The sequence below is a fragment of the Ceratosolen solmsi genome, unplaced genomic scaffold, assembly GCF_000503995.2.
Source record: "Ceratosolen solmsi marchali unplaced genomic scaffold, CerSol_1.0 scaffold63, whole genome shotgun sequence".
Classification (NCBI taxonomy): domain Eukaryota; kingdom Metazoa; phylum Arthropoda; class Insecta; order Hymenoptera; family Agaonidae; genus Ceratosolen; species Ceratosolen solmsi.
In genome coordinates this window covers 1,751,249-1,809,798 of record NW_011948437.1, presented here as the reverse complement: position 1 = coordinate 1,809,798, position 58,550 = coordinate 1,751,249, and the positions used below count along the sequence as shown (strand labels likewise).

At 30.5% G+C, this 58,550-nt stretch overlaps 5 protein-coding genes across 5 annotated transcripts; 4 read left to right on the top strand and 1 right to left on the bottom strand.

Moving 5' to 3' along the window:
* Window positions 1-29,639: 29,639 nt before the first annotated feature.
* LOC105365292 (lateral signaling target protein 2 homolog) lies at window positions 29,640-35,616 on the top strand. Its single transcript, XM_011503408.1, has 7 exons — window positions 29,640-30,164; window positions 30,345-30,689; window positions 31,616-32,084; window positions 32,170-32,933; window positions 33,075-33,709; window positions 34,123-34,400; window positions 35,101-35,616. Exons 1-7 carry the CDS (start codon window positions 29,913-29,915, stop codon window positions 35,379-35,381), a joined length of 3,024 nt encoding a protein of 1,007 aa, XP_011501710.1. The 5' UTR covers window positions 29,640-29,912; the 3' UTR covers window positions 35,382-35,616.
* Window positions 35,617-39,531: 3,915 nt separating this feature from the next.
* LOC105365238 (coiled-coil domain-containing protein 147) lies at window positions 39,532-44,587 on the top strand. The gene is made up of 11 exons (XM_011503345.1): window positions 39,532-39,698; window positions 40,274-40,360; window positions 40,420-40,548; window positions 40,620-40,852; window positions 41,726-42,002; window positions 42,078-42,310; window positions 42,434-42,845; window positions 43,045-43,315; window positions 43,406-43,920; window positions 44,000-44,224; window positions 44,302-44,587. Exons 1-11 carry the CDS (start codon window positions 39,663-39,665, stop codon window positions 44,554-44,556), a joined length of 2,673 nt encoding a protein of 890 aa, XP_011501647.1. The 5' UTR covers window positions 39,532-39,662; the 3' UTR covers window positions 44,557-44,587.
* Window positions 44,588-47,757: 3,170 nt separating this feature from the next.
* LOC105365291 (Ionotropic receptor 21a) lies at window positions 47,758-50,747 on the top strand. Its single transcript, XM_011503406.1, has 9 exons — window positions 47,758-48,276; window positions 48,504-48,703; window positions 48,766-48,885; window positions 48,963-49,124; window positions 49,202-49,443; window positions 49,636-49,776; window positions 49,842-50,040; window positions 50,114-50,318; window positions 50,409-50,747. Exons 1-9 carry the CDS (start codon window positions 47,758-47,760, stop codon window positions 50,688-50,690), a joined length of 2,070 nt encoding a protein of 689 aa, XP_011501708.1. The 3' UTR covers window positions 50,691-50,747.
* A 1,590-nt stretch (window positions 50,748-52,337) lies between these two features.
* On the top strand, window positions 52,338-53,186 carry Pfdn4 (prefoldin subunit 4). Its single transcript, XM_011503344.1, has 4 exons — window positions 52,338-52,439; window positions 52,497-52,601; window positions 52,785-52,901; window positions 52,965-53,186. The coding sequence occupies exons 1-4, from the start codon at window positions 52,401-52,403 to the stop codon at window positions 53,115-53,117; spliced, it is 414 nt and encodes a 137-aa protein (XP_011501646.1). The 5' UTR covers window positions 52,338-52,400; the 3' UTR covers window positions 53,118-53,186.
* A 2,362-nt stretch (window positions 53,187-55,548) lies between these two features.
* Window positions 55,549-58,170, bottom strand: LOC105365290 (uncharacterized). Its single transcript, XM_011503405.1, has 6 exons — window positions 57,809-58,170; window positions 57,015-57,510; window positions 56,585-56,684; window positions 56,155-56,268; window positions 55,699-55,854; window positions 55,549-55,614 (listed from the first exon to the last, which is right to left on the bottom strand). Exons 1-6 carry the CDS (start codon window positions 58,071-58,073, stop codon window positions 55,549-55,551), a joined length of 1,197 nt encoding a protein of 398 aa, XP_011501707.1. The 5' UTR covers window positions 58,074-58,170.
* Window positions 58,171-58,550: the final 380 nt, after the last annotated feature.

The window sequence follows — 58,550 nt, the reverse complement described above, 5'->3', positions numbered from 1 at the left end:
CTTCTTTGACTTAATTGAAATGATATTGTTGATTAAAATATAATAACGTTCCTATTTCTTTTATTTGTCTTTCAATGAGCTCATGAAATATTATATTGTGGGGAAAATCTTGCAATCAATATATAAAAGTAAAATATCCTATCAAATAATGTTATTAATTAAAACGTATTATTGGCATCCTAATATATAAATACCATCGAAACAATAGTAAATATATTTATAGGGGAAAATAATACTAATGTTTAAACTTAAAACTTTTGCAATATTTTTCTCAAATTCTTATATAATACATTTCAACGAAACTCACCATTATATTTACCCTTCAAGAAATAATATTAAAATAGTTTATATGCATAATCTTCTCAAATCTTATTATTTATAAGCTTGTGTAGTTCTCTTTTAATAATTCAGTTAAATAAAAATTTATATTAAAAATTTATTTTTACACAAATAAAATTTTTCATAGAGTATTACATTCTTATAGACTTTACATTAAAACCAACAAAATTTTGATATATTTGATAAATTATTACTTCACGTAATTATACTTTTATGATTCATTTTATTAAATTTTGGTTGGAGCTATTATTTCACCTAGCACACCTTTAAATTGTCTACGCATTTTGTTATTTAATCATTTCTATCTCACCTGTTCATCGATCATAATTACCTCCCTTACGAATTATCATTTTTTGAAGGACGAATAAATTAATTAACTTAAAAAAAATGGTGAGTATAATACTGCTGTAGAATAAAATTATTCTTACCTTAGAACTTATAAATTGTTGATATGATATTTCACGACATAAATCATTTATATCCTAATTCAATTCTATTTCTATTACACTGTAATTTTGCGTCAATTAACCTTTCATTAAGATAACTATTTTTCTAAATTAAACAACTAATGTTAAATGTCTATGTGGTAAAATATGGAATTGATCTATTTGGAAAGTACATAGATAATATACTATTATTGTCGTAAATAATTTAGTTAAATCTGAAATAAAATTTTTATAACAAGTTTTCGTTAAATGAGTAAATATTAATAAAGACAAAGGCAGAACAATTACGCATTACAGATGGTTTGTTATTCACTTTTATTATTAATATTTTTAAAAGCAATTATTCTTATCAAATGAATAAAATAAACTTTAACTTTATATACAAATTAAATATGTGACAAGTTTACTGATTAATCTATTTATATATAATGCATCACTTATTGATTATATAGTATATACGTGAGTTTAAAAAGTGTACTAACATTTTGTGCTTCTTGTTTATCGAAAATGTTCACGATAATACAATATAAATCTAGCTTCATTATTACTTATTTATAAACTATCTACAACATGATAATAATTCATTAACATATGTGTTTATTGAATTATATTAACTAGAAGCCAATAAATATTATAAGTTAAAAATTTTTAAAATATGGAATACAATATGTGGAAAAGTATTATTATGAATTGTTAATGATAGCAATGTAAAAGAAAATTTGTTTACAATATTAAGTATGCAATTAAAGCATATGGATATGAAACGAATTTTGTTTCTTTTCAAAAAATGTGTTGAGTGAAATGAGGATCAGGAAAAAAGATCGAATAAAAGCTCATGTTTCAGGAAAATTTGTAAATAGTTTTTTATAAAATAAATGGAGTTCTTCTTATCAAATTATAAATAATTACTCACAACACTGCAAAAATCACAGATTAACTCAGTAAAAACTGCGATAATGTCGGAACCGTATTAAATGTCATGATTTATTTGTACTGTTTCCTAAAATATCAGATTTACAGTAAAATTTCTTTTACAATTATTCAATATTTAAATATGAAACATCTTTTATGGAACGTTTTCTATTTAATCTTATCATTTGCTTTTATGATAATCGTAATCGTGGTAACGGAATTTTTCATTATCTTTTTTTTTAATATAAAATTATGTTTATCATGAAATTAATACTGAAAATTTCTATTATACGAATGGAGAATTGAAATAAAAATTTTATTGAAAATATATATTTTAATTTTATAAAATTCAAAAATCATTAATTCCGATATATACGTGGAAAATTGTGAGCAATTATATTGTGTCAATTGTACGAGAAGCGATTAAATAAATTTTACCAAGTTTTAATTTTAACTTATACGTAAATTATATCTCATTATTTAAGAATAATGAAATGAAAAATTAGCTTCCATTTGTCGAATTACACATACATACACACGAACACGCACGCACGCACGCACGCACGCACGCATATATTATTTCAAGAGAATTAATTAAGTTTGTTACTTTTTGATTAAGTTTGTTATTATACATATGAATATTTTCTAATAAAGATTATAAAGAAATATATGTTGCATTATGCTTTAATGTTTAGTATGGTACTATAAATTTGTGTGTAAATTATTATATTAAAAAAAAAAAATAGAAAAATATTTTAATTGAACATTCATAAATATTCAACATTAAATATTTTATTAAGGTAAGTTTTAATAGTTTTTCAAACAATATAAAATTAAAATATAATAAATTGCTTACTGGTTTTTTGAAAATGAAAATTAAATCAACGTTTTATACAAATAATATTATAAAATATATATAGATTTTAATAATTTCTTCATTATCGAGAATTATAACTATATAGATTAATGAATATATTTGTTTTTACAAAAAATTTCATGTGTATTTAAAAATAAAAATATTGCAATATACAGATTCAAAAATGTACTTATAATGTATAAATTTAAAGTTTTATATAAAAATCTATAAATTTTCTGTACTGAACATTATTATGCATTATCATTAACAATAAATAAAATATAAAAATATTTTTCACCTTTCAAGTTAATACATTTTGAAAGTGGTAACATGCATATGAAACACTAAAAATGTAAACGTACATTTAGATCTATAAATAATAAAATACTTTTATTAGTTAAAATATACAGGATTCTGAACTACAAATATTCTCATGGCAATCTCGACTTGATTAACAAATTTCATAAATATGAGGTAAGTGAAAATTAATTAATATAAATTTAAATTAATATAATTTAAAGACTATTTATATCAATAATTAGGTATAGATATTAGAAATTAGCAAATGCGAATGCTGTCTGACTATCAGAGTTAAGAAGATGAAAATAAATAGAAAATATCAATGTCTCTAAAGATGTGTAATATTGTGTTTAAAAAGTACATTACAATTTTTTTTTTCTTATAGAATAAGTAGGCTATGAAGATAGGTTTTTCATTATTATGTTTTCATTTGAATTCGAGAATACAGTTGAATTTAATTATAAGTTCGAAAATAGCATATTCTCTGCTTTACTAATTAGAATCATTTTATAAAAACATTAAATTTTAAATGAATTTATAATAAATACTGCACATTGCAGTTTTTCGTCAGCGTATAATTATATATTCATTTTTTTTTTTTAATATTTTGGTATTGAAGCTACCCCTTAATCGTAAAAAATCATCATAACAAATCTGTTTTTTGTTTAAAATATCCGTACTAAACCATCTTTTCACTTTAAAGCGCGTGTTCTGTCTAAAAAGAAAAAGAAAGTATTTCTAAATAATCTTGCGATTATTATTATATTTCTAATCTCTGCTCTACAAATGACATATTTCTTTTTAAATAGCGGTAAATATGTATATGTTTAAATAAAATTTATTTGTTTTGTTTTTCAATAAAACTGATTTTCATTCATATATAAAGTTTATATATATTTTTTTATGATATATATGTAAAAAAATATGAATACTATAAATTAGTACAAACATTAATTGATTATATTAATAAGTGTTAAAATTAATTATTTTGCTCTTATACCAATATGACTTGAATACGACATTAAGTATTAGTCATTTTTCATAATTTTTCAGTAATACATAATACCAAAAATAATCGAATTATATTTACTCATACATTATAAGTTCTAATTTTAATAGTTTAATTTTAAATTTAGGCAAATATGGATTCTGATAGCCAGAGACAAAGGTAAAACGGAATGAATATTAAGGTTCACAGACATAAGGATTTTAGTTTGCGAAAAATTGATTCTTAGTTTACTTAGCATTCTCAAGCTTATGAACTCTGAAGCTTCATAATGGAAAAATATTCGCATGCATGGACAAAAGTGTGACGCTTAAATTGTTGTTAAAAGTGTGTGATACTTAAGTAGCGAGCGAGAGAAGAGAAAAGTTTGGTTTACATCGATCGTACGTAATGTAATTCGTAGAAGACGTGAAGTTAGCTAAGTGAATATGTGGTCTTTAATGGGTCATAATAGGAAGTCGATAATGAGGAATGATAATGCCGGATGACAATAGCCGGACTACTGATTATAACGCCGTTATAATTTCGCAACGATTTTATTCAATCGAATGTTGCGATGATAATGAAAATGGAAAATCGGCCTTTATTATGGAACAGTAGATTGAATCTATTTTATCAAATAATAGCCGAATTATCAGTTTGCCGAATTATCTTTTGTAGTGAAGTCTAATTGTACGTAGGTGAATAACAGTTTTATCTCCTTTTGAACCTCTGAAGCATCGCCATTGATTATTTGATTTTATTATAAAGGTGTATAAAAATAAGCCGACGCATAGATTCACAGTAAAGGGTAATCGTGCTAATGGGCAGGAGTTACAAAAGCCAGGAGTGTGCAATAATGCGAGTGGAAGTTTGACGCGTCCTTGGTCGTGAAGCGCGGCAGGTAAGAGACCACACGACGCGAACGTTAGGCAGAAGAGGAAGGGGGTAGATGAACGTCGGAACGGCTCCCTTTGGTAAAACGATTGGGGCCTTTGGTACAAGTAATCGTTTCATTCTGCGAGGATTGGCTCGTCTCTTACCCGAGGTTCTCGAGTTTAAATGGTTAGTGTCGAGTGCCGGATGTGGCCGACTCTTTACTGTCGATAATTACAGAGAGAAGAGGCACTAGTGAGCGCCTCCATATCCTTCTACGGACAATTATTTGAGGACAAATGTTGGATTGTCCACACGCGCCTCAACTTCTCGCGCAGCTAACCGAAGTTTCGAGCTAAAATCAATACTGTCTAATAATTAGATGGAGCTACACAAAAATTCCTGTTTATCTTACAATATAAAACTGCCCTTTATAATTCGCACACTGATGCATTAGTATATGTCTCGCTGCTTATTCTACAGATTGGCAAAATATATAACCAATTGGTCGCTTAAAAGCGACTCTTTCTTATAATAAATAACGTCAAATTTTGCGATTATCTATTCTTCATTCTCTCATGTTGTGGACGTAGATGGAGGTTATCAACGGCTATGAATGCATATAGTTTTTCCAAATATTTTTAAGATTGATAGATGTGCAGATAATTATTATATTATGTAATATTCGTTAATAGCCAAGTAGGGTGTGGGGAGGTAAGTATAAATTTATTTAATATAAGTAAATAAAGTTTTTGTAAATAACGATCCTATATAGTTGATTTATTATGCAGAAGAATTCTAGAAACAAGAACTCTTCTAAGAAATATTTAGAATCGTATTTAATATTAATATTTAAAATTCTTACTTTCCTTTAGTTTCTACTGATGCACATGTACAAAATCCGAACGCAGTACATTTTTATTCTTCAACAATTTATAAAAATGCGTGCGCACTTATTATCAAACTGATCTTCACACGCACAGTTATAATTTGCATTGCATTTTAGCATTGCAATTTAATGGTCAATTCCCTTTCTGACATAATGCTTGATCGTTAAAATCCATTAAAACAGAAATAAGATTCATTCACAAATGGTAGATTTGAACTCAATTAAATAGAAAGAGGAGTTCGGTTTGCGCGGCACTAATTCATAAAAAATGTAAAATATTAATCATTAAAAGTTCACGCTTGATAATATCGGTGTGAAGCCGCAGTGTAATAATTTAAGCGCTTCTTTTTACTTAATAATGAAGCAGTTATAACGTGAAACATTATATCCCAGCGAGAGCTATAATTTTATCTCACTTTCAAAAGTCATTGCACGGAAGAAAGAATGATAAAGTTGCCTTACAGTTATGTCGCGAGCGAATCAATTCGTCTGCGCATGATTAAATACCGATCGTTAGACACGGGCGTAGAAATAAAATGGCGGCACTATTGTTAATGTCGACGAAGCGGAAAATAGATCGTACCGCTTTTATAATTAGATTGACTCAGCCGGGGAAATTCGAGAAAGGATACGATACATACGATGCAATGCTAAAAATTGTAATTAATTTCCGAACATATATCAATGGTAAAAGTATAGGAGCAACCCTACCACCGGTGTTTTGTATATTGAATTAAAAACTAATCCAATAGCAATTTCGTATTTTCGCTTACGGGCCACAGCCATTCTATTTTAACGAAGACCTGGCTCAAAAAGGAAAATCTGTGGCCGAAAGAACAATATAACATTGGTTGATAACGGTTCGCACATCATTACATACAGACACACAAAAGCACGAACGTATATGCATACATGGGGCTCCGTGTGCAGGTATTCGCGTGACTTTATAAAATCATGAGTGAACTGACCAACAGAAAGCTCGCTGAGATATTTATGCAGGTTATCTGAAAATTTACTGTGATTGTGTTTCCCCCCCCCCCTCTCTCTCTCTCTCTCTCTGACTTCCTCGCTAACCCCCTCCTTCAGCTCCTTGCCGTCCTTTTATTCCCATTCGCATACACGTATACATGCTCGCGCACACGTACAACAGCCGTTGAAGCGATAGCAACATGCGTCGCGAATCTGTCCAATGATTAAGTGATGAAACGAATGATGGAATTTCGGATGAAACTTGTAAAGTTAAAATTAGCAGCGGCCGATACGAGCCCAATGAATGTTTCATCGGTCATTAACGGCGAACGAAATCATTAATAACAATGATGAAAATGGTAAAACAGCGTTAATGTCCTTTATGGCGCTCCGAGAGAAAAAAATGTATCGTTATGTGTGTCGAAGCTGTCGCGATTCTTGTCCGATGAATTATTATTCGGCATTCTTACAAGGCGTACCGGTGAATTAAGGATTCATGAGATCGTCGATGCAAATGAAAAGTTACGGAGGTAATGTAAAATGGCGGCTTCCCGGAACCCTATGCGCAGACTGTAACTCACGCCAAGAAAGGCTAAGGATATGGGAAATAACTATGAAGCTCTAATGTCGAGTTTAATATTAGCTTGTGGTAAGTTTAGAATACATAAGTAAGAGTATATTGGAGGATAAGAAGGAGGGGAATGAGGAGTTTAAAACAAGGGCTAATTACAGAACAAATAAAACTGAGTTTTTAATCGTGGAGGTGATTGGTGGGGGGGGGGGGGGAACACGATCAATTTTCATTTCCATTACGTCGCATCCTTTGTCAAACGTTCTTTTAACCTGCGATCCTTTAAATGCTTACTTCCTGTGAGCTCCGCTTCTTACGAAGCCGATAACAGTGGCTTCTATTCCCGATACTTTGCGGCCAAACAAGCGACGCGTCGTCAAGATGAATTCATGTTCGTCGGAAAGCTTGCGAATATAGGTCACAATTATTGTCACATATACTATTACTGACGCTTGTCTCGGATCTTCGGCTCTTAAACGTTGAATTTATTTGGAGGAAAGTCCCGGGTACGCGCCAATTGGGCAGGAGAAAAAGAACAGTTGACGCGTGTCAAAGTCTTGCGGGACGTTCGTCGACGTTTATTCTTCCGACGATAATTCTTGTTGCTTAGTACGTGCGACACAAATGACGCGCGACAGACATGTAGACACGCAGCGGAGGCTCGACGATTTGAAAGAGAGCGAGCGAGAGAGAGAGAGAGAGACATTTGCATTTTCATTTCTCTAATTACCTTACACCATTTACGACCACTGTCGGATTTATGAATTATGTACACCTCTGTCAAGAGAGCATACAGAGATGTTTGCAAAAATTTTGCCAATTTCTAACAGAGGTGAATGGATGAGAAAAACAGCTACTAAACTATCGCTCAAACTTATCCAGCAAACATCCAGATCGTGTCTATATATATATATATATATATATATAATTTTGTTTAATTTTCTTTTTATATTTCTATATTCGCATTTCATTTCATTTAGAGGAAATATGCAATGCACCGTAAATTTCGATAATTTTTACTCAATATCTCATTATATGCTCACGAAAAACACAATATAATATTTTACATGATATCTATATATTATTCTATACATTGATCTATACATTCATTATTTACATATATTATCAATATATCATATTTTGCAGCTTACCACTCTATGGGAAAATACGAATTTCAAAATTGAAGTTTACACATCATTTTCGTTTAACATAAATTTTAAATGTATTCGATATTTTAAAAGAAACAATAGATTTAATCAAGAAGGTAAAATATCGATAAATATTTGCCGTAAGTTTTGAAAATAATTAGATAAAGGGGCCGGAGAAATGAGAATTGAAATGAAGAAATCGCTCGATATTGATCGATGATTATGCTTTAAGGAGTTGTAGCTACTAATTTTCATATAATAAGCCCTAAAATATATGTATAATCTCAAGTTTTACATTTATAGCTGGAGGCAAGTGAGTACTGCTTAATAGCTTATCGAATAGCTTATCGTTAGCGGGAGGAAAAAATAAGAAACGGAGGAGGAACGGAGGTGGGGTAAAAAAAAAGATCGATCCGTTTAGCGAAAGGAAGCGAAGCAAGTGATAAAACTTGGAAAATTACGAATCGCGAACGGAGGCACGGCAGAAAGAAGGCATAAATGTTTTTCCCCTCGCGCTTTAATCACTTAAGGGTGAGTGGGAGACTTACGGTGGGCGTCCCAGTGGGGAAATCCCGCTGTTGGTAACTGGGCGCTGCGTGCGAGCGGAGCATTGCAGTTTCAGTGCGCACCATTTTATTGCGACATTCAAGATAGAGTGGGAGTATTGTTTCGACAAACGTCCATAATAGTCTCACATATGCCGAGAGATTCGATTAGATGTAGGCAATCGAGCTTCCTCGTAACAATACCGCAAAATCTCCCCTCCATCTTTCATCTTGGGTGCATGCAACTCTTCGACGGATTTATCAGCTGGACTAATCAGTTTGGTTTCGTGTCGAGAAATTCCAAACGCTTTGTTTAGTCGTTAAAATTGGCCCGTCTGCTCCATTGGTAAAAAAAAAAAATAAAAAAAAAACAACAATAACAACAACAACAACAACAACAAATTAAGGAAGCAAACAATAAATGTGCGCATTGAAATAAGAAGAGGCGCAATAACCAATGCCAATACTCGCTGTTTAGCATAATGCTTAATTTCAATTAAATATTAGAAGTAAAGTGATTAAGTGCGAGGTAGTCTAGTAAGGCAGTTCTTGTTAAAGAGCCGATCGATGATGAATACATAAATGGTTAATTTAAGACAAAGTAGACAAAGTAAGTTCGAGGTTCGAGGTTCAAACAGACTTGCCTTGTGTTAGAGCGGGGAGACGGTTTTGTATAATCTATCCCGCGTAACTAGCGATAATTAATGTGGAGTCGAATTTCGCGTTGAGAATTGGGATTGAGCAAGTATATTTCATTTATTACCAAAGAGATTTTCCAAGTCCACGTTATCATTCATCGAGTATTCCCTTTTATCACTGCATGGCAATGATTTTCAGCACGAATGAGAAGAGATGAGGTAGGATCATACAGTTACTGGCGTGCACCTCTGCAAATAAAGAAATTACTTTTGACAAGACCTGAAGTCTATCTATATCGACAGGTGTTTGCAGCTTTAGCAGCACGCGCACTAATACACTTAGAAGTTCGCTGCTAATCAGAAAGCAATTACTGTAGACGGGTCAAAATGAGTTTAATCACATTAAATATTAACAGAGCGTCAGGACAGTAGAGTGCACGCCTTTCTTCCCCTCCCCAGTGTACCGTTCCCGGGGGAAGCACGATATTGCTCTATGCTATTTACTTCTTACTCAGTAGTAGTAGTAGTAGTATTAATGATAGTAGCAGTAGTAGTGGTGGTGGTGGTCGTCATCGTCGTCGTCGTCGTCGTGTTGTTGTTGGCGTTGTTGTCGTCGTCGTCGTCATAGTAGTAGTCGCTGGTGTCGCTGGTATCGTTATTCATTCTCTCACATGCACAGCAATCGAATAATCAGGCGAAACGTTTTTGAAACACGTCCGTTGGTGCATGTCCCAGTGGAGCTGGAGCTGCTGCACCGGCTAATTAATTTCTCTCTATTGCGTTTGACTACTGTGCGATCACCAGGACACTCCCTCGATATGCTTTGTCCAAATATTACACTCCCGCTCTATTATTCGCCCCTTACTTTTCCACTACAACGGCGCTCAAGTGACAAACCAATTTGTTTTTTATGCGTTTGTAAGGCTGTCAATTATTTTCTCTTTCATTCCTTATAATCTTTATAGATGAGTGTAGAATTTCTGTAGCTTAACAACTCCGATGTTTCGAATTGATTATTATAGAATAATAAGTTTAAACTTTGCCTTTTATACGTTTTGGATGATATAAAATTCAATCCTAAAGACGATCGATATTTCTGAATCAAACGGAATATTTGATAGCGCAACTTTTACGCAACTCATCTTATCAATTTAATTTAATTTTTTTCCCAAAAATCGAATACTTTTATTATATATCCAATAAAAACTATTGCAAATATTTAAAATTTAAATAGTCGAATGGAAATTATTCATTGGTTTTTATAATATATTGACTGTGAAATTATTTATTTTTTATATTTATATATTAAAAATTTTATTTATTATTATCGTTATTCTGCGTGTTATGCCTCATACGATCTATATATATATATATATATATATATGCAATATAATCTAATTTATTAACTTGTCTTTATAAAAATAGTACATTCTGAAACATATGAATATTAGTCAATAGAAAATAAATTTTACAATAGAAAAATATAATTCACGTAATACTACTGATAATATAGATGTCATATAAACGTAATAATAAGTATGTATTATAAAAAAAATTGAATCTTAGATACATGAATTTTAAATATAATAACAACTTGGGCTTTCTGATACTTTCTTATATAGATTGAAAACATCGGAGATGGTATTGAAGAGGCCGAATGGGACACCAAAGCCAAAAATTGAAAATGTCGATGGCAAGAAAAGTCATAGAGTAACTGCGATTATAGGTAGTTGTAAGAGTATTGATACGGTGCTTGTCATTGGCAAATTGACGAAAGCTGCGCCATATAAGACTCAAGAATTAACGATAACCCCAGATCTCAACAAATGTCTTTATTCGCCAAAGCTTCACTCCATCTTCTCGTTGACAGAGAAAATCCCCCGTCGCGGTCCATCTACCGTATCGGCTACCGTCAATCTTCTTTCTCCTCCACCTTCAGTCTCGCGTAGCTTCTCTCTCTTTCTTTCTCACACCAGCTAGCTCATTTCTATCTTCGTACATATGGCCGCGTCTTCAATTAAGCCGAAGCCGGTGTGAAAACTTAATTATGCTTCCGTTGAAAAGCAGTGAAAATCCGACGACTACGACAAGGACGACACATACGACGACGAAAATTACGACGACGACGACGACTACTACGACTACGACTACGATTACGACTACGAGAATGTCTTGATCCTTGCTTCCCACGATATTTGAAGCTAATTTATTAAAGCTTGCGCGGCTTCTCTCGCGCAACAATTGCATCATAATTAGGTCGGTGTCTCGTTCTACCGAAATAAGGTAAAAGTGAAGAGGTGGTTGGCAATTTGTCAGGAGAAACGGAAGTAAAATGAAGTAAAAAGTAGTCGCGCGGCTTTCGGGAGGAATAGGCAAGCGTAACTGCACGCACGCGTGTCTTCCTTTATTCTTCGGCCGATGTATTTTGAGGGGCTCCCATCACGGTAACGCTCTTCTATACCGGATGTACTAGCCGTGGATAATTATAACGTACGCGATTCCTCGAAGTCAATCCGGGAGGAATAGAGGAGGAATCGAGGCGAGCGCCGATGTGGATTTCAGGTAGCGCGTGATCAGATGCGTGACGACTCCGAGAGTGCAAAGTTAATTATTTGGCGATTCTTAGAGATGAACGTCGCAAATGACACTAGAGCCGAAAACTTCGCCCGCACGTGCGAGTGTGTATGTGTAATGGGCATGTATTCTCTATTGGCAGTAGGTCGGCGTAACTCACCTTGAGCGCCGGCGCCAAAGAAAGGCGCTCAAACGCCACTCAGCTGACCTGGCGCAAGTCTTAGCTAAGAATCTCCAGGAAATTTTTGCATACCAACAGCTACGATCACACATTAGACGTAAATCTTCGTTTTCGTGGCCTAGATTCTCGATAATGCTCATACGACCTCTCTCTCTAAATAGATTTTTGAAATCCTTAAAACTGTAAAAACGTTATTTTTCTTCTTCTTCATTTTTTTAATATATAAACTAATTAATTGTTAATTGAGTTTTATGATTCAGCCTGATTTTTCAAATTAATACTCATTTAATGCATTATATGTGTTGAAACTTATAAATCCAATCAAATTTTATGCATAAAATAAGGACTTGAATATTTATATATACTATACTTAAACTTATTAAGATGGTAAATAACAGTAAACTTGATGTTCAAAATCAGGTAATTTATTCTTTAGCCGAGTCATGGACTTGCTTATCAAGCTGGCATTGTTATTATTTCATAACTGGAATTCTATTTAGCGATTGAAAATATTAGTTTTAGCATATGTATTTAATACGTAATTTAAACGTAAAAATTATTTAATATGTAATACGTAATTTAATGCGTATTTAACACAATATTTAATACGTAACTGTTCGTTGCTTCAATTCATTATAGAATTCATGAAATTTCGAAAAATCTTCTAAATTATTGAAGTGTTCAATCTAGTTAAATTAATTTTAATAAAACGAAACGAATGAATTAAACTGATTTTTGTATTTTACAGCAAAATTTATATTTGTGAGAGAGATATTTTAATAGAGTTACAATAAATGCGCATTAAAAGAAAAAAAAATCAATGTTTCATTGTAAATTATATGTTCTATGGGATATGTTTTAACGACTAAGCCTAGTTTTTTAATTACGCGTGACTTAAAAGGTATTAACCATTAATTTATATATTTCCACAAAGTAAGAATCCGTGATCATATCAATAAAATCTTTAAATAAATTTCTGTGAATTTACAGCATTACTAAAAATTTTTTAAATTTTAGCACACTTTGTAATAATATAAGTGATAAAAATGAATTTTTAATTGAAACTACTATTTTTTGTTTGCTTTTCTAGTTTTACTTAACAATTTGTTTAAAGACGTGGGCACGCGAATCGACAATGCTGACTAGTAAGGACAATTAACTTAGCATGAAGTATTCGATAAAATTGTTGATATTATCGTTTTATAGAATAATTCATGTATTTTGTTCAACATTAATGCATAAAGTTCTTACATTATCAATAAAAAATTCACGATAGTTTTATTAACGCAAACAATTTTTTTAATTACCAAAAAATAAATAGTGTTTATAAAAAAAATTTTATTCAAAGAAAATACAGACTTTGCATTATTAGTCGTAGCGAGCATTATCAATCTTAGTTATTTCTTAAAATTGAAATCAAATTTTCCCCGCAAGTAGGGTCGATTTTCCAAATGAAAGAACACACGTATTCATGAGATTTTGCATTCCGTGCTCATCACTGGACGTGCACTCGACTTCTGCTTAGACACACGTAATGAGGAATAAAAACGGTGAACTCCTCGAATGCAGTTGTCATTAAAGGAAGTAAAAGAATTACTGGGAGACATCATACGCTTCCAACCCCACAGTCAACGCGCTACATGATCACACCAAAAACAAACCAAAAGCCATTAAGATGAAAACAATCTGTTTTATGCTCAGAGATTAGTGGGTTTCTATCTTCTTTCATTCGTTATATCGTATCGAGTCGATGTAGTAATCCAGGATTTTACTTGTAATTCATCGTCGCTGCACTCGTATTATCCAGGTGTCTGTCTTACCTGGTCCGAGCCACATTGCCACTATAATTCAGCTACGATTTATCAAAAACGATCTTTATATTTAATGATCTCGAATATGTCCATGTCTAAAATGCAAACTCATTACTCAAAAAATGCTTAATAGGTCAAACAGACAATATCACATACTCTCTCTCTCTCTCACACACACACACACACACACACACACACACTTCATTTATCGCATTAAAGTATGTCTCGTTAGAAAAAATTTTAATCTTATTTAATAGCAGATAAATAGCTACGAATTTTTGTACCGCTAATTAATTAATACTAATTTAATGTTATAAATCATGATGTTGAGCATTCATCTTAATCCATCATATAATTTGATTGATAATCAAGGTAGACTTAAAACATTATTAATTTGAAATTAAATCAATTAATTTTAATCATCGTAATTATAATTCTGATAATTTAAATATATGCATCGTTAATTACGATTTTGGTTCAATCATTATTTTTTGTAATGATGTTCGTTCGTTCTATTTGTCATTGTAATCCTAGCTCATTCGATTTAAAATGGTTGATATTGGTTTGGGTTTAATAAATAAAGGGCTTACGGGGTATAAGCGTAGAAAAGGAAATGAGCACGGTAAATGCGAAAAGAATGGCACTCGATGAAAAACCTTCATCCAAGCTCCTAACAACCCTCGATGAAATGGCGGCTCTGCAGTCTATAAACGTCGTAATATTAGTGCAAAGAGTTACGATGAAGGGTGCGCGGGTTCGCGCACTAATTTTAAGGAGGCCATTAACGGTATGTTGCGCGCACACGTCCTCTCGGATCCTCACCGTCCCGTGCTCGGTCATTAAGATAAGAGTAAGTGCTACTAAGTGTCCCGAGGATAAGCGGTGACTCCTTGGAATCGCTCCTCCTCTAGCTTCTATTCCTTCATCGCGCATTCCTCCTTTCCTGGCTAATGAAAAGCGCAGGCAAGCTTGCGCATACCTTCACAAACGTCGCCTATTGTAAATCTTCCGTCTCGGTCCGACTTATCGAAAATTAAGAACCCAAAGGATTGCTATTACAAGTCGAGTTTTAATCTATACCGCCGATAATCCAATCTCAATAGCCAAAAATCTAGCGAGACTACATATTTCCCCTCTACGACCTAACGACTAACCCGAGCGAAGTACAGCTTATTAATTATTGTATGGATCGTGAGAGAATTCAAGGGAAAATCGTCGTTTTTCATGCTGGTCGATGGAAGAACAGTACGGGGCTTCCGGCTGACCCACTTCCACCCAACAATCATTCGACATAATAGGCAAACGAGTTGTGCCGCAGTTAGCAATTGATTTTTCAGAGTTCCTTTTCTGAATTTCAGAACTGACTGTCGGAGCAAGCAATTATTGTATTTTAAAAGATTGCCTTTATTCCAATTCCTTCGGAGGATCCAGCGCTTCAAGCGTGCCCTATAACGAATACACGAAGTACAAATGAGAGAGATAAAAATGGAGGTGGGCGTTACGTGCAGAGGTTCATTTATAAGAGCAGTGCACGTGAGCCGAGCAACCAACGGAGGAGACTATCGTGTCGGCATTTTTACTACTTATAATCGCGGGGTGAGTACCAACGCCGCATATTGTTTCGTGGAACGAGGCGCGAATTCTTTCTTAGTAGACTTATGATGCTAAGTTCTCCATTAGCGGGATGGAAATTTACGCGAGATACTCCATTTGCGACTGCCTCCGGAAAATTTGCTAAGCCGTCGATAAATCGAGTACTGGTTGGCTTATAGCTTTCGCCATCTGGTGGATGAGGCTAAACTTCGAGACGGCAGTCTTTACACATATTTAACATATGCGATATGTTATGGCAAATTGTATGCCAGATTAACTTAATGACGTGGGACAGCCGTCCGTTGTTAAACACGGATGGTCATCAACAGCATCGATAAGAAGGGAGTCGAACGAAAACGGAGAAGTATGTCCTCGATATGTTATCGGTCATACGATGCGAGATCACTTGGTTGGTACATGGGAAAACGATATTTCCGACGCTCGATACATAATAGCAAGCACTCAAGAAAATTAAAATTGCAAAAAAATTTCTTACATATTTTAAGCATGTCAAGTCTGATGATGTATGTTTGCTGATACACCAGTCTTTTTGAATTGAGTGAATTATGTCCGCCACTTTCCTATTGCTTCTCTCTTCTTCTATGCCGTGCTACTACACGTCAACTTTCACTTATGCTGACAAGACAAGTGTCGCCACTCCCCCCTGGCCCCTCCAACCGTCTCTCACATACGCTTCGTCGCCTATACTCTATCCGTCATACGCGTCGCACTTTTAATACTACAAGCAAATTGACATTACCATGTATATCAAATTTCATCTGGATTGAATATTCAAGAGCGTAGTTGGTTATAGATAATTACTAAAACTATAGAAATTAAAAAAAAAAAAAAAAAAAAAAAAAAAAAAAAAAAATATAACAATGACATAAATAAAATTAGCTCTGGTGATAAGCCAACTGCTTAGCTACACATAGTGGATAAAGTAAAGTGCAGGTGAAAATACAGGACAGGATTCTATAAAGGAATAACTTTTGATAAAACAGCCACTGCTTTGCAATTAGTTTACTCTTATGCAATCAGTATTGTATGTATACCTACTTTTGCTTTATTTTTCTCATAATTTACTTCTCAGCTTTCACCAATGCTGTTTTCACCAAAGTCCTACGTCATCGACATCTAAGATAATGAAGAGATTCTGATGATCTTGAGCCACGAGTTTCTTGTGCGTGCAAGGATTAATCAATTATTATAATTTTACAAGTTTTATTGCTTAATATACTATTAGATTAAAATATTTTTATTATTGGCAATGGTACTATTACTCTGGAAATTTTTTAATTAGTGCTGAAAATTCGGTTTCCTAAATTTCAATTAGAAAAGAATTATTTTTAGCTTAAATTAAAGATGCTTCTGGTACATATTTACAAATTTAACGAAACATTAAATGCATAAAAATAGGCTCATATCAATGACAATTAAATTTGTTTTTTTTTGTATCCAATTAATTCTATTAAAGATAATAAATTATATTAAAAGAAAAAAAAAATTTTCAAAAATATACGTATATTCTAAATATTTAATAATACATTAAAAATATTTTCATTGTTTGGTTTTATTTATTATTCACTTCTTACGAAAGAGCAAACTAATAACACTACTGTACGTTATTATAAAAATCTTTAAAAAGATATTCATGACTAATTCACTCGGCAATTAAAATAATATTATAATAATAAGATAAAGATTATATATATATATATATATATATATATATATATAGATAATTTATTTATATATCCGATAAAAATTCGAATATTAAGGAAACGTTGATTGCTGACGTATATCGATACGTTTATCGTCAGAAAATTCATTAACACAAAAACATAATTTTTCAATCAAAATTTTTTATTCATTCTTACAATATGTTAGCAGTACAAATTGTTATCATACGAAAAATGTACAAAACAATATAAGTATAATTTTATGATAGTTACTTTTTAAATTGCTATGAATAAATAAATCTAAATTTCTAACAAAAATGCATACACCATATGAAATATAAAATCGATTCTATTAAAATTATATAATTCCAAAATTGTCGTACTTTTAGTATAATAGTCTGAGCTACCATATTATAATTGCCATTGAGTTATTTGTATTGACTAACTAATACTCCAGTATATTGCATTAATCTTTTTGTTTTAAGTATGTTTTTCATTCCATTAAGTATATATTTCATTGATAAAAACATACAAGTGCATTTAATCATTCATTTCATAAATAAATTATTGGTCAAGAAGGAGAACTTTTCATATCAATTAAAACTGATTTTAATTTAATAAACCGATGAAATAAGATCGTTATATTATTAATATATATTATATTCATCATATTCATTACTGAATATAACAAGAAATTTAAAAAGGACGTTATTTAAATTACTATTTAACGCCTTACGTTATAAATTTTCATTTATAATAAATAACTATAAAAAATTTTGTACTTTCGTATTTATTGTCTTAATATGATGCTTAATTGTATAGGTGACTACATGTAAAAGACAACAAGCTTCAAATGCACTTACAATTCTATAGCTCTGATATGTTAAGCATCAAAGTAGTGATTTTGTCAAATATGCTAAATTATTACTCTGAAGCCAGCAAATATTATTTTCATATCACATGTACTTGAATAGTAGAATTCAGATTAATAGCGATAAAGTATATGGCAAGAATGGAAAAATATATTTTCGGAATAATATCGATTAAGCATTTCATTGCTATATAACTGAAACTTTAAGTCAATACACTTAGATATTAGCAGCTTTAAAATTTGATATTGTTATTAGTGTAAATAATTCTATAATACTTTTCAATATTTTGTAATTTTATGCAAAAATATTCTACTTGAAACGTTTTTTTCTTTTTCTTTTTTCTCTGTTATTTAATTCAATGCTTATTTTAAGTTCCCATCTAAATCATAAAAAAAATTATATTGCAATATAATTGATCCTTATTGATATAAATTTTATTATGTAATCTTATATATATTATGACCATTACATTTATATATACGCTTACTTCACGTATACCAATTTCATTGTAAGTTTTAATTAATACAAAAATTTAATATATTATTTTGCTCATCTTACTAAATTTTAATATACAATGTAATTTAATATAATCAACATGATGTAGCTATTCTTCAATTTTTTTCTTATTAATGATTGTCATTGTCAAACAATGAAAGAACAAAGTTAGTACGCAAGATTGCGGATTAGGTACTAGTAACAACTGTTAAATTATTACCGTACGTATTTCGTTGATTTATTCATTTAAAATTTTTCTTCATATTGCGTAAGGTAATAAACATGCTTTATACATTTATAACTGTATGAATTATATAAACATTGAATTATCTGAATATCACAGCGCGCTTATGCGCACACTCAAACAGACGTCTTATGCACATGTATGAATGTGACAAGAGATTGTGCATTTTTAAAATATCTTTACATGTGTGTATAAATAAAATAATTTTTATAAATACATCCTAGTACTATTACCTATTTCGCTTTGTACCGTTTAATGTTTACTTTTAACTGCATTATATCACTCAATTACTTCGAAATATACATACAATTTTTATATATATAAACCTATAAAGAAAAAACTCACGATTTGCGACTGTCAGGAAGTAGTTGACGTGTTAAGTAGGCTTTCCGTCTTTTGCACATATTCATTTGATTCACAAGCTCGTAAGATGCATATTCAAACATTGATTTATGATAAATGATAGAAAATACTTACTAAAATATTTATAAAATATGAGCGTTACTTTGTTTGCAATATTTATTTAGTGTATTTTGCTCTTAGCACATACCTGACTCCAATGCATTAAATTAATATAATCATTTTTAAAAATTGTACTTACCTTGGATAATTATTTGCCATAGAAATTTTTATTTCACTGTTTCGTCACATATTATCAAAATCGCAGTGACTTGAAATAAAAAATTTAATTGTGAAAGTTGAATATTACAATAGTAAGAAAATAAAATAAAATAAATGAAAATTTTACTTTTACCGCTACACTGTTTTATCGATCGGGTTTATAAATCAATAGTTTAATTGTACAAGAAAGAGCGAAGAAAAATTTCATAAATATAACATCGATCATTGGCAATGTTTTAAAATATTGTTTTATAACCATATACAAAATTAGATTCTTTGGGAAATGAATTTGTATTTATTTAATCGGCAGTATATTTTAACGAACGAACATGTTGATTGAGGATTTTTGAAAAACCAATCTATGCTATTGTTTCTTAGCAAATGCTGTTTAATAATTATACTTTTTTAATATTAAATTTTTAAATTTAAAATTATAGAAATAAATAATAATATGAAAAAAAAATCCAACCTTGATGGAAATTATAAATTGCAAATGTATTGCAAAAAAATTTTGTTCTAATTATATGTCCACCTATCTTCAAATAACATATATATATGTATATATATATATATATATATATATATATATATATATATGTTGTTTTTATTCTTATCCTTAAAATTCGAATTTGATGGATATATATTTTATAAACTCTTTATATGCAATCTCTATTTAATTTTGTAATCAGTCAATCTTATTTTACGGTAAAACAAATTTTTTATTAAAAATTTATCTTTGGTAGGAATATACGATTGACTCGTGATAAATTTTACAATGAAAGCAAATGAAAGAAAATGAAAATAAAGATATTAATATGAAAATTTTTTAGAACTTTGATTTTTTCATTATCTTTATAATCTTCTTTTTTTTTAATTTAAATCATTGATATTTTTAGACTTTAATTTTGTTCAAATTGTTTGTTAAATAATTTAGTAAATAGATATATTTCTAAATTGACCTTTTTTGTTCATTAATTGGCTAAACCATGTATGTATGTAAGGTGAAAATGTAAAAATTTCTTATTTTATGTTAAAGATTATTTCAAGGATTATTGAATCAGTGTTGTAAAGATATTTTTCATTCACGTTTAAAAAGGTTCAAAATTTAAGTGATAATTTTATTTTAATTATATACTATCTTTAGCAGTTACGAAGAAATTTACAAAAACTATAATATTTCAAAAAAATTTGAATAGACATAAGTTTTTAAATAGCAGTATTCAATATTTAGATAATATGCATTGCTAATTGGCAATAATTTTATTTAATATTTACATGAATTATGGATTTACATTTAAGAATCATTATAATACACGATTCGAATTTCCTTCAATATTATAAAGTATTTTTTGTTAAAGGATCATGTTTCTACTGATTATCATTTAAATAGTTAGAGTACAGTAGAAAAAGTTTTAATAAATTTTGTTTAATAAATGTTTTTATTTTTTAAGAAATAATATTTATCTCATCTACTTTTTGACCATAAAAATATACAACGTGATGGAGCGTACTTAGAAGCTTGGATTATCAATGTAAAAATTATTTAACAAAGATTACTTAATTAAGAGCAAATTTGACAAATGTATAGAATTTTTCAAACGTTTATCGAGAATGAAAGCATAACTATTTGAAAAGTACATGATTTTACTAAATACAAATAGCATTTCCAAATATTTGTTAAATTGTTTGAAATATTTTTTACGCGATCATGTGTTTGGAGAATTGAAATTATAAATCGATATAAAACAATCTAATGCCAATACGCTGATGATCTGAAATTTTTATTACAACGATTAGTATAATAATATTGCAAAATGTTCGATTAAATTGGCAATAAAGAGGGGCGAAGCTTTAAGATTAGCTGAGTACTGATTGATAGTATATGCCGTGGATGGACGATGTGCCCATTTCGATAATTGTCGATTCGATTATCCATAATGATTTCAGAACAAAATATAATGCTAATTGTCTTGCTTTTGTTGAATCGAACTCGACGATACAAATGGCCCAAGCTATAATCACTTTTAAAAATAAATACATGCGCACGCACGCACGCACGTTCCTTACTTACTCTTGACCACATAACGAGAAACTCTTTTTTTTATTTGTCTTAAATTTAACAATTAGAATATTAAAGAAAAAGAAAAAGAAACAGTTTGTGAAGCATTAGCGCTGGATAAAGGCGTAGCGCCTTTGCGGAAACTGATATGCGTCACATTTTTCATTTATGTCACGCATGTTTTGTTAATTGCGAGACTCGTGTTCTCTCACGTTAATATACTGTCTTAGGTGACTCGTGCGTGTCTTTCTTTTCTTCTTCTTTTTATTCTATTTAATTTTCCGACACTTTGTGTATGACTTAAGAAACTCCCCCCTCCATCCCTCCCCATATCTTTATATACTTATATATATCTTTATATACCCTCTTATCTTTATATACGTTTGCCAAATCTAAATTAAATTTAAGAATGAAGGCGACGATATTTTGACCGTTATTACGCATTTTTCGCTTACGGTTATACCACTTAGTCAACCAAGATTCGGCTCCTTTGATCTTACAAACTATGCACAACACTAACAACAACAATAAAAATAACCAATATAATAATATATTATTGTTACAATATAATATTATGCTGAAAAAGTACGTTCTATTTAAAAATGCTGAGAGAAAGTCGAGTGCTTGCAGGTCGATACTCGACGCGATTAAGCGTGTAGTAGCTTAAATCGGCAAATAGAATTTTGTCATTGGAACATAAATATCGGTTAGTTTTTATCTGTCATTATGACACCGGTGGATCATAATCAGACGATAAAAGCGAAGAGGCTTGTCTCGAGTAAGAAAACATGGCAAAACTCTCTCGCGATACCGTTATTGTAACGATGAATGCTTATTATGTTGTTGTCGTACGAGCTAGAGATAAGAGCGTGACAGAAACATAATAATCGAGCACTAAAGCACCGATACCATAACGTAATACGCATTCTGACATATTGCTACATAACACATAACAGCTATTGAAAATATCGAATTATTAATGGTGGTCGGCTAGAGTACTCAAAGCTCCGCAGAGACTCCGCTGATTATGGCTGGTGCGGTACATCTTTTTCAGGAGTCGACAGCCTGGGGGGAGGGTAGCGGCAACAAGCTTGCGAAGTATGTTTTGCAAGGACGCACGAACAGCCGAAAAAAGTGAGGATTTCTGAGCGCAGCGCACGAAAATCTCGTATTTCGATAATACTGTTCATCGCAGGCTGTCGATGCTGGCTGACGGCGATAAGAGTTGCGGAGGTGGTTGGCGGAGGGGCCAAGGAGGTGGCGGAGGAGGCAGAGGAGGCAGAGGAGTCAAAGGCGGCAGAGGCGGCAGAGGCGGTAGCGGCGGCGGCGGCGGTGGCGGCGGCGACGACGAGCGCAACATGGAAAGCGTAGGTATGCGCGGCGGCGATGCGCGCGCGACTCGCGCCGCATGACGTCAGCGGTGGTTTGGCGCTGGCGCAGGCGCAGCGGGCTGCTAGAAAGGGACACACGACTGGCACAGCTATGGCAGCTGCTGCACTCGCGCGGCCGAGTCGAGCAGAAGAAAGGCGAGTCGTCGAGTAGCTGCCGCCATGGGCATTAAACGCGCATCCAGTCCGTCCTCTCCCAGGTCGAGTTGCGCGCGCGAACTTTAGCTGTGCCTAGCCGAGGTGACGAGGAGCCAAGGCTCGCATCGAACACTGCTCGGCTCCTTGGATCGGGGAAGGTGCACGCGGCCGCGATGGAGTGACGACGTACTCGGGAGTGGCGTAGTTAGCGTCGTTGTGTCTGAGAGGAGAAGGAGCGCGAGTCCAGGAGAGCGCTCCCGAGATTCGGGTGCTCACCTGTAATGGCCCGCTAAGTGCTTAGCTGACTCCCACACCATGGACTCTATCAGGAAGTGGTTCTACCGACCCAAGGTGAGTGACGCTCCCGGATGCGGAGGCGTAGATAGGGGAGGGCCCACCTGTTTGCGCGACATTATCAGGGCAGCGGCGCCTTCCTCTCGACCTCGCTCACTCCTTTATCCAAGGAATTGCGCAAGTAGCTCAACGCAGGACGAACGCGCGCAACCTTATCAGCTGATTCGTGGGCCTCGCGCGCGCCGTCCCAAACAACAACCTTCCCTCCCCCCTCCCTATCAATCCTCTTTCAACTCTTCCTTCCTTCATTCGTTTCTCTCACCTTTCATCTCTCATCTCAATTACCTCTCCTTCCTCTCTCTCTCTCTCTCTCTCTCTCTCTTTCTCTCTCTCTCTTTCTCTCTCTCTCTCTCTTTCTCTCTTCCTTTCTCCCAGCCCCCTCCCATCCTCTCGTGCGCTTCCACTTTATTCATATCCCCGTGCCCGTCTCCATCTCCGACTCCATGGCGCCGTTATCTATCCGCGGAAAGAGAAAGTCTGGGAAAGTTGGTTCGCCCTGGGGACTCGAAATCGCAATGAGTCGCGATCGATATCGAAGGCTTCATTCACCCTCTTCTCTTGGGATAATAGGATATTTAATCGGGGTCAGACTTATGTAAGGGCGACTATTCATGGACCCACCGACTCGCCACCACTTTCTCCATTTTTTTCCTTTCGACTTTTATTTCGGCCAAGATGCGAACGATCAACCAAGTCCATTCGCGCCTACAGATAAGATAAGCACTCCCCGAGATAATCGCTAGGTCGTATCTTACTTTAAAATTTCTGTCAATTTATCTGCCTGCCAAACAAATCCATCATCTAATTGAGAAAATATTGATTTTATATGTAAATATTATCGAAAAAATTATAATTGATTTTGTTTACTCGGTTCATAATTCGAACCGACTCCTCTAGCTCTTCGTAACTGCGCCAAGTTTCTATAACAATGTGTAAAAAAAAAAAAAAAAAAAAAAAAAAAAAAAAAAAAAGTCTGACGATGCTTAGTCAATTGTCAACCAAATTCTGATTGTTCAACAAAAAAAGAAAGAAAAAACATTTTATATTCGATCGCTTCTTGTACCTACAGTCGTTCCTCAGCTGAATACAATAAACCTACTGACTGCATAGTTCTTGGATGATTTAATCATACAAAAAGTTATGAATTCCTGGCTTTGTTAATTTAACGTCTTTGAATGCTTGGGCACATTATTATTCGTTATTCGGAAAATTGAGGAGTAACATCGATATCATCGTACGTAAAAATTTGTTGGTAAATCTTATCTTTATAGAGTAAGTTTTTAATGCGCTGTCGGACATTAATTGATTAATATTCTCATAGACAAATAGCAAATTTATGAGTTATTGATAAAGACTTTGAATCACGAATACTTTGCAACTTTATACATAACTTTATGCACCTACATAAGCGAAATAACTTAAAAAATTATACATGCGCGGAATTTTGCTAATGCCAAGTAGTAAATACCGTTGAATGATAAAGTGACATGATAATGCAAGTGCCCCGGTATGTTGATATTTAATGCAATAGATTTATCAATATTGCATATGTATTTCTTTGACAAAAGTTTTAAAGGTTTCGATGGTTTAACTTTCTAATCATCGAGTTCAAGTTCAACTTATTTGCTTACGGTCTTGATATTTCTTTTCAACCGCATATACTAGCCAAGTATCTTCATACTTAACGACCCATCGAAATACTTGCCAGATTAGATTTCGAATAAAGAAATACTTTAATACCAACATAATAGTAATGCGTACAATAACGAAGCAAATACAAGATTAATGCTAAATATGAAAATGTTTTTAAACAGAGATTTGATAGCATATTTTATTCATAAGATATTGAATAACTTTTTTTCGATTTTTTCTCTCCCCCCCCCCCTCTCTTTTTAATGCATTAGTTAATGGAACGAAATTTCCAGTGATTTAATGTAATTATGTTGTATTAAAATTATTATTTAGGTAAAAAATGTTTATTGAGTAATTAAGATTTATGTCACAGTTTTCAAAGTTTTTTTGTGAAATATTTTGCTAATTTAATTTATGATTGTACTTTACTTATGAATAATCTTATTCGAAGAAGAAAAAAAAACAACAACAAAATTTAATATAATTTCTATTAATAATAACTGCACATATATTATATGTATAATATATAATCAAATGTTTATTCAGGAGAATGATACAAAATCATGATGATATTCTAATAAATATGTATTTACAAATTACAAAATTACATACGATACTTCTTTTATTTCGATGAGATTTAAAAAACAGAAACAAAAAAAAAAAAAGCAATTATTTAAAATGCCATAATGGAATGTCTTTATAATGTCAACTGTTCAACTACTATTAATGCTAGATCGATGAAACATTTATTTATGACTTATTCATTTACAACTAATCAATATAAAGTTTATATGCTAATTTATTATTTTTTGATGAAATGCCTTGTTTTTGCGCGCCATTAAAACTCTTGAAAAGCAGAGAAAATATATTTTACTCTAATAATGTCGTTGCGTTTTAATGACGGAAAATAATTAGAAATTGGACGTTTATTTTAAATAATTCTTTTAATCTATTCAATTAATCATTAATCAAATAAAAATTGTTCATAAATATATTTTTTCATATTCTTTAATAATTTTATTATTATTGCTGTTGTTAACGTATGGAAGATATATTTATCTTTTAAAAATTCTTATCGATTCGCATTAAAAAAATTGTCTATAAAACCAAACTTTCTTAAACCGGCTATGTGAATATTAAAATTGAATGAAATGAGCGAATTATTAAAAAAAAAATAATTAATTTTTCAGTTTTGTTTAATGTTCTGTGCTTTTAATCTTTTTCAAGATTATTTCAACAAGAATTATTCTTCATGAAAGAATATAATTTTTGTTTTTTGTTGTGATCGACGGTGATTCCGATAAGAGTAAATGACAAAAGAATTCAGAATACAGAGATATTATCACTTTAATTTCGATAGTTTCATAATAATAAAAGTGTAAAGAAAGTAATGTAAATACATATGATAAATACATATGCAACCGATTGATTACTTGTTTGTGTAATGTGTGATTATTTGCTGTTTGCACTCTATCTATATAAATTTAGTAAAACATTGTTTCTGTTTCCTTTAAAATATATATGAGGTCGTGTAATATAATATCTTGTGTCAATTAATAAATACAGTTTTATTTCATTTCGATGTTATGTGATTGTTGTTTCGTTATTAAGCAAAAGACAAGTATAACGATTCATTAGAAAAATGAATTTACCTCTTTTATTTTAATAAAGAAAATATCATTCGTTTATGCTTACATATTCAAATAAATAAGTGGCTTATAATTATAGAACTACTTTCTAAATTACAATTTGTGTAAAAAGTATATGTGACATTAATTAGAAAACTGTACAAAGTACTCTGTTATGTATAAGTTTAAAATAATGATTGTAGATATTTTGTCACATTAAAACTTTGTGCTTAATAATTATTAAATTGGAATGTTTAACTGACTATTTTATTTTTGCCACTAATTCGGAAATAATTAATGTTCAAAATATAATAAAAACTTTCTTTTCCTTCGTATTTAGAGTTATTAGGATAGGAGAGGGAAGGAAAGGAATGGAAAGGAAAGGAAAGGAAAGGAAATGAAAGGAAAAGGAAAGGAAAGGAAAGTAATGGAAAAGAAAGCCGTGTTTGGGAAAGTATAATCGGCAAAATAAATAGACGAGTTTGATTAGATTTCACAATCCGGTTATTTATTTAACCATTGAGCGTATATTAATATATACTATATGTCGTGGCTATTCGTATGTACGGTAACAGGCGTAAAAAGTAAAATGAGTTGGATAATAATGGCAATGCTAGTGGTTGACCGTCAAGTTGCTATACGTTTCATTGTTTGTCGAGGGCGATCGTAAATCCGTTCCTTTGTGTTGAGGAATTACTGGACGCTACGTAGCAGGAAATTAGCGTTAAGCATGTGGATAGAGTTGGCAAGGGACGAAGAATTCGCCGACGTCTATCAAGCAATTCGATCCAACTTATGTACGTACGTAGTGCAGAAGAGTACGCTTGACGTCGCGACTCGGCCGTCGATTGCCCGCGATTCGGTCATTGTAATTGGACATTTGTTTTTGCGACGACCTTTGCTAGGAGGCGCAAGGGAAGCTGCTCGCGAATCATTTAGATGGCGAATAAGCGAGATAGTAGCGCCGATGCAATGACTTTATCAATGCCAAAAGGTGTCGGTTTTGTAGTACGTACATCCTTTCCGCCTGTCCTCCTACGTGCGACTATTAACGAGGAAAGTGAATTTACGTTGAGGTTATGTTTCTCTAAAGAAATTCTCTGTCGTAAAATGAGCGTCGGTCTATTACTTATTCCAGTGTGATTTTTGACAGAAATCGTGTGACGCGCGCGTGAGAGTGACTTTCTTTTTAATTTCAAAGACAAAAGCGAATAAGATTCGTCACCCAAAATGTTTGGATTTTTAATATCGTGAGCTGCATAATTAGTCGTTGTCAGGTCGAATGGCTTCTTCTTCTTCTTCTTATTCTTCTTCTTCTTCTTCTTCTTCGTCTTCTTCATGAAAAATTTCTCTTGCCTTAAATAAACTGTTCATGCAATTATTCGTAAGTCAGATGTAATGCTAATGCCTCTTGATATAAAAGTAATTGAAGCATAGCATTAAGATTCAACAAAGTAATTGTTTTTGAAAACTTGGAGTCTTTCGTAAGGATGGATGTTGGATAAGCTTGATATACTATTATTGCGATTAAAAAAGATCGATGTGTCATAACGACTTGATAAATTATCATTTCGTAAATAAAAGAAATATTTCTTTTATTTTTATGATCGACAATCATTGGAATGCCGTCTTAATAAAACGAAGTTGTAGGACCATGGACGTCGAGGCGAAGGCGTAAAGCTGCAAGGAGCCGTGAAACTCCGCGTGATACACTTTCTAAGCATCGGTCTCTGACGTCACGTCCCAACAAAACTCAATTCACCTTTCAAGAGGGCGACGCCGCAAAAGAAAAAAAAAAACGGCTAACGGATTTCGCTCGAGCAGGCTCACCAATACAATACGCGTGCATCGAGATAGAAATCGTGTAACGAGGCTATTTACGAAATGGAAATGGTGAAATGGTAGAAAAAGAAGGCAAACTATGTGTGATGCGGTGATTAACGTCGTCGCCGCTTTAAGCTCGATCAATCAATGAGCTGGATGGGATTTTTATTTGGATCCGGGGATCGATATTGACGAATGCCCCGATACGAGGCCGGATACCTGTAGGTTATTGATTATTTTACGATCGTATAATTGAACATGCGAAGATAAATATCGCCTTATCCGATGAACGAGCGAAGGAGAGAGTAGGCGAATAAGGGAGAGGGAAAGATAGACCGAGACAGCTAGGGAGCGAATTTGGGTCAGCCCTCGAACCGGCGTAATTGTACCGTTGGTGTAATGCTAATAATTAAACTAATGTTGCACTCGCGTATGCACTATTAACGCAAGCCTTGTACACATTGGCTAAAGTTTCTCAATTTATCATATAGAAATTTCAATTAACTGACAGCGTTCATGATGCTCAAATGAAAATTTCTAAACGTGTATCGGCGCTCACGCATACGAGGGATATATACGACAAGGAATTAACGTTTGTCAGGCGAATCGTTCGATCGTTTAAATCTGCCTTGGGATTATTATACAAGTGGCGATGATGACAGTCAGCGGAGGCAGTGGCCTCTCGAGAAAAAAAAAAATCTTAAGCTACTTACAAAGCCAAGACAGTAGTACACTTTGCTTGTATTTACAATTTGTGATAAGCGAGTGAGAATTACGTTTAAGCGGCGAACGTAGCAGCAAAGTGATGATCATTACATGTGCAGCCGGGAGTCATTGTATACGCATAGTGCTTACGAAAAATGCAATATCGAGCATTTATTTATAGTAAGAAATATAACGTTATAGCTACCGGTAATTACTATCCGAGCGAAAGAAGATCTGATTGTATTGTATCTTGGCCGACGTTCACTCTATGCTGTTTATAATACTTTATAGCTTCTGCACTTCTCGTGACGTACGTACATAACGACAGTTGTAAACTTTCATCGTCGAGTTAGATCGCAGCCAGTGCTCTCGGAGAGAAGCCGGAAGCGTTCCAATTCCTTCGAGGGCGGTGATAACGAGCGGTAATTACGCGAGGCGATTGTTACATAAAGTTAACTATTTGCAGAGAGAGGATAGGAGTCTGCTGGCGCAGTTTTTCTACGCGGATGAGTCCCTCAACGGGGTGGCCTGCGAGCTCGACTCCTTCGACGGCCGCCAGGAGCCCGAACGTTGCACCTCTCTTGTCAATCAGCTGCGCCACTGCCAGGATAAAGTTCTCACTATCTGCAACCAAATAATGGACGAGTTGATACCAGAATCCCGGGCGAATCGCGATTTCCGCGTCAAGTTCCCGGATGACGTCATGCAGGAGAATCTCGCAGGTCAGCTGTGGTTCGGAGCCGAGTGTCTTGCCGCTGGCTCCTCTATTCTAAATCGCGAGGCCGAGAGCTCGGCGATGCGGCCACTGGCTAAGGCACTCACCAAATCTCTCGAGATCGTACGCAACTTATTGCGGGAACAGGTCTTCAAGGGCCAGACAAACATTAAAGTAAGTTCGAATTTTTTTTTTCATTTTTCTTTGTTTTTTTTTTTTTTTTTTTTTTTTTTTTTTTTTTTTTTTTTTTTGTTATATATATATATATATATATATATATATATATATCAATTATTAGATTTTAATCTTTTCATAAGCAAAAAATATCGAGTTAAATGCTCTTCTTCGTTACAGACGCAAAACCCACTGGAACCATCGGCCGAGAAGCTCATCGAATCTCTCAAGATCTTTGATCGTCTGTTCGCAGATTTTGAGCTGTGCTACGTAGGGGCAATGGTACCGGTTAAGTCAACCAAGGAGTACGAGCAACAGGAGCTTGTGTGCGTTTTGTTCTCAGAGACGCTGCAACGAGCACTAGAACGATCGCTCCTTAGTCAAGCGGATGTTGACAACTACGAGCCCGCGCTTATGTTTACTATTCCAAGACTGGCCATCGTCGCTGGACTTCTGGCACCGCCTGGTGGTCCACTTTGTCTCAATTCCGTCGACACCATTAGCGAAATGTTCAGACCCTTTCGGGTGAGCTAACGCTGATGCTATTTTCTAATCCGAGTGTGATATTCCTTCGGCATCTTATATATTTCTTGAATCAAGTTTTTCCGTATGTTTTTTTGTTTTTTGTTTTTTTGTTTTGATATTATTTTTCTTAATATACTCTACCCAACGTTTGTGTTTCATTGGTAAATTCAATATTTTAATGTCTCAATCAATCGTTTTTTATGCTATGTACTAAAATATTTTGTCGCTAAGCTGAAAATGCATTGTTCAATTAAAGTGAATAAATATGTAAGGCTTTATTTAAATATCACTTTCATTGCAATAAATCACCATATAAATTACATATAAATTACAATTATGTATTACAAGTGACATAAAAATTCATTTAATTCATTTAAAGACATAAAAATATTAACCATACGTTTTAATGTACGAATCGTATGTTAATTTACGCGCTGTCGAATCAATTACTTTCTTTGCGAAGAAAACAGTATTGTATTTGAAAAATGTTATTGTGTTCATTTTATCATGATATTCTAATGTAATTTATTAATAGCTTATATATTATGTTTATATTTTAGTTACCGTTAAACACCGATGAAATAAAAACAATGCAAAAAGGTGTTTAAAAAAAAAAAATCTATTAATCTTAGCTTACGAAATACTGTTATTCGATCGCTTGGTCGTGATTGAAGAAGTTTTTGTTTAAAAAAAAAAAGAAAGAAGTGTTTGTGTGCATTAAACTGTACATCAAGCCAAATTTTCTGCATCTTATATAAAAATATCAATAAAAATGCTGAATTAGAATCCTAAATAAATTTTTTTTTTATTTTTTTTTTTTTTAATGGAAATCCTACCCCTCTCTCTGTCTCTCGGTACTCTTGCTGGCTCTGTCTTCTGTATTCTTCCGTTGAACTCGTAATAAAATCAATGATATTATTCCGCAGAGTCTACTTTTGAAAATAAGAGAACTTTTGTGGACACTGAATAACCGTGAACTCTACATGTTAGAGAAGTTGCTGTGTTCGATCGAGGAGGCATCAACGCCAATATCGCAGACTAATCGCTCAACTTGCCAGGACGTCCCGGACCTCGAGGAATTCGTCTACAATTTTTACACGGGTTATCCAAATTGCAAAGATTTTATCGCAGATTTTTACACCGTAACACGAAACAACGGCAGCAACATCGACGAAGTTGCCAACGACGCTGTTCTTATTCTCGAACAGGACAGCAGCGAACATGTTTTTAATTCCACAGAACGTAAAAGTAGCTTGGAGACGGACAACGAAGTGCTCATCCAGAGTGTACACTCCGAGAGCTCTCCATCTCACGTAATCAACCAGGACGACTCGTCCGTATCCAGAGCACCTACGCTTCGTCATGATTCGAGCGGCTCTTCCCACTTTTATTCTTGTACGTATAATGTCTTTGTTAAATTCTGGGCTTTGTTAATGCGCAAAGTCGTGGAGTACCACTAAGGCTATGTGATTATGTCTAGGCGACTCGGTATCGGTAGAGATACCGCAGACACAGTACCTGCTGAATCAAGTTTCCCACGAGAGCAACGTTCCTGTTCAAAGAATAGAGATTCCGAGCTCCTTGCCGGATATGGATTCACGGAAGCTCATATCCGAGGCCAACAAGAGTCTATCCAATCTTCTGCTCGACGCCGATTGCCAGAACGAGATATCGGAGCACGTGGATTCGGGTATCTGCACGGTCATATCTTCGGAGAATACAAGCCTCTACGACAAAAGCCCCGAGGATAAAAAGAGTTTCGAGAAAGAGGAGGAGGAAGTCCTCGAAGAAGAGAGTGGTAACAACTATTTTTGCTCGCAGTTAAACTCGGCTAAACCGCGTGACTCGGATACCTCGGACAATAGCGCTCGAGAGCCGAAGAGTTCGCCTTATCTAAAGCCTGCTCTCGAGACCTGCAAGCACAGTGCACGTAGCGAACAAATAATTGGCATTGCCTATGGGAACGGACAGATTCCCGTCTGCGAGGGTAATCAGCCGGGCTTCCAGATTAATTACAAGGAAAATTGGGAACGACTGAATCTAAAGATCGAAGCCTCGTCTTCGCGGCGAGCCTTCTGGCGTGAGATTAATCAGGACACGACCTCGAGCAGGAAGCGTAAAGAGGAGAAGCAGCGTCGACGTCGCAGGCACCATCGTAGAAAATGCGAGGCCACGACCGATCAGCCTCCCAGGAAACAACGGCATCAGCAACACGAGCAGCAGCAGCAGCAGCAGCAGCAGCAGCAGCAGCAGCAGCAGCAGCAGCATCATCACCATCATCATCATCACCATCATCATCATCATCACCACCATCATCATGAACAACAGCAGCAGCGGCAGCAGCAGCAGCAACAACAACAACAACAACAACAACAACAACAACAGCAGCAACAGCTACAGCAACCGAAAATAATGGCCGAACAGATTCCGACGAGCAGCGAGAGTTCACGTTCCAATTCGGTTGATCGCTGTTTACAGCCACGACTACTTGGCCTCGGTTCGAGTCTCCATCCTAGTCAAAACACTCGACAGATGCCCAAGTTCGGCGGTTGTAGTCCCCACGCGAGCCCCCGGATGCAGCACTTCGAGTGCCGAGGTACGAATTCTCTGCGGACTTTCGGCACCACCTCTGGCCACCAGATGGCATCCCACAGTAAGAAGCTTTTGGAGCACCGACGGTCCCGCTCCGAGCAGCTGCAGCGACTCAAGAGGCGGGAAAGAGCCGCGTACAAGCTCGATCACTTTCGCAAGAGGAACAATTGTAGTGACTTGATAAACGACGGGCTTGGTCCGAGGACTAACAAAAGTGGCGTGGTCGTGAGTAGTGTGCACCTAAACTCGCTAGAGGTGCCGCCAGGAATGAGGCCGGATTTCGTTTCAAGCTCGAGCTGCTCGAGCTGCTGTGACTCGAGTTCCGAAACCAGTGAGTTTCAGAGTGACTGCCAGGACGATGAGGAGATAGCGCTCGCGATGCAGGCTGCCGAGATAGCTAACAGAAATCAAATTAGGGCGAAATTTCGGTAATTCCATTAGTAATTTAATATATCACGGGCGTTACGTGCCTTGATTGCGATATTAAAACGACCGCGATCTTTCGTCATAATCTATTCTCATTCTACGCATGAATTTTCAGTCAACTTATTGACAGGAACATTGACTTACTTATCATCGGCTTAAAGTCATTTTTATATTTTTATATCTATCGATATTTGCATTTTGTATCATTGCATTTTATATTTATTGGTAGCTTGAAATATAGCAAAACTTTTTCACAGTTTTCTTTGTTCTTTAAATATTCAATTAGCGTTGGAATTCGTGGATCAATCAATCTTTTAAAGTAGCTAAAAAATTTTATCATAAAGTTTTATTGAAGAAAACGCACGAGTGGGCTGCCCTCGTAATAATATAATATTATAATAATTTTATGTTGCAGTTCATCCGAGGATCTAGTCCATAGGCTTTTCGTCTGTATAGCTGGAGTCGCGGATCAATTGCAGACGAATTTCGCGTCTGATCTACGCAACATTCTTAAGTGCGTTTTTCTCATGAACAGTAGTCAAGTGCCGAACGTGGATGAGAAAATTGATGATGAACCACCACCCGTCTCGCAAATCGAGTTAAATATGCCAAGTTCAAACGAGAGCTTAGAACATCAAGAATCCGTAGAGGACGATGAATTGGCCGAGGAGCATGAGCCAAACGAAGAGCGAAGTAAACATTTATCTATATTTCATTTAACTATTGGTTGATCTCAATGTGTCTGGTTAATTCTATTGATTGTTCTTAATAAAGATTATATCGTCGAATTATTGCAAAAGAAATTATATCGGCGAATCGTCTATTAATGCATCTCCGCGACATGTGCATATGATACGCGACTTTGCTCTATCTCGAGAAAAAGAAACTATTCTCAAATCAACAAAGAAGTGAATTTTAATTAAATTTTTATCTTCCACTGATATTATAATGCAAACGCGGTTTTATTTTTGAGCTTAAACCGAGCACTCGCTTTGCAAGTCCAACGCTCGCGATATGCATGAAAAATTTTTCAGTTAACGCCCGTAAGAAAAGTCGAACCGTCAAATTAAAAGATCGACCAATAAAAGAATTGCATCTATTGCGCTTCGATGGCTAGGCTCGAGTAGCTAAAGTAACCCAAGTAGCACAAGTAGCCCAAGTAGCACAAGTAGCCCAAGTAGCCCAAGTAGCCAATACAATAGTCTCACTTTACGCTTGTACACAATAATGCTTGCAACGTCCTCGCGACACTCACCTTGAATCAGTCGGCAGTACAAAAAATGTCAAATTGAAAATGACGAAACCCGCCCTTATTTCTCCTTAAAAATATCGGACGCCGCAAGGCGCTACATGCAACCGGATCCTAAGGCGCGTGTGTGTCGCATATTTACAGGTTCTCCGATAACGGAGCGAGGCGAGGAATGCGTGGAGCGGGCTCCGATCTGGGTTCCGGACAGCGTGGCACCCCGCTGCATGGCTTGCCAGGCAGGTTTTACGGTTGTCCGGAGGCGCCACCATTGCAGAAATTGCGGGAAGGTGTTTTGCGGCCGTTGCAGTGGCAACAGCGTGCCCTTGCCTCGCTACGGACATACGAAGCCGGTGCGCGTCTGCAACCGTTGCTTTCTCTATCAGGTGACTCCCTTCACGGTTAGGCAAGTCGCATCGACCAGTTGAATTATTATGGCCGTATAAAGGAGTAATTTCAATGCCGACGCCAACGTGCGCGTATTCGTCGTTAAGAGAGTTTGCGCCGACCTCAGTCGCATTTTATAAAATCCTTCATTCTTATGTACGTAATTGAATTTATTCCATTGATTCTTAAACTTAACAATGTCTTTCACACGCTACGCACGGCATTATTACAAAATTGACGATTTCGAATTTATAGTTTGAGCGTCCATTATCACGAACTGCGTTTTACAAATAATCCTATTTATTATTATTATTATTATTATTATTATTACTATTATTATTATTATTATTATTATTATTATTATTATTCATTATTGTTATTATTCATTATTATTATTATTCATTGTTATTATTATTCATTATTATTATTATTATTATTATTATTATTATTATTATTATTATTATTATACATACTGGCTATATTGAAATATCATTGCGAAGTCTAAGATGCGATTGCTTATATTGTATCGATATTGAGACAGTGCATTATGTTACATAAATTAATTACATTAATGTTTACATTAATGTAATTACATTAAACATACATTAATTATTCATTGTTAATAATTAATATCTTATGAAAATTGGTTTACAATTAATTGAATCTCGCTGAGATTTTTATAATTATTTTATATATATATTTGTGTTTGTTGTTATCAATATTACTAATAGTGTTAATAATTTTGCATAATTTCTCAAACTTCTGGGTGATTTTAATCTCAAGACACAATTAATTCACTTGTCAAGTACAATTAATTACTCGACAATTAAAACATCCATCATATTTAGCATCTTTTAAAATGTAGCATAAATTTGCTTTTAATATGGATTTTTTTTTAATCAAAATTTAATTTTAATAAATAATATTTCGAACATTATATATATGAAGGTGAACATTTGAAAGTTAAATACATTAATATTTCAACTGTATTCTCAATTTTTTTTATTCGCTCGTAATTTTTTAATTACAATTAAACTTTATTAAAAAAAAGAAAGAAAGAATATAATTGTTTGCTTTATAATAATAAGAAATTGAAAACTTTCTAAAAAGTGCAAGGAAAAATCGCATTAGATCTTAAACTCTAATATGTTCTTCAAAAAAAAAAAAAAGAAAAAAAAACAAATATATAAATAAAAAATAAAAGAATTTTAAATATTCGGTATCTTACCTTAATAAGTCATTCAGTGCGAATATAAAATTATAAAACAATATATAGTGGCTTAAAAATTTTTAATCATACTAAGCTGTCCTTAGTTTTACAAAATACCGTTCGATATCATAATGAAAATAAATAAAAACACAATAAGTATTTAATTATAATATTTTCAAATATTTCAACACATACCTGCACTTTTGTTCCGATTAATCTTCTGCAACTGGACAGAAATAATTATACTACAAATTTTCTTAGATTATAATAGGATCCGGCATATCTAAAATTAATTCGCAAAATGATACACTCACTAGGTAATCTAAGTCGATTAATTTGTAAAAATATTACATAAATAGATTGGATAAAACTTGCGTGTATGTTGTATTATTATATAAGTAGTTAAAGAAAATGGAAGTTTGTATTACGAAGATAAAAGAAAACGCATCATACGTGAGATATACAAATATAGCACGCGTGTGTTGAAAATTTCTACATAGCTTAATATTAGATTATTCGTTAGTTTACTTGCAAAACTTAAATGTGTATATGCTGTAAATATTAATTAATTAAGCATTAAGGAAAACTGCCTATCGAATATTCCTTAACATTCAATTATTGTTTTGAAAATCTCTTTTAAAATCAAATAGCACATAAAAATCATACGTGCCAAATTTATTAATTATCAGACAATAAGTAATATTAGTTTATCATTCGAAAAGCCAATTATAAAATTAACAATTTATAAAATACAATTTCAAAATTTATTGAAAAGAAGATTAAATTTAAGGAATATTCGATTTAGTAATCGTGCATTTTGACTTGAAAGACTGTTCTCAAACATAAATGTTAAAGTATTATAGAATTATCTTATAATTTATTCTTCAATTAATTTGGAATTACATTATTATAATTCGAGATAACATTTATCTATTTCTAATAATTATCATAGGCTGATTTTATAGGATAAAAATTGTAATATCTCTTTAAAAATTAATAGTAAATTAAATTTTTGTATAAAATTGATATAGCTATTGTTATTACGGTCTATTAATTAATTCAAATGCTTCATTATTTCTAAATATCAATCTGCATTTTTTCAAATTATTTCATTAAATATTTCTATTTTTCGCTGACATTCCATTTGCCAATTTATAAATACTGTTTGATTATATGATTTAGGGGACTCGTTTAAAAACAGACGATCATTTATGATAATTGACTTATTCATCCGATCTTCGCGACTCGCTTGATTAATTAATCGAATGAAAAAAATAAATGGTGAGCAGAAGAATGTCTTACTTTTTATTGATTGATATTCTGTCAAATAGGATATAGGTCTCTTCGTTATTAATATAATAAATTTCTATATCGAATCTGTAAGCGTAATTAATGTTATATAGTATAATATTACGAAAATTCTATAAACCCAAATATAACACGTTAATTTTTTATAAAAATGAAATATATGACCAAATCTATGAAACTAATTAAGAAAGGCTATAAGTGATAACTTTATCAATTAATAATTAAAAATATTCAATAGAGATAAACTAAGTTTCATTAATAAAAAGATGAAAAAATTAAAAATTGCAAGAGCTGATTGCATTGCAAAGAAATATTACAAAATTAACTTGCTTCTAGCCTTTGTATATATCTACTTACATACAATAATTGTAACATTACGTAAATAAAATTAAAAGTTCTTGTGATGTAGATCAATAAAGTCGAAAGAAATCTTCCGGTACATTACAGTTTGAGATTATTATCATTATCATTATGATCATTATTATTACTACTACTGTCACTACTACACTACTATCACTACGGCGACTATGACTACGACTACCACTACGACTACTACTACTACTACTACTACTACTACTACTACTACTACTACTACTACTACTACTACTACTACTACTACTACTACTACTACTACTACTGTCACCACTACTGCTGCTAATACTCTTATTACAACTACTAATACAATTTTTTATTATTACTACTATTGTTATTTGCAAATTTTTGAAACTTTGCATAATTATTATAAACGATCTTACTAGTGAATATTATGGCACTCAAATCACGACTACATAAACTAATTAAATGCGTAATTATTTCTTTCTCTAATTTATTTGAATCGATAAACGCAAAAAAATCTGTAGAATAATGTTTCACTTGAGAATGTGTATACAATAAGATAAAAGATAAAAGGCAAGAGAACGTGAAATTGCATTTATTTTTGTATATGTCTAATTTTGCTGAATGTTTGAATGTAAAATGGTCAGTGAACTTCTATGCTAAACCTCGTTCAAAGGACAAACGGATATAAAATCTTGGTTATATTGAAGTCGATTTTAACCAGTTGTAGAAGTAGTCGTATGCTATGGGTTAATTGTATAAAAAGATCGATCACGATTGGTAACGAAATAAGACGTCTTTTTTTTTTTATCTATAAAAAGTCTAGAAGGCTATATGATACCGTGTATCTTTAAATATCAAAACATAAGTGTTCTCGATATAAATGCTCGCACTGCTATATATGAAATTTATCGAATGATATAAAGAAAAGAATTATAACAATATTCAGAGATAATGCACTGAATATAAACGGTATAGATGTGTACGACCTTGATAAGCAACGTCAGCATTGCCCACTTTATCAGCTTTGGTCAAGTGGTATTGATTGAGAATTTTTTATGCACGATAATGATGAACGATAATAAATGTAAATAAAGTTTGTTATTTTAATTAATGCGTGTTTCATTTCTCCCAGCACTAACAATATACCTTTCACTTATTATGTTATAATAATTCATTTTTCTTATATTTATTAAATATAATTTATTAAAACATAGAAATATCATTTTTTTTTTTTTTTTTTTTTTTTTTTATCATTTTTTTTTTTTTTTTTTTTTTTTTGTTAAATGAATTTTTTAAGGCAATCGTTATAAACAGGTTGAGCGCATATTGATTTACTTCGAAGCGTAAAGATAAAATTATTCTCGACATTGTGCGGTCGTCATGGAAGCTCATCAACAAATCTGAGTGAATTTTTTTATAAGATAATTTTAACTACGTTCCAATACTATTAAATAACATTTCAACAATGATGGATATGGAAATGAATGCCGACATGGAAAGGGTAAAGCAGTAACATTATTTCAAATATTTTATTAAGAATGCAACATGTAAACTTAATATTACGTGCACGGGGATAAATATATTTATAAATATATTTGCAGTTATTTACTCGCCTATCCACTTTTTTTTTTTAATATTTCTTTACTTATGTTAATTTATATTAATAAGATTCCATCTTTTTACATGCTTAATATTAATAATGTTATTAGTCCAAAAATAGCTATATGAAAAGTTTAATAAAATTAATGAAACTATTTCTGTTATGTAAAGTAAATTTATTGTTTTATCAAAATTTTAACACATGATACTTTCAATATATATTAAAAATTAAATATTAAATGATGAGTAAGCTTTTATTATATGCTAGATTGTAAATAAATTAATTAATCTCCTTCGTAACAATTATTCTTCCCAAGCGCTAAAATGGGTTAAATTTTTTAATTTTTAATCAATGTTTTATTCATACTGGTAGAAATATTTAACAATAAATTAAAAAATAATACAGTATACGCAATACATTAATACATAATACATATGAATACAGTTTTATTTTTTTGTTCATTTATTGTTGTATAGGAGGAGGGTAGTGAAACGGGGGGTGGTTCTAACGAAGGAAGTTCAACAGGAAGTATGTACTGCACTCTTGAACAGAATTTCGAACAGGTATTTAAGCTTATTTATAAATATCATTTTCCCATTCTAACTATATGAAACTATTATAGATAAGAAATGCTATGAAGAACAACAGAGCTTTAGAGTCGTATGAGCACGAGTATAAGCGGCTCTTTGAATCCCTTTATCAATCTCATCGTAGCGAAGACGAACTAACTAAGAAATGCAAAACCCTACAGGTATTTAACAGGGATGTAATGTCCATAATAATAATGATACATTCATCTAATTATGCGAGAATAAATTTCAGGAAGAAGTAGCAGAAGGAATGAATAAAATTTTTGATTTAGAGAAAAAAGTAGAAATTGGTGAGATGAATATAGAACAGTTGAAAAATGAAATCATAGAGAAAAAAAAACATACGGATATTATCCATGTGCGAGAGCAAAAAGCTCAAGAAATTATAGAAAATTTACGTATCTCTATTGCTAAGCTCACTGAGGAAATCAATCAGAAATCAAAGCAACTTTCCACAGAAGAGCAGTAAGTTGCTTTTTCATGAATTTAAAAATGAATACAAAATGTATATATTATTTGAGCAACGTAATAATAAATTTAAAACATTGCTATTTAATAATATTTTGCAATATTAAAATTTCTTTATATATATATATATATATATATATATATATATACATTAACTTTTTAATTGAATGAGAATTGCATTTTTTATTTTTATTACAACGAAGCGTTTCAATTATAATAATATGGTCGTAATCGTTTTACAAGGATGAGTTTTCAAGCTTACAAATATTTAATGAGATTCTCTTTATGAAATCAATTATATTAATGCATTAATTAAAGCCTCGAAAAATGTATTTTCTTCAATTTTCTCGTAAGCAATTATTGCAGAGATAACATGTCAAATTACGTCACAACGGAATTCAAAAGCGAATCAAAGTGAACGAAGCGTACAATTAGCAAGAATAAAAAATTGAATTCAAGAATAATCAATTATCATCGAATTCTTAACTCGGAATAATTGAATAAACTGTAGAGTGATCGCCTGTACACAATCCTGACGACTAGGCGCTAATAACTCGATTACTTATGTCTGTTCTGCATTCGCATGAAAATGCAGTAACTACAATCTTCGGTATCTGACGAGATTATCAAGTTGCTCAACACGTATCCAAATTTACTATTTTTTGCTTTTTTTTAAGTTTCATCTAAAACACCATTAAAATAATTATATTTCCCATTTTCCGCCGAGATATTCGTGATTTTTTTTTATACATATAGCGGCTCGTGCAAACGTTTGAATCGTATTTAATTTAATTATGAACGTATAAAACATTGAAAGTATAAGAAAGTTTTCATCTTTCATATTATATGTGTTTCTTAAATTGAAATTAGGTTGCCACCTACGCAAGAAAAAGATGGTTTAACAAAAGAAAATGAGCGTTTACTCGGTGAAGTCGATGCTTTGAAACAGTGTCTGAAAAACGCTGCAAATTATAATCAAGAAATAGAAGAAAAAGTTAATGAAACTGAAGAGAAAATTAAATCGTTGCAAGAGACTATTGATCAACAAAATAATGACATGTTAAAGGTACAACGAGAACGTGAAAAAACACAGTCCGAATTGGACAATCTTTATGAAAAATTTATAATACGATCGACTGAACTACAGGTATTTTTTATTCGTGTTTTTTTTTGCATTATTTTACATTTTTTCCTGGGATTCATCATTGTGTACATGTTTAAGACAGTTGATGAAGCATATAAAGAAATGCAAAATAATGCTTTAAAACAAGAACAATTATTATCGGACCAAGTAATGGAAAATGAAAAATCTCAAAAAGAATTACATAAAGTTACACAACAAGTAATGTCAATGAAAAAGTCGTCGGATAATCTTCAAATTAAAATTACACAAATCGAGAAGGAATTAAATGATAAAAGTAGGCTTATTAAAGATTTAAACAAAGAAATGCATGGGTAAGGTGATTTCTAGGCTTTATTATGATTTCCTCCTCCTCCTCCTCCTCCTCTCCCTTCCCCCTTTATTTTCATCAATATTAAAAGCAATTATTACTGACCAATTGATTAATATTGAATTAGAAAGCAAAAAGAATTAGAAAGATTGAATCTTGAAAAAGAAAATACAGAGTCGAAATTAACGAAAGAACGAAATCTTAATATGAAAACTGAAGAAAACTTGAAACGCAATGTAACAATTCTTAAGAATTCTGAATCGGAGGTTGCCGGTCTTACAAAATGCATAGAATCAGATAAAAAGACGATTGAGAAATTGAATCGTTTCAAAGAGACAGCATCAAAAAATATTAAAGAACAAGAAGAGATTATTATGAAATTGAATTATGAAATTCGTGTATTCGAACAAACTAATCGAAGAATGCAGACAACCGAAGATGAAATGACGGCAGCTGCGAATGAAATGAGACGACATATAAAGAAATTGGAAACAGACAAGAATAAATGTGTAATAGAAACACAAGAATTAACAGTGAAGGTAAATTTATCAAATTTAATTTCACTTTTTTTTTTTTTTTTTTTTTTTTTTTTTTTTTTTTTTTTTTTTTTTTTTTTTTTTTTTTTAATAAAATATTTATTTACGCTTTAAACGTACTGTATTCTCTGATACTTTATATAGATAACATAAGTCTTTGATAAATTACAAAACAAAATTTTCAAATAAGTCTATGTGTTAGGTAAAAGACTGTGTTGACGAACTGAAATTAAAAAGACTTGAAATTGCCGATTATCAAAAGCGCCTTCATGAAGCAGATAATAGATTTCGGCAACATCAAACCGTTTTTGATAATATCAGAGCTGAGCGCAATTCTTTTAAAAAGAATCTGTTGTTAGTACAAGAGGAAGTCGTGGAACTGAAGGCGAAGGCCAAAAACTTAAATTTAGAAATTAATGTTTTAAAAGACCAATTGGCAATAAAGGAAGCAGATTTGATGAAACAAGAATTTTGTAAGCAGATTAAAATATTTGTTATTAATGAAGTTTGATAATTATTATAATAGGACCTAAATAATGATACGTTTCGTCGGCAAATTTCAGTATTCAACAAGCTAGAGAAAGAAAAAGATGGACTAAAAGTAGAAATTACAAATATACGTATAAATATGTCTAATTTTCGAGAAGAAATGGAGAAAATGAAGCAAGAGGAAAAATTTTTGAAAAAAACATTACAGGAAGCCGACTTAACTATTATTAAACAGACCAAAGAAATAGAATTGATAATGAATGAGCGCGATATAATTGGCACGCAAATTGTCCGACGGAATGATGAGATAAGCTTACAATACAACAAAATGCAAATACTAACGGAGACTCTTGCTGGAGGTGAGAAACAATACACCCAAAGAATGGACGAAATAAGAACACTTAAACTAGAATTAAAAAATCTGAAGCTGCGAAATGCGGCTTTGGAAAAACATACAAGTAGCCTTAATGATCTTCGTGATGCGGTTTCGCATCTCGAGCGTAATTTAAATAAGGAAAGACTTAAAGTAATGGCGCTTGAGGAGGAGGTTCAAAATCCTTTGAATATTCATAGATGGCGAAGCTTAGAGGTGAATTGCACTCTTTTTTCCGTTTCCGCAACTTTTCCATTCGTGTTTATGATTACTTACTTTCCTACTTACTTATTAGGGAACCGATCCAGATACTTTTGAACTTTTAAAAAAAATTCAAATTTTACAAAAAAGAATAGTAAAAATGTCGACGGAAATGATTAACAAAGACAAGAAGATTAGAGAGATAGAAAAATTATATACGAATCTTCGTAAAGTCCTTGCAAAACAACCAGGACCGGAAATACTCGTACACCTAAATAAAACTCGCCGAGCTCTAAGAGATAGAGGGAATAAAATGAAGGTCCTAATATGATTTCACAAAATAATTAAATACAAATTTTTTTACGCTAATAATTTATTTTTATTTATAATAAACAGAGTTTAGTTGCAGAGTTGAATATGGCAATATCGACAGAACATAAATTCGAGATTGATAAGATAAAAAAAGAACTTAATATAACGAAGGCGAAATATTTTGCTCAAAAAAAGAAAAATTTGAAGCCTCTTGAATATATTAAACAAATTCCTGCGACTTTGACAGTAAACCCAAATAAATTCCATTATAGTGGGTTTGATGTGAATAATCCAACATCTAAAGACTCCACTATTTCTTCAACAGTAATAACTCAATAAAATTAGATACGACAGAATTAAATTTTTTTAATTACCCATTAAATTTAAAGTGCTTCGTTAAAAAATGTATAAGATAATAGAAAATTGAAAAGTTCATTAAGATTATAAAATATTGTTAAATTAACACTTAATAATTTTAAAGCGGCCTTTTATCATTTTTAGAAAAATTGTTTTCAGAAGTACTTTTTATCTTTAAAGAATATAATTAATAGTGTTAAATTGATAGAAGAACAAAGTCAGATAAAAAAAAATAAATAAAATAATAACGAATAAATCTAACGAAATAATGAAAATAATAATCGAATGATATCAATATTAGTAATATTAATGTTAACATAAATACATTTTATATAGCAATTTTAGAATAAATTATAAAGATACAAATGAATGAATCTGTATAGTGATTCTTTATAATATTACTATAAATAATAAATAATTTAACAGAAATAATTATTCGATAGAGTTTTAATTAAATTTATTAAAAATGTCACGATATTTATACGTTTAACAAAAGAATGTTATTTATTATTTACATTTAAAAAAATTAGTTTAAAAGAATATTTTATATTAAGTGTTTTTAATTGTTTTGTAAGCTAATGTATTTTATTATATTTATTAAATTTTATATTTTTCACTATATTATCATTGAATGAATAATTTTTTACTCAAGTCAAAGAGTTGGTGGATAAGTGATTTAAATAATCAAAACATCTATCCCTTTTATCCTTCATATGGCACCTTTTTTTATACAGTTTACGAAAAACAATTGAATACGAAAAATAATTATGTAAATAATCAGTGAGTTAGAGGGGTTGTTTGTTTCACACTGATTAAAATTACCATGTACCCGTACACACACATGCAGTATACTCGTTAGTACATATTTGCAAATTTCAATGTTTGCATAAATGCTTATTAATACTCATTTATTCGCTCATTTTTGTATTACTCATACATTAATATGTAATAGTATCGGGTAATTCCGTTGCAACTGTATAAAGTAGCTGGCTCCATTTGCGTTTAGTCACAAGAGTTAAACTGAACGTCACAAATAAGTTTTAACTAAATATTTAAACCTCTATATTTATCGGTAATTTATCGGTTCGCGCTCTTATTGATAATGTTCAATCAGGGTTTGGTGGAAGGAATATAAAGGGTTATATTATAACAATGTAACTGACAGACAATGATTATATTATAATATAATATTATTCTTAAAGGAATAATTAGTAAATAATGAGACAGCCAGACGGACAAAAAAGAAAATATGGCCTAAATAATAAATGGAAGATGGATAATTATCAAAATAAAAAATAATAAAAGTTTTTACAAATTCTTCTTAAATTGGGTATTATCACTGTCCTATAAGCTAAAACATGAGTTGTTACATTTTTGTTGGAGTCTTTTCTTGATTGACTGTTTTATTTCAACTATTAATACCTCACTAATGTCTTTTTGTAGTTTAATAAATTATAAAATTATCTTGCTATTATTTGCATCCTTTATCAACTTATTTCATGATTTTTCTTTTTACCGCTATGAACAAAGCGCAATTGTACAATCGACTATACTCGTTTCAAATTAAATATTATATGCCACTAGCATGGTCCTTTCTAATGGCGTGTTCTACTCTTTCTCGATTACTTACTCACTCACTTATGACAAACCAGTTTATTATATATCGATTATATTGTTTAGCCTAAAGTGGGAGAACAAGCAGTTCACACTACTCTGCGTACATGTGCATCTCTCATGTTTATGTATGCATACACAACATTAATATGTATAACAGATATAAATGACGTATAATAATAATTTACTATCTACTTTGTAATTGTGGTCGTTTTTGTAGTTCTAAAGCTAAAGATATTATATTGTTATTGTTTATAATAGCCATAATATCCTATTATCTATATTTAAGTCCTTTAAATTTTTTTTTAAATATTATTTTTACTAATATATTTTTACTCCATGTAAATTAGTTATTATAATAATTTAATTTATATATATAATATTATAAATGTATTTTGGATCTCTACAAAGGTATGAAGTAACGCATATTTTGTACATCATGGACTATATAACAGCTGCAGATTTTTCGTGAGAAAAGATATAATAGCAATTTGTTATCTATCTAATTACATTATAACAAAATTACAAAATAACAAAATTAAAATTATTTATAATAGTCTAGTCCATATAGTGTATTTATAAAAAAAAAACAAATTAAAAATGATTATATTGCCAGCGATATATTATAAGTACTTTACAGCTAAATAAAGCTTATATTTATCGCAGTTATATTATATAATTATTAATAAAAGAATTATTAAAAAATAATTCAACTTTGCCGTATCAAAATAGTAAGATATTAAGTTCAATTAAGTTCCATGGATCCAGAAATAGTTTCACCGAAAATATTAATTATACATCTCCATTCTTCATTATACAGCACCTGATTAGTTTTTTTTAGGGACGCCAACAAATTGTTAAATATACGTTACAATCACTATATTTATATTTACAAATCATATGTTTGGATATATACATCTTATTTCCTCTTATTAATTTAGATTTATTCATATTTTACTAATAACGTCATTTCTTCATATATTTAAGAATATAAATATACTCATGAGCGCACATGCATTCACGCACACAGGCACACAAGTATAAAAATAAACTTAATGTATCGAAGGTCATATATTGAAATATATATCAAGCATTTAGTATATCATGTATTTTATTTTGAAAAAAATTAATATTTTGTAAGAAGAAACACAAACCATTTTAAATGTTACTTAATTGAAATTATTTAGCTTATTTCAATATTGAATTGAAATTCGTTTCGTCTTTCTGGATTTAACATAAATAGTCTAAATCGCAAATACTGTTCCTTCAATGATAATAATCCAATAAAATTTTCTACAATAGACTTTGAATTGTTTTAATTAACCTATTAATTTAAAAAGGACATAGTAATATTATAAAGTATATATGAATAAATAGCAGGAATTGTTAATGCATAGGAAGAAAATCGATAAAATCAGGGTATCGGTAAATTGAGCGTACACTAACTCACGTATTAATGAACAATAAATATGATACTATGTTTTGTTATAGTTAGTTTGCAATTCCGATAGATCGCCGAATATCCAGTTTGTGTTTGTCCAGTTTCAGTTTGTGTGAGGTATTGTAAAGATGAGGATGCATTGGTTGTATATAATAATTTTCCTAATCTTCGTTCAACTCCATCAAACGATTAATGGCAAATTGATTCATGAAAATCCTAAAAAATCGTTACAATCGTTTAAAAATAAAAACGAGAGTTTAGCCAAACTTTTTCAAAGCATAGCAAATGAATATTTAAAAAACTGCACACTCGGCATAATATACGATTTAAATTATGAGCAAAATTACCCCATCGATTTTCATCTTTATTTTGCTAATACATTTCTTCCATTAACACAAGAGACCATCGATTTTTCTGCTGGCGAAAGACCTACTCGCGAGCGCTACTCAGACAAATGTACGAATTATGTGATTTTTCTTCATAATATATTTGCCATAAAATATATAATGCCTCCAAACATCAAGAGCAAAATTGTGATAGTTTCAGCTGAGACGCTATGGGAAATCAAAGATTTTCTGAAAAGTCACATAGCGAGAATGTATAAGCACCTTCTTATTATTACGCACAGTGTAAGCAACAAGCATGGTGTAAGCATTAATTTATTTCAAATTTTTATATTTATAAATGTAAGTGTACAGATACGCTTCGATTGTAAAAAATATAAATTTTTATTGTAAAAATATAGTAGATTTGTCGATGAAAGAATTTATTAAAAATTGTTTATTACAATGTAACATAAATAAATTTTTATTATTTTGAAACTATTGTTATTACAAGTGAAGAAGTAAATATCTTTTTAAATTATTATATCAAGGCTGGCTCTTATTTATTATACACGCACAAACTTTATGCCGATGGAAGTGGATCGAGTCAACCATTATTTTTGGCATCTTGGATAAATAATAGTATTACCGTGGAAAATATTAATCTCTTTCCTGAAAAATTAAATAATGGTTTTATGGGTCATCGTCTTCTTGTGTCTACAATTGAAAATCCTCCATTTACAATTAGACGGTATGATATGCACAGGCTGTAATATACGGAAATAAATTTAAAATAAGGCTTTATTTATTTAGGTCATTGATTGGCTCGGCTGAATCGGATTGGGATGGGATTGAAATAAGACTTTTGAAATTATCAGCTGCTTATTTGAATTTTACAGTAGAATTTACAGAGCCACGTTCAGCTGGCCCTAGGTATTTCAATAATTTATCTCGCAATCATATTAAAATCTCTCCTCATTTCTTACTTTACGATTGTTTTCTTTTAACAGTTCGATTGATTCCATAAAATTCGATGTATTAACTGGAACAGCGTCAGCAGCTACTGGCGGTATTTATCAAACTGAAGAACTAATAAAATCATTTGATATAATCGCACCTTATACCGAAGACTGCGCTGCCTTTATTTCTCTGGCGTCAACTGCCATACCAAAGTAGACGACTCATTCATTATTAAGAAGAAGGCATATTTATTGATTATTTTATAATATCCAAAAACCTTTCCTAACAGGTATCGGGCAATTTTAGGACCATTTCAATATTCCGTTTGGATGCTTCTTTGTGCCGCTTATTTTTTTTTAATCATATCGCTCACATTCAATAGTAATTTTACAATACTATCATTACTTAAGCATCCTAGCAAAATAAATACAATGTTTTGGTTTGTCTTTAGCACTTATACAAATTCATTTGTTATAAAAAGTCCATTTCTTAATGATGGAATAGCCAGAAATTCAATTACGATACTCTTAGGTATGTAAATATCCCTTAATGGTTATTATTAAATAATACATTCATCTTAATAACAGTAATTGTTTAATATATTAAATACAACTTTGTATATGAATGGTATATAACACACGCGCGCGCGCTCCCACACACAAATATTTATATTATGAATATTATTTAGATTGTAAGAGAATATATTTTATATTTAAATTTTAGCAATTTATTGGGTGTTCACTATAATTATAACTGCTTGTTATACTGGCTCTATTATCGCTTTTATAACTCTTTCTGTCTATCCATCAGCAGTTGAAACTGCGGATGAATTACTGACTTATCGTTATCGAATTGGCACATTGGGTGAGCGTATTATTTATTTATAATGTTTTAAAATTTGCATTATTGATTGAATTGAATTGATTTAGATCATAATGGATGGCAAAAATGGTTCAATGTCAATACAACTGATGACCAGTTTCTTATAAAACTATTTCGAAAAATGGAATATGTACCAAGTGCACTAGAAGGAGTTAAAAATGCCAGCCGAGCATATTTTTGGCCTTATGCTTTTTTAGGTTCAAAAACAACTCTTGATTATATTGTGCAAACCGATTTTGCTCCAACGTAAAAATTAAATGCTAAAATAATTTAACATTACACAATGGCTATAAATATTATATCTATTTTATATTTATAGATGGGCAACAAAACGCTCCCTCATGCACATTAGTAAGGAGTGTTTTGTTCGTTATAATGTCGTTCAGCTATTCCCTGTTAAATCACTTTATACAAAATATATGAACACATTCGTGAATCGAGCTATTGAAACTGGATTAATTGAGAAAATTATATCTGACATCGAATGGATAATCCAACGTATTGCTACAAAAACCAATAGACAAGTTTTCTATATCGTTCTATCAACTCTATAAAAAATTAATATTTTGGAGATAATGTTTTTGGTTTTATTGCTTTAAACTATTGATTTCTAGATTACCAAAAGAATATCAAGGAAAATACAAGTGAACGATCGAATTTTAACGGTGGAAGATACTCAAGGCATGTTTTTAATTCTTGCAATTGGCTTATCGTTAGCTGTGTTCGTCATAACCATAGAGTCATCGATTAATTTCATTAAAAAATGTGGAAAAAATGACGAGGACAAACGTACAGATGGCTTTCTCACATCGATCAATCAAATAGATTCATCTACTTTACGTAAAAATTCCTCATCCGAAATCAAGTGGAGACCAATTAGAGGTGGAAGTATATAAATATAGTGCAGTGTTAATTACTCTATACTATGTAAATGTTATTCAAATTAACTTTGAAAATAAAAACACAGACAAAAATATTATTGAAAAGGTATTTTATTACATTAACATTATTGCATTTCTAAAGGTACTTATTAACTTTGTTTTATTTGTTTTTCTTTGTAATATTTTTTTTTTATGTCTTTAAGAACAAAATTAATAAACTTTGAAATTTATAAAAAAAAAAAGATTTATTAATGTATGATCATTATTGTTACATTTAAAAATTAGATTTGAATATCATTAACATGGACTTAATGAAAATTTTACAGATAAAATTATTGAAAGTTGCAAATTAAAATCTATTTATATTTCATATTTTTGGATTCACATGAATCGTGGATGCTAATCTAGTAAGAAGATTTTAACTTTTACGCCATTCAACAAATAAGAATACACATCCAATTGAATAACTAGTATTTTCACTTAAAATCTTATTATAAATCTGAAAAAACTTCACAGAACCTTTTTGCAATTAGTAAATTGGCTATTATAAACTAAATATTAATAACTATCGGATAATAATAATAATAACAATAATAATAACAATAATAATGAAATATATAATAGTTATTTTTTATATTTTTGTCAATAAAATTGTGAAACGTAAAAATCTTCGTGATAAAAGGATGAAAAGATTAAAACGAATATTTAAATGTATAAGTAATAAGTCTTATGTTAATATGAAATTGATTGGTAGCAGTGAAAAGAAAAATAAATTCAATTCTGTGAATTAATATATTTATTAACGCTTACATTAACATTTTTATAAATAAAGGATTGTAATTGATGTTAATAAATAATTTTATATTACTGAAAATTAAGTTTTTTTTTTTTTTTACAAATAACATTCATTATAAATAAACACCCATGCAACTCATAATATTAAACATTTATCATTCTACATGACCCGAAGATAATCGGGGTCAGAGTATAGAAGGTAAGAATAGGTTACATACTAATATCGAATACAAAGATGATCCTTGAAGGTTTATCGTTCCCATCATGGATCAAACATTAATACAAAGGATCATACGCGCGTGAGACTGGGTGTCGAAAAATTTCGTCTTAGTCTTATAAATTCATTAACTCGATTAATGTGCTGACATAATTGGGAATGGTACTGTGTGATATAAGGTATGATAAAAACATGATATACGGTAATTAAAAAAAAAAAAATTCAAATTCATTGCCGATGTAACAGATTAATTTATAAACTTATATGGTGCCAAATGTTATCTATTGCTGCTGTACATTTTTTTACAATTTACTACCACTGAGTAACTACCAAAACTCTGCCGAAAGCCATATAAGTAAATTCATTGTTTATTATTTGACTTTCAATCATATTGTTTTTCACTATTCTAAATAAATAAAATTTCGTTATTTAAACAGCTCCTAGAACAATAATACTAATTTATAATCCATCGGTTATTAATCAATTATTTTTTCTAATTTGTTTCATGAAAAGCCACCTCAAATATTTAAGATTTGCTTGCATGAATTATGTGACAAACTTCAGAGTCTATAGTAATACAAATTTAAAAAGTTACAGAGCTAAAGTTTTATGGAAACCCGAACGATAAAGTACTAAGAAAAATAATTATTTTTTTTATAATTTTATGAAATATAAATATTAAGTGTATTTAGTTGGATAAACAATTTAATAAGATGGCTACAGCTAAATCCGTTCAATCTGGATTTCAGCCAGTAAGTTCGTAATTGATACTATTTTTTCAGGTTATAAAATATCTTATTTATTTTTAGGATTCGGATGTGCACGTAGCTTTTGAAGATCAACAAAAAATTAATAAATTTGCTAAACAAAATGCTAAAATGGAAGATTTGCAAGACGAGTTAAAAAGAAAACAGGTTAATTATAACTCTTTATATGAAATTAATAAGTAATTGTAATGGCACTGTACTGTAAAAAAAAATAATAATTACCTTATAAGGACTTGGAAGTACATGATTTATGTGATTGATTTTAATACATTATTGACCAGTAAATATTAATAGCAAATTCAGGGTATTTAAATTTTGATGTATTTTTAGAATGATCTACAAAATTTGAAGGATGCTTGTGCTGAAATTGAATTATATGACGACGATGCAAAAATTCCATATCACATTGGAGAAACTTTTGTACAGCAGGATTTAACAACAACATTGGTAATTAAAAGCTTTCTTACAATTAGTAATGTCGATTATAATATTTTATTGTTTATTTTATAGCAACTTTTAGAAGAAGGAAAGAAAATTAAGGAAAAAGAAATTTCAGCATTAAATGAAAAATGTAGTGCTTTAAAAATTATTATGAATGACTTAAAGACACAATTATATGCAAAATTTGGAAATCACATAAGTCTAGAAGCCGAAGAAGAATAAAGAGTATTGTATAATTTTGAGTACTATATTATCAATAGCAGTATATTCTTATAATACAAAGGTTCAAATAATATATTAGTGATTATTTATACATTGTAAAATAGTTAAGTTATTTAAATTTGAACAATTTTGAATTACCTTTCAATATGATTATTGGAGAAAAAGTTTTTACAAGTATTTTAAATAAAAATATATTTAAATAGTAATCGATATAAAGTTTAATTTTTTTTTCATCTATATTTATATATTTTTCTGAAATTTATAATTCATTCGTATTTTGATGCAAGTTTTTCAATGTAACAATGAGGTTAAAAATAATATTTTAATTTGTATCGTGATGTTGTATTATTTTTCAAAAATTAAAAAAAATTTTTAAAATAATACAATTATAAACGAAAATTCACATTAAAATTAATTTCAACTTAAGTGACAATAAAATTGTTACTTTCTTTATGTGGTTTTCCAATAATTAAAAATATTCAAGAAATTTACAAATATTTTACAGGAATTACGGAAGACTATCAAATAACTAATTTTAAACAAATATTTTTTCTAAACTTAAATAAATATTTTTATGAACATCTCACTTTAAATAATTTATACAATTAATATGTGAATGCATCTTAGTTTATTTGTATAATAAATGTAGTATATAGTAAAATGTTGTATAATTTTACTCGATACATTATTAGTTTAATTGATAGTACATTCAAATTTATTGTGATTTTTTTTATTACTCTTTATGATATTTTCTCAATTTTTATGTAAATAATGTTATTTTAATTTTCTAACTCAATAAATTATTTTAAATTTTCTTAGTAGGAAAATAAAAATTTATATTATTTTTACGAATTATTATGAAATATATCAAACACTTTTAATTAAATTAAAAAAAAATTTATGTTTACTTTTCATCTTATAATCTATTGTTAATTGACTAAATAAAATAAAAAATACTATCAATAAAATCATTTAATAACTTTAATAACTTTATAGCTTTTAGACACAAACACTTAAATAATTTTGTACATTGATTAACAATATTTATTACTCATCTGCAGAATATATGATATAGTTCTGTTATATTTTTTAATAGAATCTATTATTATTATTATTTAACAATAAATATAGAATTCATAAAGACAATTGAGATAAATAATATTTTAATAAATAATTTGAGTCATTAAAATGTATATATTATAAAAATTGTTAAAGAAAATATTTTTAATTATTTGAAGAAAGTGTATTTCTAAATCATTAAGAGATTAAATAAGTCATTTTCGAATAATATTTTAAAACATATTTTCATACTTTTAAAATATTTGTTTAGATATTACATGTAAATTAAATCAATAAAATTTATGATTTTATAAAGTATTAATGTCATAATAACAAGTTTTTTAAAAAATTTGTGTAATATTACAAAATTAAAACATAAAATTAAAATATTATAAAGTTAAATATTAAATTGTTACTAATAGTTAAGTTATTTAAAAAATAAGTATTCAAAAATATGATGAATATATAAATGAATGCGTTTTTTAATTATTTAAATATTAAAAATTGTAAGAATAACATGTTACATATTTCATTAAAATATTTTTCAAAAATGTAGGATATTTTGTAGCATTAACAATATCATCTAAAAGATATATTCACCATTTAGTTAAAATATTAAATAATAATAAAAAAGATGAAATGAAAGATTTAAAATACTTTTTATGTATACAAACATTGACATATATGTTAAATTTGATATAAATTTATAATAATTCATAAATATTTTATTTATACTACTAAAATTAGTTTCAATCATATTTAAATGATTTTTTTACATTAACTTAAATACTTATTTTCATTAAACGATATTTATGTTATTTCAGTATAAAATACATTTATTTTAAAGTAAAATTTTTTTTCTTTAATACGAGGTTTTGAATAAATTTGAAAATATGTATCACATATCACAATTTTTATGTAATTTAAAATTAGATCAATCTCTCATTTATATATTAGTTATCATTCAAATATATTACAATATGGATCAAATAATTAATGCATTAATTTTTTATATAGTAATAGTTAATATTAAATATTTTCCCTATTAAAATTATTAAAATATTTCTGTTAACTTTATAAAAAAAAAAAAAAACTATCAGACTATTGACATAATTAATTAAAATTAAATATACATATATAGTTTGTTTAAGGTTTTATACAAATAGTTGGGAATAGTACAAATAGTTTAATTTACCTTTATTTAAAAAAAAATATATATTTTTTTAAAATATTGGTTTAAGACATCCATTATTTTTTAATTGTATTAAAACATCATAATTGAGTTAAGATGATATATAATTAATTTACACAATTAAATTTTGTAGGTAAATATCAAAGATAATATTATTTGAAAATGTTTAATATTTAAATCTTATGAATCACGTTTTCTAGTGAAAGCAAAGAGCATCGAAATATATCTTAGTATCAAATTAATTATCTGTAATTATAAAATAATTAATTATTTATAAATGTCTATGCGAAATAGATTTTAAAGGATTAACACTAATAAAATCAGACATACATTGCAATATATTTTAAAAGATGCAGTGAAAATTCTTCCAATTTTGATTTGTTTAGGCGATTGTGATATTATCATTATTAATATAAAAGAGCGTATAATTCTTTTCGGTAATATGTACCAGCAGCTATTATAAATATTAAAAAATATGTCTGAACTCTGAAAATTGTTGATCAATATTATTGTTATGTTATTTTAAAGTAAATACTATTATTTAGTATTTATCCTTATTTAAAATGTATATATAGTCATTTGAACATTGTTAATATTTAATAATACTAAGTATAAAAAATCCGTTAAGTATAATTAAAAAATATATATATATAAACTATAAATTTTATATATTTTAAGCTTAAGCTTTATGTTTATATACGAAATTTATATATTACATAGAAAATTAATAATGAATAAATTCTATTATGATTAATCATTTTTATTTTATACGTTAAAAGGACTTACACTTGTTGCAAGACTCTCACTGGCAAAAAAATCAAAAAATGTATGCAGCATTTGATTAATTAAAGTTCCACCGAGTACAATTATCTGTACTGTTATGCATTTATACTCCAATAGCTATTAAGTCATTTAAATTTAAATAAAAAATTGTAGTCAAATTTGGATAAATTTTATATAAAATATTTAGAATTCTATGTAATTTATTCCATAATTGTATAGAATTTAGAAGCAAATTACTTAAAATTAGTTTATAAATATCGATATTTCTTTAATAAATATATTATGTGTATTTAACATTAGTTCTTATCAATTTTTATTAAAATGTTTCTTTTAAATTAAGATTTTTTTTCTCTTTACGTGAGTGTAAATCTTTTATTCGGTTATTTTCAAATATTTTATATAAATAATGTGTAAATAATTTATGATGACTTACGTTTAAAATTATAATTCCTGTACAACACACTAAAACAGTCATGAGAAATATTTGTGATGCAATTATAAAAGTAAATGATTTTTCCAGAACTGCGATCGTTCTGTAAAAATATTAGTTAAGCGTATTACTCGTAAAATTTGTTAAAAAATTTAATTAATTTTTTTATTAGATTTTTATAACTATGAAACAATAATAATTAATATATTTTATTTTTTACTAATTGTTTATACAATAATAGAGTATACTTTGCCTCTGTATAAGTATTGCGTACTGATTACAACATAAAAAATTTAAAAAATTTATATAAGCCATGATTATATTAAAACGAAATCAAATAATTATAATAATATGAAATTATTCTTGATGAGTATACACTTAGCATAACGATTGAAAGCAATTAAATTTAATAAATGGCATTTCATTAAGTCACCTCATCAGATATGCATGCCTTTCGATGAAGATTCGCAATTTCTTATCGATATCATTTGTATTTCCTAAAATACCGTCATTTTGTTGAATAAAATCTGTGATATTTGAATTGAGAATCAAAAACTGCGCACTTGTATGAAATACTAAGGTTCCAAAGTAATGATCAGGAATGTTCATTGACATACTCATAAAGAAACCACCAATTATTTGGGTTATATGTGTTAATTCAAAATGAGGACTTCTGTTATAATCATAAGGATAATAAGATTGTATAGCTAAATGATGACTCTCGTAGTCCGTAATATTAGATATTAAACGCATATCAAAACCAATTAAAGGTCCCGTAGCAAAACCCAGATAGCATATCGCTAACGAAATATAATCGAAAATAATGAAATTTCTCATCCAAAAAGCTTTTTGCTTCATGATTTCAACCTCCCACTTCTTTTTGGGTCGTTCCCAATCTATGATCATCGACTGAACTACTGGTTGTAATTCTTTCTTAAAAATAAATTTCAATTAATAGATTCGATAAAGATACTGTAAAATAATAATTAGATTAATAAAATAATTTGTTTCTATGAGGCTATTTTCAAAAATGATATTGTCCAAGAACATTTAAAGCTATTTTTACATTTATTGATTATATCTATTAAGAGTTAATGCCAATAAAATAAAAATAAAAAATAAAAGAAGAAGAAGAAGAAGAAGAAGAAGTTGCAAAACATGCAAATAATAAGCTATTAAAAAATCAAAATAAAAAATTTTTTCAGTAAACAAATGTCCCATAATTACCTATTTTATTATACCAAATAAAGAATAACTTCACGCAACACAAACAAGCAGTAAAATTTGTCATCAAATTGTTGATTACAAGCTCTATATCATTAATAATCATTACAAGACCAAACATTTGTGGCAAAATAATAAAAATAAACATGATTAAAATCATACAGGGTACTCGTAGTTCTGTAAAAAATGATTTTGACTCATTATCTTCATTGATAGGCCAGACTCCCATTACCTTAAGACCAAATCGATTTAAGCCCACAGCCCACATAAAATCTGTAATTTAAAAATCATCATTAAATATATCATAATGGATTTTTTACTGTATTTTAGTATAAGAAATTAGTAACACTACCTTTACTATAATTATGTGCCCCTTTCATTATTAATTTTCTCGATATTGGTAATAGTTGTTTACGCATTAATTATCACAATTTCTGTATATATTAAGAAATAGTATAATTCTACGAAATAAATAAAATATTTCAATTTTTATATTATTAATACAACAATTTACTTTTATAATATTATTCTTGATTTGAACGAACACACTTGTTTTTTCTGCATTAAAAGAAAATTATTGTCTTTCATACAATATAAAAAACAATGTTCTTTAACATAAAAAGAATTTATATTATTTTTATATAATTTTATAATTGGTTCATAATTTTCTCAATCACTTTTTCTATCAGTGCAGAAGATTTATTTGTACCGTTGAAAAAATATAATACTTTGTATTTATATTCAT

Coding starts and splice junctions, on each gene's coding strand:
- LOC105365292 (XM_011503408.1), top strand. CDS start 29,913: ATGGACGAGTTGATACCAGAATCCCGGGCGAATCGCGATTTCCGCGTC. Junction 30,165..30,344: donor AGGGCCAGACAAACATTAAA/GTAAGTTCGAAT, acceptor TCTTCGTTACAG/ACGCAAAACCCACTGGAACC. Junction 30,690..31,615: donor AAATGTTCAGACCCTTTCGG/GTGAGCTAACGC, acceptor ATTATTCCGCAG/AGTCTACTTTTGAAAATAAG.
- LOC105365238 (XM_011503345.1), top strand. CDS start 39,663: ATGATGGATATGGAAATGAATGCCGACATGGAAAGG. Junction 40,853..41,725: donor CAACTTTCCACAGAAGAGCA/GTAAGTTGCTTT, acceptor AATTGAAATTAG/GTTGCCACCTACGCAAGAAA. Junction 43,316..43,405: donor TTTGATGAAACAAGAATTTT/GTAAGCAGATTA, acceptor GGCAAATTTCAG/TATTCAACAAGCTAGAGAAA.
- LOC105365291 (XM_011503406.1), top strand. CDS start 47,758: ATGAGGATGCATTGGTTGTATATAATAATTTTCCTAATCTTCGTTCAA. Junction 48,886..48,962: donor CCACGTTCAGCTGGCCCTAG/GTATTTCAATAA, acceptor TTCTTTTAACAG/TTCGATTGATTCCATAAAAT. Junction 49,777..49,841: donor TTATCGAATTGGCACATTGG/GTGAGCGTATTA, acceptor GAATTGATTTAG/ATCATAATGGATGGCAAAAA.
- Pfdn4 (XM_011503344.1), top strand. CDS start 52,401: ATGGCTACAGCTAAATCCGTTCAATCTGGATTTCAGCCA. Junction 52,440..52,496: donor TTCAATCTGGATTTCAGCCA/GTAAGTTCGTAA, acceptor ATTTATTTTTAG/GATTCGGATGTGCACGTAGC. Junction 52,902..52,964: donor AGGATTTAACAACAACATTG/GTAATTAAAAGC, acceptor TTTATTTTATAG/CAACTTTTAGAAGAAGGAAA.
- LOC105365290 (XM_011503405.1), bottom strand. CDS start 58,073: ATGTGGGCTGTGGGCTTAAATCGATTTGGTCTTAAGGTAATGGGAGTC. Junction 56,685..57,014: donor AGGCATGCATATCTGATGAG/GTGACTTAATGA, acceptor ATATTTTTACAG/AACGATCGCAGTTCTGGAAA. Junction 55,855..56,154: donor GTGAGAGTCTTGCAACAAGT/GTAAGTCCTTTT, acceptor AACAATTTTCAG/AGTTCAGACATATTTTTTAA.